This window comes from Pteropus medius, unplaced genomic scaffold, assembly GCF_902729225.1.
Source record: "Pteropus medius unplaced genomic scaffold, Ma_sr-lr_union100, whole genome shotgun sequence".
NCBI lineage: Eukaryota > Metazoa > Chordata > Mammalia > Chiroptera > Pteropodidae > Pteropus > Pteropus medius.
Window position 1 is genome coordinate 231,009 of NW_024342470.1, and position 72,089 is coordinate 303,097.

Sequence of the window (72,089 nt, forward strand, 5' to 3'; positions counted from 1 at the left end):
GTGTTGACGTAAACTCCACTAGGATTATTGCTAGAGCCTCCCAGCCTTCATTCATACTGTAGATTTTCATATGCACCTTTTTTCAATACAGTCTCCATAGCCTCCAGAGTTATTTCTAAATATGTATCAGATAATCTGTCATTATCATGTTTAAAAACCTTAAAATTCACTCTCATCTTCAGAATGAAACTGTTCTTAGCATGTCATGCAAGCCCCCTTATAGTTAAGCTCTACTTCCCTTTCCAATTTCAGTTATTACCATATCTCAACCATATATGAATATTCGACTCTTATCATAAGGTACTATTTTCTTACCTCTATGAATTTCTAGTTTCTTTAATTATAGTCTTTTTTTATTACCCTCAACACTTTGGAGTCTGAAAAACCTGGGTTCAGATCCTTTGTCTGTGGTTTACCAGCTATGCAAGTTCATGCAAATTACTCTAAATTTCTACCCCTCAGTTTCTCATCTGTGAATGAGGTGGTAATGTCTGCCTGTGGCTTGATGTAAAGATGAAAATGATAATAATGAGACTTACTGTGAAAGTGTTAAAGCTAGTTATTATGTGGCAACAGAGTCACCATGTAGACAACCACTTCCACTTGTAGACTTTATGATTCATTCTATTTTTTAGTATCCCTTCCAATTTAAAGTATGATAGTAGAGAGGGAAAGGGTGGAGGATGGGAGGTAGATAAGGGTAGTAATGGGGTCAATTATGTGGTGGTAGAAGGAGATTAGACTTTGGATGGTGAACACACAATGCAATATACAGATGATATATTTCTGAATTGTACACTCAAAACTCATATAATTTTATTAACTAGTGTTACCCTAATAAATTTAATAAAATTTTTCAAGAGCATAAAAATAAATCAATGTATCAGTTATGCAGAATTCTCTATTAGTTTGCTACTAATTATAACAGGTAAATTATTAGGTAATTTATAGGTAAATTATTAGGTCCCTTCTTTTCTGAAAGAGCAAGGTAAAAAAAAAAGAATTAACATATATTTACTATCAAGTATGAGTACCTATTTGTAGATTAAGTCATTTACTCATTACAGGTATTATCAAGATGTATAGAACAAGACAAAGGAACAACCAATAAGTATCAGAACTTACGTTTGAATCCAGGTCTATCGGACCCCATAATATGTTCTTTTCAATATAGCATATGCCTCTTCTAAAATATAAAGGCAGAAACTGTAAAGAAGTTAGGAGGAAAAGAATGATATGTAGCATGGAAGTCCAAGAGGCTTCGAGAGGATCACAGGAAGAAAAAGACTTTGAGGCCAATATAAATAAATAGAGGATATATAGTATACATGGTAAAGTATTTCTTCGGGATAGTTGAAAAGACTAACAAAGTTATTTTATTCTCTAAATAAAGCAACTTGGAACAGAATAAGTCTTCAACAAAAGGTAGACATTGTTGTTAAATATTTATATCTTTTCTCATTTCCTTTGTCTACAAATCTTGCCTTTCACCCCATACTTCCCATACCAAGTTCACTTCTACATAGTATTTAAGATTAAGCTCTAATGCTTTTCCTTCTATTAACCTCCCTGATTCCTCTAGGTAAATCCAAGTTCACTCTCCTTGTACACATATTGCATATGGCACTGTTAAACATTAAAGACATTATAATTTTTTTAATATGTGTGAAGCCCACAGTAGGGGAAGTTTATCATTCACATTTATATTTCTGAGGCCTAGTCCAGTGCCTGGTGTACAGTAAATACTCAATAATTTCCAACTTGTTTCCAACATGTTTCCCTAGCCCTGACCTCTCACTGAAATGTGAGTTCCATATTTCCAACTGTCACCAAGACATTTCTGCTTATGTGTCAAGACCTATGTCTGGCACCATGTTTCCAGACAATCTTATTCTCCAGATTTCCAAATCTTGAAAAAAATTTCTTGTTACTTATTCCTCTTTTTGACTGGCATTATTGACTTTTTTTTTTTTTCATTTAATTAGTGAATATTTACATACTGAATTCAACATATAACAATCAACAAGGTGCTGCTCAAAAGGAGTTCCTGGCTCTGTGAGACAGATAAGTATATAAACAGCTATAGAACAAAAAGACACTACCATGCAAAGTGTTATATTATGTTATTATTCTATAATTTGATAAATGCTATCATAGAATTGTTCAACTAGTCTCCTAAACCTATTCCTTCTTCCTTTGCAAAATTCCTCTTCCTCAGACCTTGGCTCAATTTCCGTTTTCATTGCCACTAGTATTACATGCCATTATATGACACTAGCCAGGCTTTTAGTTCTAAATTATTATTATAAGTGCCTCCTCACTATTCTCATTACTTCCATATCTACTTCCCAATCCTCCATTACACTCACAGCTAAGTGCTGGATTTATAGGAATGAGCAAAATAGAGTCCCTGTCTTCAGGGACATTACAGTCCAAAGGAGAACAGATATGTTAAACAAAGAACTGTGCAAATATATATGTACACAAATTTATATGATCACGATGAAGGAAAAGAACATAATGCTCTGAGAAAGAATAAAAGGAGGGAATCTTAATTTTCATTCAGATCAGAGAAGACCTCACTGAGGAAATGACATTTAAAGAGGTATCAGAAGAGTATATAAGAGTTAACTAGGTAAAAATAGAGAAGAATATACGAAGCAAAAAGATTAGTACATACAAAGATTCTAAGTCGGTTATTGCAGAAATGGTGTCGGTAGCAGAAATAGTAGTAATGTTGGACATCATATAGTCAACGGGAATGCCCCGACCCCTCCTTGATGGCAACCTTCAAGGCTCAGGTCAAATAGTATCTTGAGGGAGCTTCATCATATAAGACATTTGCCAAGGCTTGAAGTATTTTCTATACTTTATCTCATTTCCTTCTTACAACAGGTATTGGGCATTTTACACATGAGAAAATGAGACATAGAATCATTTTCTTCAGGTCATAAGGTTAGGAATCAGTGGAGGAAACAAGAACATTAGTTTTGTTTTGTCTCAATATCTCTTTTTTATTAAGAAGCCAGATACTTGCACATGATAAAAATTCAACCAAAGTCAAATCTCCTTCTGTCATCATATATTCGACCCACTTTACCCTGAGCTATCTCCCTCCCTCCCTCTCTATTTTTTGGGTGAACACACAACGCAGATACAGAGATGTAGTATTGAATTATACACTTGAAACCTATACAATTTTATTAACCAGTGTCACTCCAATAAATTTAATTTAAAAAAATTCAACCAGATTTCTTCTTCCTAGAGGTGGAGATAAATTCCCCTCCATTGCCTGTGATTTGGACCTTGTAACTTATTTCTAAGGACTAGAGCATATAAAGGGAATAGTAATGTCATATTAATATCATATACACAGTGATGTGGTGTGATGAGAAGGGCACTTCATCACTATGGTATTATTCCTCCATCTTAAAAAAAAAAGTCTAGTCATGAAACAAGAGACAGACAAACCCTAATTAATGGACATTCTACAAAATACCTGACGAGTTTACTCTTCAAAAGTGCCATGGTTGTTAAAAATAAGAGAACACTGAAAACACAAATTGGAGAAAAGAAGATATATAACGACTAAATACAATATGATATCCTGGGTTGAATCCCAGTACAGAAAACAGACATGTGGGGGAAACTGATCAAATTCAAATAAGGCCTGTAGATTAGTTAATAGTGTTGTACCAATGTTAATCTTTTAGTTTTGACAAATGAACCAAGTTTATGGAAGATGTTAAAATTAGGGAAGCCTGGATGGAATGTAAAAAGGAATTCTTACCATCTTTGTGACTTTTTTGTAAATCGAAAATAATTTCAAAATTAAAAATGTTCTAAGTCAAAACATTCAATCAGTATAAAATTATAAACAATGAAAAGTAGATTTCCTTCTCAATACTGACCTCCATTACCCATTTCCTTGATCAGAAGCTACTATTATTGATTTCTTATATATCCTTACAGAAACGTTCTAATAATAAATTTTATGTATATATTTGAAATTTTCTTTTTATAAAATAGATGCAGTTATGTTGTGTGATGTGAATGTAATGTTCTTCACTTTGATTTTTTAAATAAACTTTAAAATTGCTAAGCATCACAAGCCAGAGAGATCTAGTGCCAGGATTAAATTTACATGACTCTGACTTAAAACTTAATGCTTTATTCTACAGAGCCTTGAGTTTGATTCTCTTTTCTTGGACTTCATCTTGTTGGCATCTGAAATTCATTGTGGTCTCAAAGGACAATAGATTCAAGAGAGGTCAGGCCCCCATGGGAAAGGGAAGGAAAAGGAGCTAAGGTGAGCCCTTTAACTTGTCCCAGGACAAAAAAGGCACAGCTGGAAATAACTCTCCTAATCAGGACTGGGAGCATGGCCAACCCAAGTGGTATATTCACTCACACCTGAGAGAAGGCATCAGTGACCTGGTTTCAGGTCCAGCCATTAAAAATTCATCCAGAAAAGAGAATAAGACTTCCTTGGTTCCTCTTCTGGTTTTTCTGACAATAGAGATAGAGCTCTTCAAATACTCAAGGACATGCATGAAACATGGGTGTCAGGCAGAACTGAACAAAACAGATCTTCTGCTGGGTACAGGTAAGGCTCCTTACCAAGAGCCAGATCAGCCAAGGGTTCCTCTCCAGCTCCAGTTGCTCGACTCGATAAGGTTTGGCGAGGGTTTAGTGAGACACCTAATTCAATTCCTCTGTCCACACTGAAAGATCTCAACAGTTTCTCTCTTCCCTGGGCCTCAGTTTCCCTTTTCTATGTCATAAGATAAGTAAGATCTGAGATCACAAGAAGATTGAGATTACCAAGATTATTTTCCATTTCTGTTCTCTAAAGTTTTATGGATCAGGAATGTTCCAGGCCCTCCAGCCTCAACAGGATATATATTTCCTCTATCTTTTGACTTTCCTCTAATTAACTTAGGGAAGACTTGCCTCTGTGGAAGATTTATGAGGAAGAGCACATCAGAGTACACCGTTTCTTTAGGACAATTCTATGAAAGCAGAAGGCCTGGGAAAGTCAGTCAAATGATTGGCAAAGGGCTGTTCCTACAGAAGTTCTGGAGGAATTGGTAAGGAGCCTGTGAGCCAGCCTTGGGCCACAGGTTCTGTGATGTCTTTCACCCTCGAACCAGGGTGCCATCTCTTCTTCCCCAGTAGCTTCTAGAAGTTCTATGGGAAATCTCAACAGGCGCTTTCATTTCTCTTCCCTCTTCCTTCCTGATACTTCTCCACCAGCATCAAACACTACACTTTGTCCTGACACTGAGCTTGTAATGAAAGTAGAATTCCGACGGAAGGAAGAGCGGTCATTGAGGAAAGTAAGAACTCTAATGATGAATGGAAACTTTAGGAAGAATGAACTTTGTCAAATTCATGTGTTCATTCATCTAATCAGTCATCCCAAACACATATTTTTAGCTTATCTGGATGGACACTGGGTTTCCTTCTATAACGATAACTAAGGTAGTTCATACAGACTGAAATGTAAATAGGTAATTATATCAGATTAATTTAAATGTTTTTAAAGAATATAGGAAAATAGAGAAGATGATTGATCCTATCTGGAAGTATCACATGAGAGGCAGAGCTGAGTTTTGAGGATCAGAAGGAAGAAGGCAGCCAGGTGGAAGAGAGGGTGGATGTAGGCAGAGACATTATCACATACGAGGGCATAGAGACACAACAGGATTGAGTTGTTCAATAAATGGTAGAAGCTCAACACTGAGGCACAGGAGGGAGATATAGAGGGGGAAGACCAAAGATGACATTTAAGATATAGGTTATGTTCATTTTTTATGCCTTGTTAAAAACCTTAGTGTTGTTTTTATTCTTTCTGATTATGGTTTTACATGCAGGCTCTGGTGTTTACTCTTCATATAATTACAAAGTTTCTTAACTACCAAATTATCTGCCTTAAATTTCTGTTTATTCATCTCTAGTATGGGGACGATAGTGATGATATTTAAGTCAGAGTTGTGAAAAGAAAATGAGAATGAATGTAAAACACAATGCATAAATCTATTATATACTCAATAAATATTGCCGGCTTCATCATTATTATGATGATATTTTCACTTTTAATGTTTTTATTGCTATTATGTAACAAATGGAGCTCACCGTAGAAAATTTGGAAATCCGGGAAAATAAGAAAATAAATCGCCTCCTTTTCACGACCTGAAATAGATCCATTTTAAATTTTGCATTTACCCTTTCAGCCTTTTTATACAGGTATATATTTACAAAACTTGTAATTTATCATATATATGCAGTGTTGGGTTCTTATTTTTCATCTAATATTATATGGTGATTGTTAAACTACAGCATTAAATGTTCTTCAAAAATTATTTAAATGATTGCATGACATTTCCTTAAATGTATTCTTTATCATTGAATTATTCATTTATCTATTAATGATTGTTTTCAAGTTATCACTATAATCCTCAGCACTGAACAAAGTTACACATAAAATCATTGCTTCCATCTCTTTTACCAGAAGGAGTTCTTGTATCAAAATGTATGAACATTAAAAGACCCTCAGACAATTGTACCAAATTGATTTTCAGAGAAATTATATTAATTTACCAGCCTTAAATAAAGTAAGATATTGCTTAGTACACAGTCCCTTACTAGCACTGAATATTATTCAGTATTTCAAATTTGATGAAGAAATTAATTTCTATGTAGACAATTTTTTATTTTATGACTAGCAAAATAGAGTAATTTTCATATGCTTACTGACCATTGGCACCTTTTGGTAAAATAAGTCTTTGTGTATTCTATTTTTCTTTTGGGGAGATCATGTCTATAAAAGTTATTTTATATGGTTTATTCTATATCAGATAAATAAATACTTTTTATTATTTGTTGCCATTATCACAGATATCTTCCCTAGTCTGTCATTTGCCTTTTCCTTTTGTTTCTTGGTTATGTTTCTTGGATAATGTAGAAAATATAAACTGCAAAGGAGGAATTTAAAACACTTGGAATTGTACCACTAAGATATTAACAAAGGAATAGAGCTCACGACTTTCTATACATATAAATATAATACATATATAAATTTTCTTTTTAAAATAAATGTCTTATATTAAACATACTATTTTATAACCTACTTTATCAACATAGCAAAACTTTTTGAAAATTTTCTCATGCCATTTGATATTCTTATACTTCTAAATTACTTCATAGCATTTCATAGCATAGATATAACACAATTTATTTCACCAATCTGCTATTTTTATATACTTAGATTTTCCTTTATTTTTTGTTTTAATTACTTTGTTATAAAAAAAAAGTTGAGAGGAGCATTCTGATAAATAAAATCTGCACATAATCTAGAATTGAAGATATGGAATTGGTAGTTCAAAGAGTCTCTCTCTGATACATACTGTGAAATCTACTTATCATTTGGAACTACACTGTTTGAATGTTTATTTTCTTTCACTTTTACCCAAAATAAATATTATCATTTTTAAAGTTTTTAGAGAAAATTAATCTCCTTTTAAAAATTATATTTAATTACTGATGACTTTTAACTTTTTTCTCTTTTTTTCTGGCATTTGATTTATGATGCTGTAAATTAAATGGTTATAGATTTACCTAATTTTCTCTTGGGTAATCTATAACACTTTCTTGACATTTATCTTGTAAATATTATCTCCATTTGGAATGTGTCTTTTAATTTCTATGTCAGGCTTTTAATGTTCAAACTAATTGTTATGTGTTCAAATCATTGAATCTTTTCTGTTTTGGATTATGCTTTAGAATATATGCTAAGAAAAAACTTCAGAAAGCTAAAGTAAATATTAACCTATACTTTCTTCAAATTCAACTAGAGCTTTGTATTTACATTTAAATTGTTATCCAGATTGCATATATTAGGTCGTATTGTTTAAGGTGAAAATGTAACATTTATTTCCCCTCAAATTACCCCAGAGCTGTTTATTAAATTCCTCTTACGTATGCACTGCTCCTGAGATTCATTGTGTTTCAATTATTTGCCTAAAGCCCAATTCTTCCAAGCATGTACAAATAGACATAATAAAATGTTTTCATATTATGAGAGAATATAATAAAACATTATGAGATAAGATAAAATGTTTTAATATCTGATGGTATAAATACTTCTTGCTCCACTCTTCTTGTTTCTGAAGTTACATCAGATTTACTTATTGATTTGTTAGTAATTGATATCTTTATAATAATACCTTTATCTTTATAAAGATAATATGGCAGTCAATTTGTCAAAGACATTATATAACATTATATAAGTATTCTACAGTCCATAAGAATGTGTCTATTTTTAACATACTTATTCTAAAGTATGTTGTATTATTGATAAAGCAAAACTTTTTCCCTTACTAGCTTTTTTCCCATGAATATTGGAAAACTAGTTATTTGATATATCTATTCTATAACTGGCCAACTCATGAACTTTTTAGTATTAATAACTTTTCATCTACTTGAAATGATGTTATCTTTTTCTTACCAATGTTTATGCCTTATTTATTTTCCTAGTCTTATTGCAATGGTCAAAATCTCCAAAACTTATTGTGAAACTCAACCAGGAGTTTCTAGATGGGCTTCAGGAGATCCTAGAATTCTTCCAAATTACATGCAATATTATGGATATTTTTTGGAGATTCCATATTTTTGTGAGATTCTCAAAAGTTTGTATAACTCCCCAAATTTAATACCCCTGCTCTAATTTTTTACACATAGATATAGTATTGGCTATTATTTAACATACATATTCAGGTTGTATTGAGAAAGTAGTCTTCTATTTCTGATTGACTAAAACTTTGACATTTTTAAAAATCAGAAATAAATATTAAATTGCATAAAATATATTTTCAGGATCTACTGAGATTAACATTTTAAAAATTGAATTATTAGTAGAGTGTACCATATTAACTGTGTGCCATATCTGCATTGTTGAAATAAATTCTACTTTTGCATAATGCATTAATGAGATATGGTTTTGGATTTATTATACTAGAATTAAATTTTATTTTGGTCTACAGCCATGCTGCCCTAAACAAGCCCAATCCTGTCTGATCTCAGAAGCTAAGCAGGGTCAGGCCTGGTTAGTACTTGGATGGGAGATCACCTAGGAAGACCAGGTGCTATAGGCATAAAACATAAGGGATTGTAAGCTGACAAGGTCCTTGCAATCTGTGAGGTCAACCAAGGGTTGCCCCGCTTTAAAATAAATAAATAAATAAATAAATAAATTTTATTTAGACTTTTTGCATCTATACTCTCAAGTGAGGTTATTCCATTGAGATTTTTACATGTGCTACATTTTCAAATTCTGAAAAAACTATGTTATTGTCATAATTAAATATTATAAATAATTTCATTAACATTTTTTAAAATTAATATTTGCATGATGTATTTGTTCTAATTTTACTTTCAAACTACCTATGTAATTATGTTTGCTGTGAGTTTCTTATAAACAACATATAGTTGGGTCATATTTTTTAACCCATTTTGCCAATCTCTGTCCTTTAATTATGCATTTAGAACATTTGTATTTAATGTAATTATAGATATGTTAGAGTAGAGCTTAAGTGTCATTTTATTTTTTCTGTTTTCTCTTTCATTTCTCTGCTTTCTTTTTCTTTCTTTTCTTTAAGTTACTTGAACATTTTTATTATTCCATTTCGATTTATCTGTAGTGTTTTTGAATATATCTCTGTGTATAATTTTTTAGTGACTACTGTAGGTATTATTACATTATATATACATAACTTATCTCGGTCTACCAATGTGGTCATTTTACCAGTTTAAGTACATTATAGAAAACTTACCTTTATATTCCTTTGCCTCCCCTGTTTATAATTCTCTTGAATATTTCTTCTACATTCGTTTAGAACCATATTAGACAGTGTTATAAATTTGCTTCAATTACTAATCATAACTTAGAAAACTTAAAAGGGGAACAAAAGTCAATTTTTATCTGCTCATATTTTTGGTTACTATTTTACCAGGACATTTTGAGTACGAATTATTATGAGACTCTGAAGTTTCTTCAGGCCTTCTGTTTTAGCTGGCTTTCTTTAACATTGCCTGTGCACAGGAAGGAGATAGGAGCATCACCTCATTACTGCCAGGTGGTGGGCTTCATTATTACTTTGCAGGGAGGAAAGTCCTGGCTCCCTACTAGGTCTTCTCTAATACCACCCCAGCAGATGGGTTGGAGAACTTATTACAGTTGCTGATGGTAGAAGTCTAAGTTTCCCACTCAGACTTTGCTGCTGTGAGTTGGGGTCAGGCCACAGTTTTTTATTTAGTGTTTAGCTGGAGGTAGATGAGTTATTGTCTAGAAGTCTTTCAAGCCTGGCTCTTTCTGGGACCTTTGGCTGATGAGAGTAGGCTTTTTCTTCAAGATTTTTTTTTCTGTGCCTCTTGGCATTTGAATGTTGCTCGCATCTTTAGCTCCAAGTCTGGGATATATGAGGCAAAAAGAAAACCCAGCAAACTAATCACCACAATCTTGGATTCTAAGGTACCTAACTGGTCTACCTTCTCCCCTCCATCTTTCAGAATCTTACATTTTTTTCATATACAATGTCTAGAGTTTTTAGTTATACTTAGTGGGAAGAATAAGGAAAAATACATCTATTCCATCTTCCTAGAAACAGAAGTTCTCTGATTTAATTTTTCCTTTGTAGTTGGGCTAGAGTTTTTAAAATGTTTTGTTTTGCTTTCATTATTTTCTAGGCTGGTTACCAAATAGAATTCTTCTCTATCCTCAAAATGAAAAAAAAATCTTTCATTAATATAAAGAGAAATGTTTGTGTGAATTATTTTTAAAAATTTATTTTGTATTTAGAGATTCTTTCAATTCAAAAAGTCATGTCTTCCTTTAGCTCAGAGATGTTTATTCTTTCCTTGGTACTTCTTTAAATATTGTTTTTCTTCCCTCCCTTTTGTTATGTCATTCTGGAATTGCTATTTATTTTATTTTATTTCCTATATTTTACTTCACTTTCTCCTCGTTATTTTTATCTTTTCATAATTTTTCTCAGTAATTTGAGGATAATTTCTCAATTTGTATTCTAATCCACTAATTCAGTTTTCTTAAGTTGCTAGCAATGTGTTCCACAGCTTTTACTACAGTAATGATGACCCCCGCCACTACCTCAGGTGGCCTTTTCTGACCAAAGACTGTAATTTTCATGACTACTTATTTAGTATTCAATATCATATAGGGCTTTGCTGAGAGTTCATATTGAAAATAATTCATTGTCTTTTTAGTTTCTTCCAGCCTCTTTTTTTGAGAAGGGCAGTAACTGTTCCGATGTTCTTATATTCATCCCGTTAATCTAAACTATTGTATCTTTATATCTTCCAAGACTTTTTCTGTTTGCTTATTCTGAAAGACAAGTTTGGCTTGTCTTGTAATGATAGTGGAGACTTTCTAATTGAGAATCTCTGTTTGCTGCATCATTGATCCTTTTTTAAAAAATTTGTACTTGTTTTTGTTTTATGGAAGTTGGGCTCAAGATTGTAGGTATGGCTTTATTCAATTTTTTGTGCTTTAGAGAAAACTTAGATCAGTCTGATCACTATTGTTTGGTAAGAATGATTTTATTTTCCTGCATAGATTTTTTGGAGTTTTACATATAACCTTGAAATTCAAATCATTCATCATGAGCTGACTAATATTAGCCTTTCTACTGCTTGAAAATGGATCGTAAGTGAAAAAAATACCAAAGAGTAAGTATACCATCTGGTCTTCTTGATCCTAGGTATTCAGCTTTGATTCTTCCCTGTTCCCATCCTATTCCATCCATTCTCACAACAATGTCAGAGTGATCTTTCTATATGGCATATATGACAAGGTCACTCCCCGGCTTCAAATATTCAGGTGTCTCTCTTTATAGAATGAAGTTCAAATTCCTTCCCACAGAAGTCTTTTGTTATAACATACCCAAAACAATGACCATGTCCTTGTTTTTCTTTCACTTTGTGTCAATTCTGGTTTTTACTGCTCCTAATGTTTTTGTTTTTGTTTTTGTTTTTAAGTTAGTATTTTGTTTTTAAGTTAGTATTTTACTGCTCCTAATGTTTTTGTTTTTGTTTTTGTTTTTGTTTTTAAGTTAGTATTTTTCTTACAATAGTTCCCTAGCCATATCCAATTCTTTTATTTATTTATTCCAGCCTCTTGGCCATTTTCCAACTTCATCTCGTAATTTCTCCATTAGAATTTAATATTCTAGATTACCAAGATATCAAGAAAAGAAGAGCTTCTTGATTATCAGTTGCAAATTAGAAACAAATATCAGAAAATGGGGAACCAGTTGAGTCTTAAGAACTCCTGAATATTTTTTCCAGTTTTATTAAGATATAATTGACATATATCACTGTATAAGTTTAAGGTATACAGGATAGCGGTTTGACTTACATATATTGCAAAATGATTACCTCAATAAATTTAGTTAGCATTCATCATCTCGTACAGATACAACAGAAAGAAATATTAAAAAAATTGTTTGTCATGATAATTCTTAGGATTTATTCTTTATCTCCCAGTTATTTGAGCAATAATTGATGTACATCACTATAAATTTAAGGCATACAACATAATGGTTTGAGTTACATATATTGTGCAATGATTACCACAATATAGTTTGTTAACATCTATAATCTCATATCAATACAATAAAAAGAAAAAAATTTTTCTCTTTGTGATAAAAACTCTTAGGATCTACTCTTAACAACTTACCTGTATCTCACAGAGCATTATTAACTATAGTTACCATGTTCTACATTATATCTCTGGTACTTATTGGAAACTGGAAATTTATACTTTTGACCACTTTTCCCCTACCACCACCCTCCATCTCTGGTAACCACAAATCTAATCTCTTTTTCTATGAGTTTGCTTTGTTTTTTTTTTTGTTTTTTGTTTTTGTTTGTTTTTCTGTTTTGTTTGTTTGTTTGTTTTATAGATTATACAGTATTTCTCTTTTTCTGTCTGATTTATGTCACGTAGCATAATGCCCTCAAGGTCCATCCGTGTTGTTGCAAATGGAAGGATTTCTTTGTTTTCTGTGGCTGAATAATATTCCATTTGTACATGTATCACAACTTTTTTAGCTATTCATATGTCAGTGGACACTTAGGTTGTTTCTACCTCCTGGACAGGCTGATGTTAATAATGTTGATTCTCTCAGTTCTTCTTCCCTCTATCTTCATTGTGATTTTTCAGAAATTCCAATTCTAATTCTCTTAAGTATTAATTAGTTAGTCCTCAGGTCAAGGCAGACCAGTCTAATGAAGCACAGTTCAGTAGAACTCAGGGGATTTTGGAATCCAACAGATGTGGTTTGGATTCCAGATCTGCCACTTTAACTGCTGTTTCTTAACTTCTCTGGGTTCAGTTGCTTTACATATTAAATGTGCATGTAAGAGGACAAAATATGTGCATATGTGAACTATCCTTAATGCTAGCCCTGCCAGGCAAGAAAGATTTATGATTATAAATATATTTCTAAGGTTTGCTAAATTCACATGCATATGTGCTCTTTAATGAAATCATGAACACAAGGCTTGCTTTTCAAAAGTTTAGGTGTTTTCAGGAATATCACTGTCTCCCAATGTGGGTTCTTTGGTGATCCCTTCAGAGACACATGGTTCTGCATTGGCATGACCTTTCAGTATATGTTAATGTGCATATAGGGAAATATCATCTCCTCCAAAAACTCACCCAGGCCCATCTCAGAGCATAAGCCCTAGCCATACTTCTTTGTGTCTTTATTCTTAGACACCACAAGGCCCTTTCTCTTCCACCTGAGATCCTGACCCTGCCTCTTTCTCTGAGACTAAGAAGGAATCTGAATAACAAATCTAGAATCTGACTCTTCCAATCAAGACTTTCTCTCCATGACCACAGCTGGAGATTTATTCCTATATCTATGGCTGGAGGAAACTGGACAAGAGTAAGTGAGTTTATCCTTGTGAGCTTCTCTTCCCTACCTACTGAAATACAGTTGTTACTCTTCCTGATATTTCTAATCATCTACCTGGTCACCCTGATGGGGAACAGCCTCATCATTTTGGTTACCTTGGCTGACCCCATTCTGCACAGTCCCATGTACTTCTTCCTCAGGAACTTGTCTTTCTTGGAGATTGGCTTCAACCTAGTCATTGTGCCTAAAATGCTGGGGACCCTGCTTTCCCAGGACACAACCATCTCCTTCCCTGGCTGTGTCACACAGATGTATTTCTTATTCTTTTTTGGGGTTGCTGAATGCTTCCTCCTGGCCACCATGGCATACGACCGCTATGTAGCCATCTGCAGTCCCTTGCACTACCCTGTCATCATGAACCAAAGGACATGTGCCAAACTGGCTGTTGCCTCCTGGTTTCCAGGCTTTCCCGTAGCTACTGTGCAGACCACGTGGCTCTTCAGCTTTCCATTCTGTGACACCAACAAGGTGAACCATTTCTTCTGTGACAGCCCACCTGTGCTGAGGCTGGTCTGTGCAGACACAACACTGTTTGAGATCTATGCGATCATTGGGACCATTCTGGTCGTCATGATACCCTGCTTGCTGATCCTGTGTTCCTATTCTCACATTGCTGCTGCCATTCTTAGGATTCCATCAGCTAAAGGGAAGCAAAAAGCCTTCTCTACCTGCTCATCTCACCTCCTTGTTGTCTCCCTTTTCTATGTATCTTTAAGCCTCACCTACTTCCGGCCTAAGTCCAACTACTCTCCTGAGAACAAGAAGCTGCTATCATTGTCTTACACTGTTGTGACTCCCATGTTAAACCCCATCATCTACAGCCTGAGAAATATTGAGGTGAAGAATGCCCTCAGTCGGATTTTCTGCAAGACCATAGGCCTTAGAAACTGTATCCCATAGACATTAAGAGATAAGATTAAAGTTTATTGACTAGGGAACAATCTAATTTATATTTGGGATTCTTCTCTGCCTTGCTTCATATCTCCATTGGGATGAAACCCAACTGCTGAAATGACTACTGGAACTCAGTAGACAGAAAACAGTGTAGAGGTAGTTTAGACCTATCAAAGTAAGTCCAGATATTTACATTCCCGTGTCCACATTGTAATCAGTATGAAAAACCATTCAAAAATCCTCTTGTCACTTTCTCTGTCTTTGAGAAAATCTGTTAATCAGATAGAACCCTATGTTTCCTCCCAAAGCATAACTATCCTCCATTTCAGTTCTCCTGCCCTTTAGGTAGTGTTAGTTCTTTAAAGCTCACTGATATGTAGTATAGATATAGGAAAGTGGATCAATAAACCTCATACATATATCTTTATAAGCCCAATAATCATTTGCTTCGTCACTCTGTTTTTCACAAAATGAATGACTTTAGCTTCCATGAGATCTTTCTCTATGTCATATTTAATTTTTATGCTTGTTGAAGTGATATAATAAATTTCACTCATGATGCTACTTTCATCAAAGCTAATTCCAATATAACTATTCTTTAACCACAAAAAATATTCTCATTCTTTTTATAACTTCACAGTACTTTATTTTGTAGATTAATATAGTTTATTTGAATCTTTAATGATTACAAATCATACTAAAAGAATAGCTTTGTGAATATGCCTTTTTATATTTCAGCCAGTATATCTGACAGATGATGGAAATCTAGAAATTGGATTTCTTGGGAAAAAGGAAAACACACATTTAATGTTGATACATATTGTCATATTTCCCTCCATAGTGATTGTACCATTTTGCACTTGCACCAGCTTATTTCCCCATATCCCTGTCAATAACATTTGTCATCACACATTTGGAATTTTGCTTATATAATAGTTAAAAAAACTGAATTAAATTTTAATGGTAATGAAATAAATTTCAAAGAATATAGCAGAAATAGGTGAGTAAATCAGAGAAAAGGGATGCATTTCATTCAGACTTCTGAGTTCATAATTTAGATGATTAGTAGTTGGCGATGTCTTGGTATCCTATTTTCTCCAATTGAAAGGTTCGTTTTCCTTTATTTTAGCCAATTCCATCTCATCTTTCAAGGTCCCCCTGTGATCTCTCAAGCAGCATAAATTATTCTCTCCTATGTGCATCTATTCCAAGTTTATCAGTAGATAACTTAAAATGTGTACATACTATGCTTTATTTTTACATGTTTATCTTCCAAAGTATCTATAAAACTTTGAAAATGAGAGCTGCACAGTGTTTCTGTTTCAATATAACACAGGCATTCCTAAGAATCGTGTGTTATGCAAAACTCTGCACTAAAAATACTCAGGGGAAATAGGGTTAAGACAGACCACTCAAAATATACACAAATGTGAAGCCAGAGAGTTAGCAGAAACAATACTTGGTACCTGGAGAGACAACATAGACTGCCCAGGCATGTAGCTCAGTGAGGCTGGAGGTTGCCACAGTAGATGTTTAACATGCACAGAATGAAAGTGACAGTAATACTTTACTTGAAACAAGGGTATATGGTGCTGCGACAATGCAGATGGCTGTGATATTCTGAACCAGTGGCTCAGCCCCCTAGATGGTCATGGGAGTCACTGCCACTTTCCAGGAGCCAAAAACTGCACAAAGCAAGAGGTGCCTCTCTCTGGGATAGAGCCTCAGGTACAGACACAATTTCAACACTTTCTTAAAAACAGTTATGAAGGCTTCTGGCCAAGGCCTAAGGACATTTACTTCAGTGTTGTAGGTTATCACTTTAGTCTATCTAGTCTGGTTTGCTTTACCAAATAAAAACTTTCATATTACAAAAAAAAATCATTCTCCAGTTTCTCAGCAGTATATGAAAAATGAATAAATGTATAAGTAATCCCTGAGAAATGGTGACTTGAAGGAGAGTGGTATCAGTAGAAAGTGATTCTAAATAATTGGTGGAGCAAGAGTTGATATGACTTGATGATGGATTGCATGTGGGCAAAAACAATGATGAAGAAAGGTGGGTTGATTCTAGAACAAGACCAATTTCTGGTAGAGGATTAGTGTTCTGAAAGTCTGGAGGAGATCCATAAAAGAGATATGAAAGTGATAATATCCCAAAAAAGTAAAGCCGAAAGCTTTTTCCTTCATATCCTTGTTTTGAATCCCCTTTTACCTGTTAGGAACATCTACTCCAAATCTTCAATAACTGATCATGCCTTGGGACCAAAAACTTTTATTATAGGCCACATTCTCCCAGAATCAGATATGGAGCTCAGGATTCAAGTGCAAATGAGTTATTAGAAAGAAACCATTAAACGAGTGGGGAAAGTAGAGTAGGAATGAAGAAGAAACTAAGTAAAAAATGTAATTTCTGGGGAAATCCCAGATACCACCTGAGCCAGCAAGGAACTACAGAGCATAAACAAAGCCCAGAGTTTGTCCTGCTTCAGGTCATAGGAAATAGGTTTTTATACTCCGAAATCAGTCATCCATTAGCTATAGTGAACCATGGGGTAGGGAAGGGGGAGGTTTAATATTCCCAGGCACCTCTGTCTCTGGAAGGGTCTCTACTGCCCAGGAGCATTCTTCTGAAGGTCAGAACATTAAAAAATGACCATTAAAGATCACCAAAACCCTAAATCTAGAATTCAACTCAGCGTATGATGTTTTTTCCAAGTTCAACATCTACCAACAGTGTGAGTTGCTGTTACATCTACTTTTTTCCAGATGTGTACAGTAGTTCCCCCTAATCTTTGGTTTTGCTTTCCATGCTTTCACTTACCTGTTGTCCACTGCACTCAGAAAATATTAAATAGAAAATTCCAAATATCAATAATTCATAAGTTTTAATTGCACACCATTCTGAGTGATGTGGTAAAATCTTATGCCATTCCATCTGGGATGTGAATTATCTCTTCGTCCAGTGTATCTATGTTGTATGGGCTACACACCCATAGTTACTTAGTAGCCCTGTTGGTTATCAGGTTGACTGTTGTGGTATCACAGTGCTTGTGTTCAAGTAACCATTATTTTACTTAGTAATGGTTCCAAAGTGTAAGAATAGTGGTGCTGGAAATTCAAGTATGCCAAAGAAAAACCATAAACTGCATGTATGTATGTATGTATGTATAGGAAAAAACAATATATATAGTGTTTAGTACTATTGGAAATGTCAGGCATCCACTGGGAGTCTTGGAACATATCTCCCATGGATAAGAGGGGACTACTATAATTTAAACACACAAATATTCAAGTTTATATCCCAAGAATATGCATTAACTATCAGAAACTATATAGTCAAACACATAAGTATGAAATAAATATTACCTCATTTAAGTCTTCATTTTCAAGCTATCTTTTATTTTTCACAATAGATTCAGAACTGTCTATCATTATATAGAGCAGTGACAGTGTTTTTTTCTTCATCTCCCACTTTTCAGGGCATCCCTTTGGGATTACTGAGACTAAAAAAATAGCTCATAGTGATTGATTTACCTCTTAAAATCTTTTTGCTAAACAATCCAAAAACATGGCTAAAACTTTGGGGTTGCTATGCACAATTAATTCATTAAATTATTATTCAAGTCTCTCATACTCATAGTTATGTCCACGGAAATGGAAAATAGTGGTGCTGTTTCTGCAGCTACATCAATTCCTTCTAGTTACATATTATCACGGTTGCAATTTTACATTTTTATATGGTTCTTTGATGTTTGTCTTCCCCTTTATATTCTATGTTCCACAAGGCCAGGAATAATGTCTGTTAAATTTGCTACTGAAATCCCAGTGCCTGGTTTATGTTAGGCATTCACTAAATATTTGTTGAACGACTAAAGAAACATCCAAAGTGGATCTTATGTATTTGTTCATTGGCCAATTGTCCTCTTCCAAATGCTAGTAAGCAGGACTTGGAAAGAAGGAGAGAATAAGAGGAAGGACGGGAGAGAGAAGTCATGTAGATGTTTCTGCTCTTCCATTATCTTTGGCTGTAATCCCAAATACAGGTGGGTGCCAACAGGGATTTAGATTATGTACTAAACAAAGAAATGGGTTATCAAGGGGGACAATATATAGCTATTCTTTTTTTTATCCACTGAGTCACCTCCCTATTACCACTTTTGTTGTAAATGTGGAGGCCTTCCCTAGAGCAAAGTGCAAGACGAATATGCCATTTTAATCAATCAAAATGAAAAATCTCAAAATGGAAATCAAAATAGAAAGTTGTGTAGGTGGAAGATGTGCCAGGAGATCAGTATTTTAAATACATCTTGGCCAAAAATTCAAGCACATATGTGCAGGCACCATGCTAGATAAGAAGCAAACAATAATGAACAAGTTAGATACAGTGACCGCTTTCAGTTAGAAATATCCAATCAAATAACTGTTTTGCTAAAGATGGTCACACATATGGTGATGGACATAAATTTGACTTTGGATGGTGAACACACAAAGCAATATACGTATGATGTATTATTGAATCGTACACTTGAAACCTGTATAATTTTATGAACCATTGTCACCTCCAATAAATTTAATTTTAAAAATGGTTCTAAAATTCATAGACCTATTTTACAGAGCTTTAGGTAAGGAAAAAAATGGACAGAAAATATTAGCCATTTTTAAATTATTTAATAAAATAATAAAATTATTTTAATAAATCTATTTTGGAAGAACTGTAAGAAATGTTCAGCTATGCATTAGAGTCTTTGGATGAAGCCGTAATCAAATGAAGGACATTTTATCTCAAAGCATGGTCTTCATTTTACTCCTTCAGCTATAATTCCTATTCTATAAGAATTTGGATTTCGATACTGTTAGACTTCTCTGCCATTATCTTAACTAGGAATTAATGGCCTCCCAAACCAACTGCTTACAGTTTTTATTAATACTCTCCACATAGCTTAGATAATAAAAATGAGTTTTCTTCCCTATGCCTGAAAACTTCTTATGAGTCCAGGTCAGAAATATTCCTGAAAACCAGCTCAATGAGAATGAAACGTGAGGGGAGATGTAAAAGAATACTGACATAAAGGAAATGAAATCACTATCTCTAATAGATCTCTGCACTGCCATGTTCATTGAATCATTATTCACAATAGCCAAGACATGGAAACAACCTAAATGTCCATTGACAGATGACTGGAAAAAGAAACTGTGAGATACATGTAGAAGCGCACACGCCACATCACACACACACACACACACACACACACACACACACACAGGATTATTTGTTAGCCATTAAAAAAAAGGAAATCCTGCCATTTGCTACAACATGGATGGACCTTGAAGACATTTCGTTAAGTGAAATAAATCAAACAGAAAAAGACAAATACTGTATAATCTCATATGTGGAATTAAAGAAAACAAACAAGAAACAGAGAAGAATGATGGTTGCCAGTGGCTAGGTAGGATGGGGGAAATGGGGAAATGTTGGTCAAAGGATATAAACTCAATTATAGGATGAATAGGTTCTGGGGATCTAATGTATAGCATGGTGACTATAGTTAACAATATTGTATTATATACTTGAAAGATACTAAAAGAATATCTCTTAATTGTTTTTGCCACAAAAAAAGGTAATTATTTGAGGTGCTAGACATGTTAACTAACCCTATCGTGATAATCATTTTGCATATATGCATGTATCAAATCATCACTTTGTGTACCTTAAACTTAAACAATGTTGTATGTCAATTATATCTCAATGAAGCTGGGAAAAAATAAAAATTAAATTAAAATAAAAAGAATTCTGGCATACTCCTCTAACCTCTTTTAGATAGAAACCTTGGAAGACAGACTATTGAGTTTTTTCCCTTTGCTCTGTAGCCTCAGAAGTGCAGGAAAATTTGTAGCTGCAGTACAGGTCTTCCTCCAATTATGGGTTTGCAGAATCTTTATGAATTTTTGCACTCCTGAGAACTCCTCCAACTTACACCTGTCAGAAAGTGAACCTGTGACATCACCTGAGAAAGAAGCAACATTGGGGGAATCACTTCCCTACAGTAAACAGTAGGGACCTAAATAGTCCTGAGACCTAGCCTGGAATCCTCTAGAGTGATTGACACAAACCCAGCCCAGAGCTTCTCTGGTATGACTAATGCTGCACAGTTCAGAGCATCTTCACAAGGACTGACCCAGCAACAGCCTAGGATTTCTCTGGGATGTCTGACACAGCACTGAGACAAAGCTTCTTCGAGAATGTGACAAGGCACAACCCCAGGATTCACCACCAATGTAGACCAAGACTAGCACAACCCAGAGTATCTATGGAATGACTGACACAGACATAGTCCAGGGCTTTTCTGACATGACTTGCACAGACACAGCCATAATTTAAGGATTCCCCTGGAGCCACTCATTCAGACATAGTCTTAGGCTGTTCTAAAGTGACTGTTGCAAACCAGGGCTTCTCTGAAATGTGAAACAGACAAGTCTCACTGACAGGAGGTAAGTAAAGGGTGAGAAGATAGGGCACAGGCTTAAATCTTTTGTAAGGGGGATACTGCCACACCACCAAATAAGTGTCTTCTTTGACACATTTTTGAGAGACAAGAAAGGAGATCAGAGGTGTCCAGTAAAAAACATGGAATTTTATAAGACTTGACAAATTATGGAACATGGGAAAGGGTAGAAAACAATGATAAAAATGTATTGTGCTTTAGAATGTTGGAAGTTTTTGCACAAATGTTATCTTATTTCACACCCACAACCACCCTGTCAGATGGGTAGGGCATTTATAATAAGCATCATTTTATAGTTGAGAAACCCATAACTCAGAAAACGTTATGTCAATAGCTCTATGTCTCACAGCTAAGAAACAAACAAACAAACAAACAAACAAAAAATTAATAACCCAAATTGTAACTCTCTGAATTTGTGACTCCAAAATTCTTGCCATTAAAACTATATGATCTCAAACTATCATATATGTGGTAGTTTCACAGAATTCTCTGAAGTATGTTATCCAATTCTTCCTTGTTGAAACAAAACATAGAATCTCCATAGTGTTATCCCTGAAAGGAGACACTGTGGATAGAGCTGTAGCTGGGCAGGCAACCTCAACTAAGTGTCTCCATAACTTCCCCTCCCCTCTAAGGGTTCTCTCTTCCCATGTCTGATGGCTGCAACCACAACCACACTTATCCAAGACTCTGTGCTTGCAAAACCAGCAGTAAAACAGCACCTGAATTACACTGCATCGATAACATCCTTACAACCATAACTGCACTCATACGATTACAGGAAGTCAGTTCTTCGAAGTCTTCCCAGCAACTTCCCCTCTACCATCCCCCACTTAGTAGGGGAAAGCAGATAGAAAAATAAAAACGGAAGAGAAAAGTGAAACATATGAAAGAGAAAGAGAAGGAAGTCTAGATCAAAAGAAGGAAAAGTGAAGGGTTAGAGAAGGATCAAGGTAAATGAAGAAAAATATGGAATTACAACTATGGAATGGAGGCAGATGTAAAGTCATGAATCATGCTTTCATATTGTGTTTTGTGCAGCCCTAGGTCCTAAGAAGATTCATAAAGGAACTATTATAGGAGAAAAAGGAAAGCCAAACAAGTGGGGCTCTGAGCGCCCACCCCTGCCCCTGTTCATCCTCACTGGGTTTAAGTATTGAGATTCCTTATCAGATTCGGTTTAGAAAAAAAAAAAAAGGAGAGAGCACCTCTGCTTTAAAAGTCAAAAACCTACTGGTAAGCATATGTAATTTTCTTCAGCTTCATTTATTGGACATTCAGAGATTCTCTTTGATAACTTTTGAATTTTCGGCCCGAGAACCTTTTTTACTCCAGCCTTTTGTCACATGTTGTCCGGTGTCTAAGTGGTGTCATCTGGTAGTGCGTCATTAGGAAATTCTCAAATTGTGCTGTGCTGTAGTTTTCCTTTGGTTTCAATGGTTATGGGTCTCAGCTACACTTCATTAGATTTTTTTCTATCTATCCTACACTGCTTTGCTAAATGATTTGGAGTCTTTTTTAAACTATAGAAATTACAGTAATATCAAAATAATAATGATAATGATTTAAATTTGTGTAGTGTTTTATAATTCTACATTTATTTCCATATGATAATTTAAAGTACTGTTAAAAGGATTTTTTTACAAACACTTAGAAAAAAGAGTAGTGATTAATCCATCGTGGACTCATGACAAAGAACTTCATTAACATTTTAAGATATTAGTATGTTAAACCAATTAACTAATGTCGTTAATATAAAAGTTAATTAGTAAGTCAATGAACATTTATTGGTACTATGTAGGTATCAGGCAATGTTATGTAGATACAATGATGGATATCATTTGGTTTGTGTCTTCAGGGAGTGCACAGTTTGCAGGAGAGGACACATATAAAAATAATCATGATAGAAAACCACTGTTATAATTCAGGTATTTAAAAATGCTATGAGGAACACAAAGGAGAGAGTAATTAATTATATTTAGTTGGAGGATGGTGGTGGTCAGAAGAGATTTTGCAAAAAAGTTGACATTAAATCTTGGCTTGAACGGTGAGTAGTGATATGGTTTACTTGCATTTCACTAAGGCATTTGATGAACCCTTTCATGAGATCTTCGTTACTACATTAAAGAGATATGTTCCCAATAATAGCATATAACTATGTTTATTTATACCCAACCCATGTCTGAAGTGATTTATAGTCACTGATAGAAAAAATAATAATAAATAGCTTTGCTGTTTGCCCCAAAATTAGAGATTAAAAAAATTAGTGTCAATCCATTTTGGGATATGGCTTAAGTGATGTGCCCCAGAGTCTTGTCTCTGTTCTAGGATATATTTGGATTACGTATTTGAGGGGAGTGGACATCCCTGGCATACTGAGTGCTGCACAGCTCTTGTAATAGAGCAAAGTTTTAAAAATATCTTCTCAGAACATAGCAAAAAATTTAAACAAAATAAATATTCCTTGGAAGATGAAACCTAATGTATCATCTATAACACATACACACACACACTCAAACCTATAGTCTTACTTGACTATAGGTTTAACTAAAGATCCTGTCATCAAACTGCTATAAAAATAGGCTACACTAATTACTAAGCACTAGGAGTCAAGCTCCACTAAGTGCTGATGGTGCTATGATGAAGGAATAGATTTGTACTCGTAGTGTTAACAATTAGATAACATAAATAGATGCACACATATACAATTATAAAGCTGTTCTAATAGAGATTGACACAGTGTTACAAGAGAGTAAAAGAATAATCCCTTGATTAGGCCAAGGGAAGACAGGAAAACCTATCAAAGAAAATGATATTTCAGTTGAGACTTGCAAGATGAGTAGAAAGTTATACATAATCACAGGAAGAGGTTTCTAAGAGTGGAGAGCCACATGCACGAATGCAAGGAGGAGTGAGAGAATATAATGTGTGCACAGAACAGAAATATTTTCATGTGACCAGTGCATCAGCAGTCTAGGCTATTTGAAACTGGAAAAATAAGCAGATATCAGAGAAAAAGACCTTGTTAAAGGGTTTATACTTATTCCAGGGACAGTAAGGAGTGATTGAAAAATGTTAAGCAGGTAACTTAATCAGTTGCTGTCAGACCACACACAAGAAGTCAAGGATGGTTTGAAGAGAATGAACTGGAATTAGATTCCTACAGTATTCCAGGCTGGAGAAAATAAGAGCCAGAATCTAAAGGCTGTGTGGTAGGAATGAAGAATCAGTGTTTAGGAGGAAAAATAACAAGTTTGGGATGAAATGATTGTTATCCCAGTTCTTGGGTTATACAGTGGGCATTGTCATTTTCTAAAATGGAGTAGATAAAAGGAGAAGGTTTGGAACAGAGGAATATTAATGAGTATAATTTAGAATTCATCACTATTTAAATCTGTGTGTCTTGTATGAAGCTATAATGTTGATGTATGTAGTCTTCTGTGTCTACATTCCTTATGTGTGAAGCTCATTGTGTCCACATTCTGTCTGTGCAGATATTTCCCTGATTATTTTCCACATTTTCTTCATTGTTCATTCATTCATTCAAAAACAATTTACTGGGCGTCTACCTTGTTAGGAATTGGGATAAAAAGTTAAATAACATAATTTCTCCTTTCAAGGAGTATACTGTCTAGAATATAAGATAGAGACATAAATAATTGGTTATTCAAAGATAAAGACTATGCTAGTGGCTTTCTGAAAGGTCTCGTGTTGCTATTATCTCAAAACTTCCTGCCCCTCTCTAGAAATTGTCTTTCTCTTTGCTCTCCAACTGCCGCCAGTGCCAAACACTCCGCTTGACCTCACCTGTGAGGTCAGACTCATTTTTATTTTCAGAGAGTGGGTGAAAGTGTTGCTTGATGGTTAGATCCATGATTTGGAGTCAGACTGCTCAGGATGCATGTCCTAATGCCAATATTTACTGGCTGCCTAACCTTAGAAAATTACACAACTTCTCTATGCCTCGGGTTCCTTGGCTGTAAAATAATAGTCTACCTTCAGGTTGTTCTGAGACGAAAAACGTGACACATGCTAAACGCTTAGATTAGTGTCCAGCATTTATTTTGTGTTCCATAAATGTTCATTTTCACTATTAAAATAGAGATAAGGTATCGAAAAAAGCTTTCATACAAGTGATGCCCAGATTGAAGTTTTTAAAATGAATAGAATTCAGCAAAAAAAAATTTTTATTAAATGTATTGGGATGACACTGATTAATAAAATTATGTAGGTTTCAAGTGTACTATTCAATAATACGTCATATGTATGTTGACTGTGTGTTCACCGCCCAAAGTTAAATCTCCTTCCTTCACCATAAATTTGACCCCCTTTACCCTTATCTACCTTTCCCCTCCCTCCTTTCCCTCTGGTGATGACTAAATTGTTGTCTGTGTCTATGAGTTTTTGTTTGTCTTGTTCCTTTGTTGCTTTCAGTTTTATATCCCACATATGAGTAAAATCATATGGTTCTCAGCTTTTTCTGTCTGATTTATTTCACTTAGCATGATTATCTTGAGGTCCATCCATGTTGTGGCAGATGGCAGTATTTCATCTTTTCTTATGGCTGAGTAATATTCCATTGTATCTATGTACCACAGCTTCTTTATCCAATCAAAAATTTTAACACTTTCTCAGTATGTTTGCTCTTTACCTTCCTCCTTCCTTTACCACACTGACTTCACCTCTTGCACTTGCTCAGGACTTTACTCAAATATAATCTTTTCAGTGAAGCCTTCTGTGACACTCCCCCACACACCCCAAGTGCCTATCTCCTTCTCCACTGCTTTATTCTTCTCCATTATTCTTATTAATATCTAATATGCTATATATTTTATTTATATAATTTGTTTATAATCTGTCTTCCCTACTAGAAGGTGATTTCTATTAGGGAAGAGATTTTTGTTTGTTTGACTTACTGATATAGCTAGCCTCTTTAGTATCTAGAACAGTGTCTGGCACACAGGAAACAATATTTATTAAATAAAGTATTCTTTTCTCTTAAATATGGGAAAGTAAGGGCTACAGTGAGTTTGGGCAGTGAGTTAGATGAGAAGTGGATTTTGGAAGGTAGCTCTAACATTATAGCATAATAATTATAATGGTTAGCATTTATTGCCTATGTCTTATATACCAGTTACCGTGCTAAGTGCTTTAGATTTATTCCTTTATTTAAGTGTATTAAGTAATATGTATTTCTCAGAAAGAATTTTAGAGTCCCACTTTTGAAACTTAGTTATTAATACAATGATGAAATCTTCTGTTTCTTTTTCACAAGATTTAACATTATTATACCTGCATACTTAAGTTGATGTTTATTAACATGTAGCACTTCATAATTCTTGACAGTGAAGACACAAGTCAACAAATAGAAACTGATGAAAGGGTTTATACATAACATATCTAGATTTTCTCTGTGGTCTGATTCTATCCTGAGTCTGTCTTCCCTTTGTCTGATCACATATATTCACATAGAGAATATTTAGCCCAGGAATCAAACCAGTTTTTATATTGTGTGTCTTCTTGCTTTAACTGTGATTGTCTGAATATAGAAATGATGATTCCTCTAATATTCTGAAATCTTCTCAGGTGTGAACTGCTGGAGACTGGGACACATTAAGGTCTCTGCCTCAGGGATCATTGGTAACTGCTGGCTCACTTCCATTGCTTTTTCTCCTTCTCACCCTTTTATTTTGCAGAAAACATATCCTGACTCACTTCACCATCTTTCACTATGTCTCAAGAACCCTCTCTTCAGAAACTCTTGGCTTAGCTTTTTTTTAGCACCACGATTAGCGCTAAAGAAAATAGAAAAGCAGAGAAAATCAGGAGATGTATAGATATATACAGTATGCCTCTGTTCAGTCTGAAAAAAAGGATAATATTCTTCCAAAAAATTGTGAATCCCATAGTCAGACTTGTTTTTTACATTTTTGAAAGTACAGCTGTTTCTTCTTCAAAAACTATAACAGGAAATGTGGAAAAAGAAGCCATAGGAAGTTAATTTTCTAAGAGTATAATAGAGATCTAAATAAAATATAACTGAGGTCTAAATAACATATGGAGACTTCTCCTTCCTGGTGTGCAAATGCCCAGTGAAGTCCTGGGCAGAAGCATGATGTGGGGAAACTGGACAATTGTCAACAAATTTGTTCTTGTGGGCTTCTCGGCCTTGTCCTCTGAGCTACAAGCTCTACTGTTTCTCCTCTTTTTGACCATTTACCTGATTACTCTGATGGGCAATGTCCTCATCATCCTGGTCACTACAGCTGACTCTGCCCTACAAAGTCCTATGTACTTCTTCCTCAGGAACTTGTCTTTCCTGGAGATAGGGTTCAACTTGGTCATTGTGCCCAAAATGCTGGGGACCCTGATCATCCAAAATACAACCATCTCCTTCTTTGGCTGTGCCACTCAGATGTATTTCTTCTTTTTCTTTGGGGCTGCTGAGTGCTGCCTCCTGGCCACAATGGCATATGACCGCTATGTGGCTATCTGTGACCCTTTGCGATACCCAGTCATCATGGGCCATAAGGCCTGTGCCCAGCTGGCTGCTGCTTCTTGGTTTGCAGGGTTTCCAGTGGCCACTGTGCAAACTTCATGGATTTTCAGCTTCCCTTTTTGTGGCCCCAACAGGGTGAACCACTTCTTCTGTGACAGCCCCCCCGTCATTGCACTGGTCTGTGCTGATACCTCTCTGTTCGAACTGGAGGCTCTGACAGCCACTGTCCTATTCATCCTCTTCCCTTTCTTGTTGATCCTGGGGTCCTATGTCCGTATCCTCTCCACAATCTTCAGGATGCCCTCGGCTGAGGGGAAACGCAAGGCCTTCTCTACCTGTTCCTCCCACCTCCTGGTTGTCTCCCTCTTCTACAGCACTGCCATCCTCACTTACTTCCGACCCCGGTCCAGCACTTCTCCTGAGAGCAAGAAGCTGCTGTCACTCTCCTACACAGTGGTGACTCCCATGTTGAACCCCATCATCTACAGCTTAAGGAATAATGAAGTGAAGGCTGCACTGAGGCGGGTCATCCACAGAACCCTGGGCCCACAGAAACTATGACTGACTTAGATAGAAACTGAAAAGCTAGAATGCAAGGACAAAGGAAAGAAAAACAAATTTTTCACATGGGTTTTTGGTCTCTACTCTTTCTGGGAGCCACAGCATACCCACTGGGATTTTGGACTTTCCACTGAGATCCATTTCTGAATAAAAGAACATAGTGGTGACAAAAAAGACGGCAGTAGGTGCAGTGTTCTGTGGGACTGTGGTACCAGTGTTCCTGAGGATGCTGGTTGTTTGCACAGGTTAGGAGCCTATCTGAGCCTATTACAATTTGCCATTTTTTATTTGTTTTAGTTTTCCTTGATTTTCTTCACCCATGTCATTTTTATGATCTTCTTCTTTACTTTCTTCTGTTTGTCCAAAAATTCTATCTGAAACTTTTAAGGATCCTTTTGTTTACAAGATAAAATAATGACAATAAATAGTAGAGTTTGATTTCATTCTTTCATTCTTTTATTTGAACTAGACATTTCAACAAATTTTTATGCAGTAATCAGCCTATGTTAGACCTTGTTTAGGCCTCGAAGACACATTGGTGAACAAAACAAAACTCTTACCTCATGGAAATTATATTCTAGTGAGAAATAGAGGTAACAAAAAGATATTTAAAATCTCCACTCACTTATAAAGTACACATACTTAAATGCTAGCAAATGAGGAATTCTTCCTCTGCTACTATAACTGGCCTATGCCTCATCTGGAGAAAGACAATTCCATATTACCGACAACTGCCTCAATCTCAAATTATTCACCTTGGATATGAGATTTGTTTGACAGAAAGAAATCTCCAGTCAAGTATAAGTGGACAAATTATAGGAAACTGCTATGAATAACCCAAAGTTTCTTTGTTTACTAAATTATTTTTGGAATCTCATTGTTATTAGATGAAATCAACTGTCTCTTTTAAGCTTGCTTATCACTCAACCAATATACCAGCCCCTCTTTATGATTTTGTCCAGCAAACATTGTCCAACTCTGGACTCTTGGAACATGGGCACCATAGCTTTGTGTAAACTATTCAGAAGAATGTATTGATAACAACATAAAATAGCATTACTGCATAGGCACATCCTGTCCATAGACTCTATGTGCTATGTTGGTACCGGGACCAGTTCAATCTCCCACACAAGGTGTCCTTCAGCTCTCATGTAGCAAGGCTCCTGGGGAGGAATACATTCTGAAATTCCATAAGAATTTGCAAAAGGAAAGACAGATCACAGGGTTCTACTTGCATGGTGGCAATCACACAACTGAGCAAATTGGCACCATAATAAATTTATCATTTCCAATTTTAGCCAAGCTTTAATCACTCCCTCACATTCATTTTACTTGATCTTGGTATGGTCGGTAGAATAATGGGCCCACAAAGATGTCCACATTCTAGACCCAGAACCTGTACATATGGTACCTTACATTTAAAAGGACTTTGAGGATGTGATTAAATTAAGAATCATCATATGGGGAGGTCATCCTGGATTTTTTTTTTTATTTTGGAATACAATAACAAGAAATCAGAAGATAGGAAGAGAATGAGCTTAAATATTCATTCACATAGCTTCTTCGCCTCCATATACCTAAGTTCACAATTCTTCCCTGGTGGCCTTCTACATACAGCTACCCTCTCCAAGTTCTAGTTGACTGCTCTTGATCCATCAGGCCCAGGTTTGGTAACAGCTTCTCACTCTTGTTACCCTGAGATGTCAGAATTTATTGGTTTCTAAAACCCCGTCTTTACCTTTATAAAGTTGTGTCCTGATAGGTGCAATATTCATGTCTCTAATAAGAATGTGAGAAGTACAGCAGAGCTCATTAATTCTGCTTCATCATACCCACCTCAAAGACACATGTAGATACATGTACATGCACACATATATATAGCATCTAGCTCATAGTAAGTGATTAAGTAGTGTTTGCTAATTTATTGATTATTTGGTGATGCAAAGTGATTCAGAAATACCAAAAGATAAAGGAGTTGAAGTAGCATCTGGGATAGATAGATAATAGTATGTAGCATGATAAAAATATATATATTTTATAGGTTCCAGGGTCTATAAAATGTGAATATTTCTCAAAGAATTTCCTAACACATAGGTGCTAAAAGACCAAGCAGAAGGAAGCAGACCCTCCTTCCTATTGCTCCATGAATTCTTCTTCTTCTTCTTCAACAAAGGAAGTACTAGGTGAAGGATGGAGGATGGACCCATGGATAACGCCAAAGGATAAGAATTGTACCACATTCCAGGCTTGCTTAGGGAACTACTCAGTAAGTCTTACAAGTAGAGAGTCAGGAGGCTCTCACTGTCAGTGGAAAATCCCGAGCCTGCATGGAAAATTTCTTGTGGCTACATTCCTCAGAGCTCTCTTCACATCCTTGTTCCTCAGGCTGTAGATGAGGGGATTAAGCATGGGGGTCACCACTGTGTAGAATACAGACACCAGTTTTTCCTGTTCTTTGGAAGACTTTGGTGTCATGTAGGTGACAACTGCTGACCCATAAAAAAGGATGACCACCATAATGTGGGAGCCACAGGTAGAGAATGCCTTGAGTCTCCCCACAGCTGACTTCATCCTGACCACAGTCACTATGATGCGGCAATAGGATAGCAGAATAAAGGAAACAGGTATGAGGAGAATCATAACTCCCATGAGGAAAATGGCCATCTCTGAAGTCCAAGTGTCTGTAGATGCCAAGGTCAACAGTGCAGGGGCCTCACAAAAGAAATGAGCAATACTGTTGCTGCCTCGGTAGGGTAGCCGTAGTGTGAAGGTGGTGTCCACAACAGACACCAGAATGCCACTGGTCCATGATCCTGCAGCCAGCCGAGCACACACCCTCCAAGTCATGATGCTGGGGTAATGCAAAGGATTGCAGATGGCCACATACCGATCATAGGACATCACTGCCAGAAGGACACACTGTGTACCCCCAAAAATGAGGAAGAGTAGGAGCTGAGCTGTACAACGTGTAAGTGGAATGACCTTCTTCCTTGAGAGAAGATGGGCTAGGGCCTGAGGAATGATGTTGGTAGAGAAACAGAGGTCAGCCAGAGATAAATTCCAGAGAAAAAAATACATGGGTGTGTGAAGAAGGGAGTCAACCTGAACAAGGGATATGAGAAGCAGATTCCCAAGTACAGTGACCAAATAGATACCCAGGAATAAGATAAATAGCAGCTGCTGGGTGTGTGGATCATCAGAAAGTCCCAGGAGGAGGAATTCTGTCACCTGTGTCTGATTTGTCTGTTTCATAGTTTGTTTGTTTGTTTGGTACGAAGTCACGCATAAATATGTATAACCTATAAAACAATATAATTAAGTTGAAGGGCTTAGAAATTGCCCTCAATCACTACAAACCATTTCTAGAATCCCCTTTGAAGGTTTTTAGAAGATGATCGTGCCACCTTAGTTGAAACATTTTCAATGTTGCAAAACTTAATACTTTATAAGATGGTGCATTCACTTTTAGTGCCATCTGGCAAGTGTAGAGTAGATCAAAAAATCATCTTCTTTATTCTGAATATCATCTTCTTTATTCTAATAACAAAACAATAGGTTGAATTCATCTATAAATCATGCCATTTGATTTCACCTTTTATCTACTAAAACCTTTAGCTTTATGCTGCTCTTGCCACACCATCTCATCTCATGATGATGTAAATATATTTATTTCTTTAGACAAAAAGCTGTACCTATTGTTGCCACCCTGAAAAGATAATCTCTGGGGTATAAGAATTCAAAAAGAGCCCAAGTACCCCGCAAAACTGACTTTTTCTTAGAGAAAACCTGTTTTGAAGGAGCTGGGAAACCAAGGGGCAACTCTGGATAGTGCCATAATCTCTTTGGAAATCCTATCCCCAGCTTCAGCTGCAGTTCCCAGAGATCATTCTTAACCATCGGTAAACTTCCAAAGTAGCAGACACATCCTCACAACAGAATTTCCATTGTAAGCCACCAACTTCACTCGTTTTCTATGTTCAGACTAAACAGCACTAATCTGCTACTTCCAGCTCATCATCTCTCCCTGCCTGGCATTATCTGTCTACTCTTCCCAGATTTCACAAACTCCTTTGAAAACCGTGTCTATGTATTTTTCACTTTTATGTACTTTATTAGACACAGCATAGAACTTTGTTCAATAAATTATAATTAATTAAATTAAATTAAAACAATTTGGTCACATAATTTAGTAGAGTTGTTTTAAAAGCCTGCCAATATCCCTAGAGAGATTTGCAGGAATTTGGGAGCAATACTAAAATATCATGGAGCTGTTCCAAAAAGAGAGAAAATAAATTTAAAGTCTAAAGTTTAAGGCCCTGTGCAAGGCTTAGGCTTTCGACTCTTTATCTGTCTGGTAAAGGTGCTTTAAAATAATGTTTTAAATATTTCAAATGCATACATACACATATACATACATACACATGGGCGTACATACAAACATCAAATAGAATGTATGGGATTTCCGAGGAAATCAATTATATCAAAATACAGTTATTGAAATGATTTTAGAAAACAAATATGTGATATAATAATAATACATGTGCTCCTTCAACACATTAAATTTTAAAATATTGTTGAAAGTCTAAGAACCACTTTAATTTCAAAATGATGAGCTTATATTATATTTTGAGATATCTTAAACAATTGCAATATGGTATAAAAATACCTCCGATTTTATTGGTGATAAAGTCATGGATACTGATAATGTTGGTTTGGGTTTGTTATCTACTTCAAACAAGAAGGAAATTTTAAATTTCAGTTAGAGTAAAGGAAAAATTAAAGAGTAACATTTACATCGAAATTGAAGAAAGCCCTTAATTCTAAGAACTCCTGGGCTAAAGGAATTCCCAGTTTTCTCAAAAAGACACAATTATACTCTATGTAATCTGATAACAGAGTCTTAGGCATTTGGATTAGTCCATGAGTCAAAATGATGAAAGATTTCAATTCATCATTGAAATAATAAATGAATAAATGAAACATTAATATGAACAATCACATCTCTGCTTGATGATCATTTATGGCTCCCTTTCCAGTTACTTTCCTTGCCACAGAACTAGGACACACTGGTTTTTATGTTCCACTGGTTTTTGCTCAGCATAGTCCCTCTATTCAGAGATATGCCCACTACATGGAGTTAGCATCATTTTCATTGAACATTCATCACACTTTGAATATTCGATAACTTTATTTGTTGATCAAATGTTATTGACCAAGCACTTCCTTGGTAATGGAGACACAGAGGGAATACCCAGCTCTTGAGGCCAAAGACTCTCAGATAGGAGAGACCAAACTATAGTCATGTTTTATCCCCAGTGTCAGTGTGTGCCCTAGAACACCATAGAACCATAGCAAATGTTGGTTTAATGAATAAATGTACTGGACCAAGTGAGTCTGTTTGATCTAACAATTAAGCCAAACTGATATAGAATTACTTCTAATGGTAAATATAGTCTATTGTTAAATAACTGACATAAAAATAAAATTTGAGAACTCAAGCTATTTTAAGATAGGTACTTTTGGAATTACCATCCATCTAGTAGAAGGCCCTACCTGGTTGGTTCTTAGAGTCTCCACTTATGGTTTGGCTCGGGTCATTTGGATTTACTTCTGCCTCAGTTCATACCCTTCCCAGAGTAGAAATTAGTGCAACAGTATCAATCAGATATCTAGATCTCAGGGAAAATTAAATGGTAAGCAAACAATGTTTCTCAGTTTTACTGAAAAGAGATATAGAGGATAAAACTAAACACTGTCACAAAGTTCTAAGTGATGCCTACAATCTGTAGTTAACTTAATGAAGAGCAGCTAGAGGATATTGCTGATTTCTATGCCTTCTTACACATTCTGCACTCCCACCTATTTCCAACATACATAGACATAGACACACAGAAGTATACACATTCACAAACATCTCGTATACCCTAGATACATAAGTGTACTTACAGCATGATGTACTTACCTCCATCATAGCTCTTAACAAACTATATTGAAATTATTTTCTTTCTCTGTGACTGTAAGATATTTCAAGAGCAGTAACCACATCTGATTCATCTTTATTCACAGCAAATAAGATAAATCCTGGCACAGAATAAGTGTCCTACAGGTGTTTTTTGAGCTGATTTGACCTTAACCAAAATATCAGGAGACAGAGAAGCGAATAAAAGAGATGAGTGTGACATGTGTCCTGTCAGATGGCAAGAGCTCCCACTGACCCTAAGAGTACAACATTAGAAAGTTATACCCCTGACCTCTTCCAATTTGTTTTTCAAAGCATGTTATTCTCCCAAGCAAATGTGGAAGAGAAAATGCTTCCCCAGGTGATCTGTTCTTCAGGGTCAGGAAGCTTCTGTAAAAAAAAAATCATGCCTCTGTCAATCTTTTTCTCATGTTATTCTGCCTTTTCTCCAGTTGTAAGTTCACTTCTCCAAAAATGACATATATTACTGGATGTGGAATAGACTAATAGGGTCATAGAGCCATGCGTTGTCTAAGCTGATATTTCTTTTAGGAAGATGATATTGAGGAAATCTATAGGAACCAAGAGAAAATACTAAATTTATCTTCTGATTCCAAGGTCTTTTTTCCTCCAAATCATGTATTCCTTACCCTCCATACCCATTATTCTCTTTCAAGCCCAGTTCACAGAAGCATAAGAATCTCCAGCCAAAGGGTCCATACTGACTCTGTGGAAGCCATGTTTACATCTCCATCACGTAAGGACCATGATTCTTCCTCACAGGGAATTCAGCATTGTAATTGTGGTTTGCTAAGGTAGATACATTGTGGAAAAAAACCTTGGCTAGATCTATTACAAGATTTAACTCTAAGAATCAGATCGTTTGGACAAAATTAGTTGAATTTAAAAAACCAAATTTATAAAGGGGTTGAAACCAATTTCACTACCAATATATGCCAGGTTATCTCCTTAGTTCAAATCCTGTCTTCTCTTTTCCTCCTTCTAATAATTTTACCAACATTTTCTCATCTGGTAGAGAAAAAAGATCATATTAGCGTGTCAGAATCAGTAAAAATATCCCGCCATTGAGAGAGAAACTGCTGCAGGTATATTGGCTGCAGAATGGGCAGAGTGGAGACTAGAAGCATCTTGTCATGAAGTCAAAGAGCTCAGTAACATCAAGGACAAGGCAGGAAGGGGAATCACCACATCTCTAATGTCTTCCCACTCTATCAAGAGATCTTATCATTGAGTTCAGTGCATAATGTGCAACAATAGTTCCATTTAAATGAGGTAAGCAGAGGGACACATAAGCAGTCTCTGGAGTGGCTAAAGTGCTCAGGAGAATTCTGAATCATTAACGTGGATCCTGAACTGCCGTTCCTCTCAGAAGCTTTCCAAATGGTTATAAGGAGGACAGAAAATTACATGTAGTTAGCACTCCCATCTCTGTTTATGAGACAATGTAGATGCAAAAATCCACCAAAAATTAGAGCTAATTGAATGCAAAGGTGAACTTAAAAATAACACAACATGATCAAATATGGTTTATTTCTAGGATGCAAATACATTTCAATATCAGAAACCCTAAAAAGAAATTTCCAAATTATTACACTGATGGGTAAAATCAGATAATAATCTCAGCGATGTAGAGAAAAAAAAATGTGTTAGAGAAAAACATAGAGTGATGTCAGAAACATGGCGGAGTGAGAGATGTCCCCATATCTAAATATCTGAATATCTAAAACTCAACAAAAAACACCCAAACTGCACACCAGCATGTCTGAGCATGGGACCTGCACATAAGAGCTACCACAGGTCAGAACCCCCTGTGTTGGGTGGTGGACTGGAAAAAACAAAGAAGCTGCCTCTTGTAGCCGCTGGAGCTCCCTGCAGGAGGATGGGGAGGGGATGAGGTACAGTGAGTTCCCTGAATAGCCCTGCCTGGGAAAGCTGGGAGCTCCACATGGCCAGAGGCAGGGCCCAGTCATCAAGGCAGAAAGCAGACAAGTGAGGATGGCAGAGAAGCGGGGAAGACAGAGAAACAACAGTTGATTTTTACCAGCCGCAGTTGCAAAAATTAGGCTGAGCCACATCTGTTACCTCCTAACCCCAAGAGCGCCTCCCCTCATATCCTCTGAGATTAAACACCATGGAGCCCCAGGGGATCTGAGCAAATGCTACCGATACTGTTGCTAACACTGATGGGGACTGAGACTGAGGGTAGCGAGCGTGATTAAACATCTATTAGGAAATAAAAGGCATTATTAAGGCTGTCTATAAAGCAGGAACCAAAGGGGCTTAGATACCACCTACTGGAAACCAAAAGAAAAGTACTTTCTTTGCAACAGGCTAGAGAGACCTTGATAAAATAAATCTTTCTGGCAAGAAAAAGCAGAATACATTTCCATTAATGCCCAGGAGGAGAAATAGTCCATTAAACACCATAAACAACCAAGGTGACAAAGAAGCTCAGAAAGAAAGAGAAAAATGTCCAGAAAATGTTTAGCGATATAGAAATATGTGACTTAAATGACAGAGAATTCGGGATGGTACTTCTGAAAAAACTCAATGAGATCCAAAACAATTCATATCAACAACTTCAGGAATTGAAAAAAACAACTAAATGAGCAGAATGAGTTCTTTATCAAGGAGACTGAAACTCTCAAAAAAAAAAAAAAGCATTAGAACTTCTGGAGATGAAAAACACACTGAAAGAGATGAAAAATGAAATTGCAAGCTTGGGAAATAGAGGCGACCAAATGGAGAAAAGGATCAGTGATAGCGAAGACTGAAATCTAGAAATAAATCAGAAGGAAGAAGAGAGAAACTGAAGAATGAAAAGTAATGAAAGAGAAATTCAAGAACTAGCTGTTACCATCAGGAGAGGAAACATAAGAATAATGGGCATTACCAAAAGAGAGGAAAGGAGCAGGGACTAGAAAGCATTTTCAGACAAATAGTTGATGAGAATTTCCCAAATCTGAGGAATGAGCTTGAGCTTGGAATTCAAGAAATCAACAGAACACCCAATTATCTCAGCCCAAAAAGGCCTTCACCAAGACACATTGTATTAAAGTTATCAAAAATCAACGACAAAGAATTCTCAGGGCAACCAGGGAGAAGAAAATGGTAACTTATAAAGGAAAACCCATTAGATTATTGTAGGACTTCTCAGAAAGGAATGGAATCAAATATTTAAACTATTAAGTGAAAGGCACTACCAGTCTAGAATAATGTATCCAGCTAAGCTCTCCTTTAGATATGAAGGAGAAATTAAGACCTTTGCAGATGTACAAAAATTGAGGGAATTCTCCACTATGAGGCCTGTATACAGGAAATATTGAAAGGTCTCAGCTCACCTAAAACAAAATGACAAAAAAATATATATATAATTAGGAGTAAGGACACTAGCCGGCTGATAGAAGCAAAGGAGTGCAACCCTTATTAAGAACAGGACATTATAAGCTTAAACAATAAGAAGAGAATTGCTATAGCAAGATGGTAATGAATGTTCAGCATATACAGGGACAAACTGAGACAACCATATCAGAAAAGTGGAGGATTCAAAGATCCAAATTCGCAAAAGGATATGGAGATAAGTCACGCTCAGAAGAAAATGGATGACTGTATAAATATATAACTCTTTTTCGTTTTTGTAATGGTAACCACATGCCAAAGATTTAGAACTGAAGTATATAAATTAAAACAAGAAGGACCAGAGGGAAAACCCACAAAAGCCAACCAAAATAAAAACAGAAACACAAGGACAAGGAAGCAATGGAAACACCGAGCTACCAGAAAGCAGAAGATAAAATGGCTATAAGAAGACCTCATATTTCAATAATCACCCTAAATGTAAATGGACTAAACTCACCAATAAAAAGGCACAGAGTTGCAGATTGGATCAAAAAACAAAACCCAACCGTATGCTGCCTCCAGGAGACACATTTTAGCTCCAAAGGCAAATATAGAATCAAAGTAAAAAGGTGGAAAATGTTATTTCAAACAAATGGCATTCAGAGAAAATGGGAGTAGTAGTTTTAATATTGGACGAAATAGACTTCAAAATAAAAAAAGTATAGTAAGATATTTCATAATGATAAAGGGAACCATGCACCAAGAAGATATAACACTTATTAATATCTATGCTCCCAGTCAGGGAGGCCCGAAATATGTAAAGTGATTACTAACAGAACCAAAGGGAGAAACCGACCAAAACACTATCATAGTAGAGGAATTAAATACCCCACTGTCAGATATGGACAGATCATCCAAACAGAAAATCGATAAGGAAATAACATCCTTAAATGACACATTAGACCAACTGGACATAATTGACATTTACAGAGCCTTCTATTCCAAAAGCAGATGATTATACATTCTTCTCTAGTGCACATGGAACATTCTCAAGGATTGACCACATACTGAAACACAGAGAGAGCCTCAACAAATATGAGAGGGTTGAAATAATACCAACCACATTCTCTGATCATAATGCTTTGAAACTAGAGATCAACTGCAAAAGGAAATCAAGAAGAACCACAAATACTTGGAGATTAAACAACATGCTACTGAAGAATAACTGGGTCAAAGAAGAAATTTAAAAAAGAGAGATCAAGAGATACATAGAAATGAATGATAATGATAGTACAACATATCAAAACTTTTGGAACTTGGCAAAAGTGGTCATAAGAAGAAAGTTCGTATTACAGGCCTATCTCTAAAAACAAGAAGAAGCCCAAATAAACAACTTAACACGTCATATTATAAAACTAGAAAAGGAAGAACAATTGAAGCCTAAAGTCAGCAGAAGGAAGGAAATAATCAAAATCAGAACAAAAAATAATGAAATTGAAAACAAACAAAAAAATCAAAAAAATAAATGCAACAAAGAGCTGGTTCTTTGAGAAGGTTAATATTGACAAACCCCTGGTTAGAATCACTAAAGAAAAAAGAGAAAGAACATAAATAAACAAAATCAGGGATGAAAGAGGGGAAATTATGACAGATACCGCAGAAATACAAAGGATCATGCAAGAATACTATGAAAAAGTATATAACACCAAATTTAATAACCTAGAAAAAGTGGACCAGTACTTAGAAAAACAAAACCTTCCTAGACTGAATCAAGAACTGGAAAATCTAAATAGACCAATCAGCAGTATGGTAATTGAAACAATTATCAAAAACCTACCAAAAAGTAAAAGTCCAGGACCAGTTGGCTTCACCAGTTAATTCTACCGAACATTCAAAGAAGATTTAATACCAAACTCCTCAAACCCTTCCAAAAAATCAGAGAGGAGGCAATACTCTCAACTCATTTTATGAGGCCAATATTACCCTGATACCAAAACCTGGTAAAGATAACACACAGAAAGGAAAACTACAGACCAATATTTCTCATGAACACAGATGCAAAAATCTTAAATAAGATACTAGCGAACCGAGTACTGCAACATATTAAAAGGATTATATGCCACAATCAAGTGGGCTTCATCCCAGAGGCTCAGGGATGGTTCAACATATGCAAATCGATTAATGTGATACACCACATAAACAAATTAAAAAATAAGAATCATATGATCATATCAATAGCTGCAGAAAAAGCCTTCAACAAGATACAGCACCCATTTATGATCAAAACACTTAACAAAATCAGTATAGAAGGAAAGTACCTTAACATAAAAAAGACCATCTATGACAAACCCTCAGCCAACATTATACTTAATGGTGAAAATCTAAAAACCTTTCCTCTAAAATCAGGAACAAGGCAAGGCAGTCCACTATTGCCACTGTTAATCGATATAACATTGGAGGTCCTAGAAAGTGCAATCAGGCAAGAGAAAGATATAAAAGGCATCCACATAGGAAACAAAGAAGTCAAACTGTCACTATTTGTGGATGACATGATTCTCTACATAGAAAACCCTAAAGACTCCACAAGAACACCACTAAAAACAATAAGCAAATACAGTAAAGTCTTTGGGTACAAAATCAACGTTCAAAAATTCATAGTGTTCTTATACTTTAATAATGAAATGTCAGAAAAAGAAGTGGAAAAAATAATTCCTTTTGCAATTGCACCAAAAAGAAATACCTAGGAATAAATTTAACAAAAATTTAACAGAACCTGTGAAGGACCTATATAATAAAAACAACAAGGCCCTATTAAAAGAAATTGAAGAAGATACAAAGAAATGGAAAGATATTCTTTGTTCTTGGACTGGAAAAATCAACAGTTAAAATGACCTTATTACCTAGAGAATTATACAGATTTAATTCAACTCCCATCAAAAATTTAAAGAAATAGAACAAAAAATCATCACATTTGTATTGAAGCACAAAAGACCCTGAATTGCCAAAGCCATCCTGAGAAAAAAGAACGAGGTTGGAGGCATCACTCTGCCTGACTTCAAATTCTACCACAAAGCGACAATAATCAAAACAGCATGGTATTGGCAGCAAAACGGACACATGGACCAATGGAACAGAATCGAGAATCCAGAAGTAAACCCATATTTATATGGGCAAATAATTTTCAACAAAAAAGCCAAAAATATACTGTGGAGAAAGAAAAGCCTCTTCAGTAAATGGTGGTGGGAAAACCAGAAAGCCACCTGCAAAAGAATGAAACTAGACTGTTGTCTATCACCACACAGAAAAATTATCTCAAAATGGATTAAGGACCTGAATATAAGACCTGAAACAATAAAGAAAGAAGACATAAGAACTAAAGAAAGAAAATATAAGAACTAAAAGAAAATATAGAACTAAAGAAAACATAAGAACTAAACTCATGAACCTTGGACTTAAAGAGGATTTAATGAATTTGACCTCAAAGGCAAAGGAAGTAAATAAATGAATGGGACTACATCAAATTAAAAAACTTCTGCACAAAAAAAGAAATCGTCAGCAAGGTAAAGAGAGAACCATCCGAATGGGAAAATGTATTTACAAGCAACACCTCCGATAAAGGCCTAATATCCAAAATATACAAAGAACTCATGCAACTCAATAATAACAACATCGACAACAAAAGATCCAATCAAAAAATGGGCAGAAGACTTGAATAGACACTTCTCCCTAGAGGACATACAAATGGCCAACAAACATATGAAATGATGGTTATCATCGCTAGCTATTAGGGGAATGCAAAACAAAAGCACAATGAGATAGCACCTCACATCTGTTAGAATAGCTGTAATCAACAGGACAAGTAATAACAAATGTTGGAGAGGATGCGGAGATAAAGGAACCCTCCTACACTGTTGGTGGGTCTGCAAATTGGTACAGACACTTTGGAAAACAATATGGAGGTTCCTCAAAAAACTAAGAATTGATCTACCATATGATCCAACAATCCCTCTACTGGGTGTTTACCACAAAGACTTGAAAACTCATATCTGAAAAGATATTTGCAGACCAATGTTCATAGCAGCATTGTTCACAGTGGCCAGGGCATGGAAGCAACCAAAGTGTTCTACGATAAATGATTGGCTAAAGAAACTGTGGTACATATATACAATGGAATATTACTCAGCAATAAGGAGAGATGAAATACTGACATTTGCGACAATGTGGATGGACCTCAAGACAATCATGCTAAGCGAAATGAGCCAGACAGAAAAGGATGAAAAGCACATGATATCACTTATTTGTGGGATATAAACATAAAAGCAACAAGTGAACAGGACAAACAAACAGAGACTTATGGACATGGACAATAGACTAGTAGTTACCAAAGGGTACGGGGGAGGAGGGAGGTAGACAGGGTAAAGGGGATAAAATATGTTGTGATAGAAAGAAATCTAACTATATATGAGAGGTGAACACACAGTGTAAATATATATATGTCTTACTTAAAAAAAAGAAAAAGTAAAACACCTATTTATTATTATTTTTTATCTTTGTAAACCAGGAATAAGATAAATGTTCTTTTACATGCACTAAAACCCAATAACACATCTTGTATTTGATAGAAAAATTTTAGGTGCAATCTCTAAGATCAGGAACAAGACAAGAATGCTTCTACCACCATTACTGTTTAGCATAGTACTGCAAGTCATTAAAAATACCATGAAGAAAGAAAAAGATATAAGATATAATAATTGAAAGAGAAGAAACAAAAACTCTACTATTTGCTGAATGTATGACTATCCACCTAAAAAAAAATATTCATTGAACTGTTAGAAATAATAAAGAAATATTTGCCAGTTTCCTGTATCAGAGCTCAACCTAAAAAAAATTCTCTACCTCTCTAACAGCAATAACCAACTGGAAAATATAATTTTTAAAATAGAATACAATTTCACAATAGCAGCAAAAATTATCAAGTATGTAGAAACAAGTCAAGAATACAAGCAGTCTCCATGGGAGGAGAGGGGGAATCAGTTATAGTGAAGTAGAAGATGCTTTGAATAAATAGAGAGATATTTCATCTCTTGGATCAGATGACTTTAATAGTATAAAGATATCATTTCTCCCCAAATTGATCTATAAATTTAGGATGATACCAATAACAATTCCAGTTGGACTTTTTGAGTAACTCAAGAGATTTATTCTTAAATTTATGTGGAGAAATAAGAATCCACAATTGAAATATTGAAAGGAGTGATGTAGAGATACCCTACAAGATATTAAGACAAATTGCCAAGCTACAGAAATAAAAGCTAAGTGGTACTGTTGGGAAAACAAACAAACAAACAAACAAACAAATGGGACAGAATTGAGAGCTCGCAGATAGACCCACGTGGAAATTTAATGTACAACAAAATTAATTCCAAAAATCATTAGGGAGAAGACAAATAGTTTAGTAAATTGTGTTGGTAAAATTAGCTTACTACAATTAGAAAAATAAAACAGGATTCCTACCTAATATAACCTAATATAACATAAGATGGTAGTCTCTAAATGGATTAAAACCTAAAAGTTAAAATAGAACACCGGCATTATAGAAGAAAACATAGTATATCTTTTTTACTTAGAGTAAGAAAATTCCAAAGCACAATCCAAATTGAAAAATTTGATGAATTTTATTTCATCAAAATCTAGGACTTATCTTTAATAAAGAACATTAAAAACAAAGTTAAAATATAGATGAGAAAATGAATGAGGTATTTGCACAATGATATATAAAATCAATAATAAATAAGAACTTACTATCAGGAATTTATAATAAATTCTAAAAATCAATAAGAAAAGAAAGAACATAAGATGTACGTATATATAATGGCATATTACTCAGCCATAAGAAAAAATGATATACTGCTATTTGTGACAAATGGGTGGATCTTGAGATTATCATGCTAAGCAAAATAAGTCAGATAGAAAAAGTTGAGAACCATTTGATTTCATTTACATGTAGGATGTAAAACCAAAAGCAGCAAAGGAACAAGACAAACAAATCTCATAGATACAGACAACAGTTTAATAGTTACAAGAAGGAAAGGGGTGAGAGGGGGAGGTGGATAAAGGTACAAGGGGGTCAAATAGATAGTGATGAAAGGAAATTTGACTTTGGGTGGTGAACATACAGTGCAATGTACAGATGATGTATTATTGAATTGTATACTTGAAACCTATATAATTTTATTAACAATGTCACCACAATAAATTTAATTTAAAATGGCTTTAAAAAACAATCTTAATACTTCATTTAATACTTCAAGAAATGAATTGTTTAAGAAACAGTTGTGTACAAAACTGTCCTTTGAATTATCCCCACAAAATAATAACTTTGACTATGTTCAGTAAAAGTATACAACTTTAATAAAACAGCACACTCAAAACTCCTATTGTCATGTTGATATTAGGACAGTACTAACAAACTCCACCACTTAAGGTGATCACATTGCACCAAAACAACCAAAAACCAAAATACAAGTTGCATTCCTAAATTAGACCATTGGCGTCCAAATAACCCAACATCCGCTGATTGTCACTTCTATTTAATCTCCATGTAAACAAAAACACGAGTTTGGTAAATTGTGACTCTCTGAGAATATATCTGCTGATTCCATTTAAATGAAATTCATGTAAGGTTTGAAAGAGGGGTGAATATGATTTGGAGGCTTTAGTCTTTAATTTCAAATATAAGACTAAGTGCCCTAGGGTGTCTCAGAGGATGGAAAGATAATAAAGTTGAGGTCTCTTAAAGCTCCAGGGAGTGCCCTGTTTACATCACCTCAAGACCTCACCTTTAAATGTTTTCGTGAAAAAAAATCCTCTGTTCAGACTTGGGACCTGGGAGAAATGGCATTTGTCCCTTGAATCAAATAAGGCAGAGAGGCTTGGGATGAAGTCAAACTCATAGGAAGACTCTAGATAGTTCTTCTGGGGGGCATCGATCAAGAGGCAACCCACAACTGGTACTGTCCTCCAAGAGTGAGCCTGCAAGCTACAGAAATTACTCCTTCCCACGTTTGATATTGATTTCTGAACCAATGAATCCTCAGCCTTGTTTCTGCCTGGTGTCTGTCCTCAGGTGGGAAAGCTGGGAAAGAGAGCAGGAAAGCTGCTTCTGAGCCTCAGTCTGCAGGATTCTGCAATACTGGTTGTGGGGCTAAGGGGTGGGCATGGTGTTGGGAAAAGCTGAACTTTGTCATTTACTCTCCTATACCTTAATTTTTTTTTTTTTTTATTGCTAGACTTTCAGAGACAACAATTCTGTTCCCACTCTTCTCCTTTAGAATTCCAGCTCCAAAATCCTTGTTTAGACTTTCTTCTTCAGGGATGAACTCGTTTTCAGAGAAATCACAGAGACAGTCCTCTCACATCACTTTCCTCTTGCTGTTGAAAAGCCACTCAGCCTGACTCCCCGGCCCACTGCTGTCAGCCCTTGTTTTCACCGTTTCCCTCAGCTTCCCTCTGTTCCACCATCTCCCATTTAACAAGCAGGAAACTGAAAGGAAACAAGGAATTTCGCTTTGAGGAACCCCATCAAGACCCTCTTGATTTTAAGCATACTCTCCGTCTAGGAGATGTGAAGGAACCAGGACTGTATGGTCCCCTAGGAATGCTGGCACAGCCACCTCCAGTCCCCTTGGTGAATAAGAGCAGATGGAGGGGAGTGGGTCCAGTTACAATCAGTGCTGTCCTTCTAGTCCAGAGGAGGATACTAACTCCCACTCCTGTGCCATCATAGCTACACCCCATATCCCAATGTCCTTCCCATACAAGACAGGCGTGGTGGTTTCCCACATGACTCAGCCTTGGTCAGTATCCAACTGGCTCAGTACCTACTCTGTAACACCTTTTGTTATGGTGAAAGATTTGGTGGCCATGAGGGTTCATATATAAGAATATGAAATACTTATGTGAACATATCTGTGATGTGTGGATGTCTATGTGTTTGTGTAAGCTATTGTTTATGAAGTAGTATATGTATGTATATGTAGCATGTGTTGTGTGTGTGTATAATAATTCTCATGTTTGCAGTTGTGTGCATCCGAGTCATTATGAGGAAATATCTGGAAAGGCCATATTAGTTACCCCTCAGAGGGATAAAAGATTCATTGCCCATCCTTTCGGTGTGCGGAAACAGCCATACTTACAGATCTCTTCCTGTTTCCTGCCTTCTTTCTGCTTTTTCTCCACGTTTCTGGATTCCTGTCCTCTATGTTCAGCTCTCTCTCTCAGTTTTTTTCTAACTTCTATTCTCTTTATTCTGTTTTTACCACTCATTTTTTTCTTCCATATTAAAGAGACATCATTGTTGACTTAATTGGTAAAGTTGAGAGTTATATTAAATTTTTATCCCTGGCTTTTCTTGGTATATTTATCATACCACATTTCATCTTATTTACCTCCTTTTCACTCATTTATTACTCTCCTTTCCTTTTTGGAAATTAAACCATATTCTTCCCCAATCCATATATACACACATGTGTACATAAGTGTACAAATCCTGCCTTTGACAGGTAGATAATTCTTCTTTATATATACCATACAATTCTACTTAGATTCTAAGTTTTGTTGTGTGTTAAGAGTTTATCAGTGTGGTAAGGGTATTATTTAATGGAATTATTGAAAAACAGACAGAGAAAGGTACACACACACACACACACACACATGCCCATTTATATAAATCATACCCATACATATTATTTTGCAACCAATTTTTGTAACTCAACAGTGTGTCACACATGTTTCTATGGAAAATACAGATCTACTTACCTTTTAGTGGTTTAAGGTTGTATTGTCATTATCATCAGCTTTATCATCATCATCATCGTCATCATCATCATAACAGCCATTTTTTAATGTAGTTGCCAGATGTGCAAAATATTTTTCATTAGGTTCGTAATTTAATTTTTATAACTGTCTTATAAAGTTGCAATGTTATATTCATTTTACATTAGGAAACTGAGGCATAAAAGAGATAAATATATTGTCTAGGGTCACAGAGCCAAGCAATGGGGGAACAAGAATTCAACTCTTGTCTCTGTGAATGAGACATCTTCACTCTTACTCATTTCTCTATATGTTATAGATTATATTATATAGGAAAATTATAATTTATTTCACATATCACCTACTATTAACTTCAAGTTGCTTTTTTCTGTAAATAATTCTATGTGTGAATATCCTTTGAAACAAAGCTTTCTACATACCTATAATGATTTACAAAATATAAAGTCCTAAAAATAGCAATGTTCAGAAAAAAAATTAGTTCAATTTGTAATTTTAAAATATTTTCCTATTACCTTCCACAGATATTTTAAAAATGTACATGCTTACATTTTTCATCTGTTTGCTCTACTCTCAAAAATACAGTGAGTGATTTCAATCTATTTTACTTTTGCTAATCTAATGTGAGAAAAAAAATCATAACTATTATTTTGTTTTACTTTCCTCTGATTCCAAGTAAGGATGAACATTGTTTACATTATTTACATCATTAGGCATTTGTACTTCTTTTGTAAATTGCCTGTTTAACAGCCTGTCTCTTCTTGAATTGCCATTTTAAGGTCCGGTTTCCATCATTTCCATTGGAATTCTCTTTATTCTTGATTTTTAAAAAGCTCTTTGACATGGTAAATCATTTTCTTATTGTTGATTATATTTTAAATGCAAATTTTCTTTCTTTAACCATTCATTTAAAAAATTTTAATAATAAAATATACCAAACTTAAGTAAATGGTTATGGTTTTCATGGTATACTTAGAAGGTCCTTTCCCATGCAAAGATTACGGAACATATTCGCCTACATTTTCTCCCAGTAATATTGTGGTGTCTTTTCATTTTGTTTTGTTTTACATTCAGATATTTAATCTATCTGGGTTTTGAGGAAGAATAAGAATTGATGTGAGAGTGCTTTGTTTCCTAAAAGGCAGCCAAATACTCTAATCCCATTTTTAAATAATACACTTTTTTCCTATTGAATTAGGTGACATCTTTATCATTAATTCCCTTATATACTTGAGCTTGATTCTAAATTCTCTGTTTTATTACATTGAGTTGTTGATTTCTGCATTGGTTATAGTCCAGTGTCTGAAAATGATTGTTCCACATTTTGTTTTATATTTGTTTCTAACAAGAGGGCTACTCCTATACCAGTTACTTTATCAAAGCTGAAAGTAGAAGCAATAAAGTGATTTTTGTTTAGAGCATCCTCAATTAAGTACTATTGAGATTTTCTTATTTTTATATTTTTTTCTGTATTAGCAATATTTGGCCTTTTAAAAAACTGTAAGGCACCAAAACATTAGAAAAGAAGAAAAACAACTCATCCATAATTTCAGTACCCAAAGTCAACTACTCTCAACATTTTGGAAATATTTTTATTTTGGTCTTTTCTGTGCATTTTGAAACTATATATTAGCATTGGTACCTAAGGCATTAGCTAAACCACTTTGGGTAAGTACCAATAAAAGATTATTTTTATTGTTATCATTAATGATATTAATAATTATTTGCAGGGTGCAGAGGAAACAGTAATGCTCAGATAATGCCTAGACAAGAGACAGGGAAAAAGAAAATGACAGACATTGCTTTGGGGCTGACACTTCTGAGAACAGGTAAATTATTCCCTGTGGGACTTCATAAATAATTGTGGGAGAAGATGTGGTTCTTTGAATAACTATAGGAACTTTGCTGTACAATACTTTGCTAGGACTTATTCATCTTGTGTAACTGACACTTGTATAACCTTTGACTAACATCTCCACATTTCTTTCTCCCCTCAGCTCCTGGAAATCACCATATCAATCTCTGCCTCTATGAGTGTGACTATTTTACATTCCTCATATAAGTGATATTGTGTAGTCCTATATTTGGCTTATTTCACTTAACATAATGTCCTCTGGGATCATACACTTTGTCACAAATGGCAGGATTTCCTTCTTTTTACAAGCTAAATAATATTCTTTTGTTTGTATATTCAATATTTTCTTTATTCATCAAAAGTTTTGGCTATTATGAATAATACTTCAACAAACATAGTAGCACAGATATCTCAAGATTTTGATTTCAGTTCCTTTAGATATATACTCAGAAATGAGAATGTTGGATTGTATGTTAGTTCTATTTTTTTTTTTTTTTTTTTTTTTTTTAGGCAAGGCAAGCCTTGGTTGACCTCACAGATTGCAAGGAACTTGTCAGTTTACAATCTCTTATTTTTTATTTTTTTATTTTTATTTTTTATGCCTACAGCACCTGGTCTTCCTAGGTGGTCTCCCATCCAAGTACTAACCAAGCCCAACCCTGCTTAGCTTCCGAGATCAGACAGAATCGGGCTTGTTCAGGGTAGCATGGCCATAGACTAGGTAGTTCTATTTTTAATTTTTTGAGAAAGCTCTATACTGTTTTCCATGATGGTTGCACCAATTTATATTCCCACCAACAGGGTACAAGTGTTCCTTTTTTCCCACATCCTTGTGAACACTTGTTATCTTCTGGGGTGTTTGTTTGTTAATAATAGCTATCTTAACAGGGATGAGGTGATATCTTGTTGTGGTTTTGATTTGCATTTCCATGATGATTAGTGATGTTGAGCACCTTTCCATGTACCTGTTGGCCATTTGTATGTCTTCTCTGGAGAAATGTCTATCCAGTTCCTTTGTCCATTTTTAAATTGGATTATGTGCCATTGAGTTGTATGAGTTCCTTATATATTTCAGTTATTAACTCTTTATTAGATATATGGTTTGCAAATATTTTTCCTGTTCCATTGGATGCCTTTTCATTTTTTTTTTTATTGTTTTCTTTGCTCTGCAGAAGCTCTTTAGTTTGATGTAGTCTCATTATCAACTTTTGCTTTTCTTACTTGTGCTTTTGGTGTTATATCCAAGAAATCATGGCCAAGACTAATGTCCAGAAGCATTGTCCCTATGTTTTCTTTTAGGAGTTTTATGGTTTCAGGTCTTATATTTAAGTCTTTGATCCATTTGGAGTTGATTTTTGTGTAAAGTATGAACTAAGAGTCCAATTTCATTTTTTTGCATGTGGATATGCAGTTTTTCCAACACCATTTAATGAAGACTATTCTTTCCCCATTGTGTATTCTTGGAACCTTGTCAAAGATCAATTGACCAATTGGCTCATTTCTGAGCTCTCTATTATATTATATTTGTCTATATGTCTGTTTAAAACCATTATTTTATTATATGATGTGATGAATATATTTTCTTGGGAATATTTTCTGCAACTCATGGTATTAATTTAGAATGAACTCCTAGAATTGGATTTAAAAATTGGGATAACATTGGGGGTTATTAGATGATATTAGGCCTAGGAGACTCAGGAACTCCTAATGCTACTCTAGTCCTGGTCATTTCTCCCCTTAGGGTCTACAAAAAAGAAAAAATGTAAAAGAAGTCACCACTTTATATTAATTGAACTAATCTTGAATGTTACTCAAGTTCACAGCTCTGATAAACTTGAGTTGGGGTACTTGATCTAGTCTAAAGTCCTTTAAAGACCTCAACTCTCCTTACAGCTTAAATCCATATTGTATCATTATATTACCTCTGGCTGACAGCATTGATATAAAAGAACAAAGAGATGATGAGTACCCCTGGGAGCCAATCAAAAACAAATTAAGAAAACAAGTAAAGTTCTTAAGGGAAAACTTGTTCAACGTATCAGTTTAGTCCCAGGAAGAAGAGAGGAGATGGAAATGGGCATAACCTTTTAAAGAACAGTAACCCTACCCAGTAATAAACATGAGCCAACCAATATCCTAGAATGCTACATATCGGATTTTTACTTCACGTGGGGGAAGCAAGGCCTAGTAAAAGGTTATTTTCCCCTTCCCATACTATTGGGAACTGAGTCAAAACATGTAAATATTTAAGTTTTTAAATATATTTGTCCAAATTATCATCCAGAAAGTTGGTACTAATTTTTTACCCACTTGCATTGTACAAAAAATGTCATTTCTTCTGCACCTGCATTATATAGCTAGTGAATTCTGCCACTTATTAATTGTGTGATGTTGGGGAAATAATCTCTCTATGCCTCAGTTTCTTATCTGCAAAATAAGATAATAGTGTCTACTTCATAATGTTATTGGGACAATGTAATCATATTGACCATATTGCCAGCCAGAAGATAATATGATGATACAATAAGGATTTAAGCTGTGAGAAAAGTTTAAGTCTTTTATTTTTCACTTTTTAAAGTTAAATTTATTGGGGTGGCATTAATATGTAAAATTATATAGGTTTCAAGTGTACAGTTCTATAATACATCATTTGTATATTGCATTGCATGTTTACCACTCAAAGTCAAATCTCCTGCCATCACCATATATTAGATTCCCTTTATCCTTTTATACCCCCCACTTATTTCCTCTGGTAACCACTATACTGTTGTCTGTATCTATGAGTTTTTGTTGTTTGTCTTGTTCATTTGTTGCTTTCAGTTTTATATCACACATATGAGTGAAACCAAATGGTTCTCAACCTTTTCTGTCTGACTTATTTCGCTTAGTGTGATATTCTCAAGATCTTGAATTGAGGTCCTTAAAGTAATACCTGTAATGGGTTAAATGCTCAATAAAATACTAGTTATTATTTTTTGTTGTGGTCATTGCTGTTAAAATTTTAGCAAATTTCCCAAGTAAAAAATGTATCTCTCATTATTATTATTGTATTATTGAGTTATAATTATATTGAATATTTTTCTTAGATTGAGTAGATATTGCATTTCTTCTTTTTAAATAAGTCTGTTCATGTCCTTGGACTCAACAGTTTTCATATTGTTTTACATGGAATCTTAACATACTAAAGTATTTTAACTTTTGTCTGGCATCTCCCTTGAATAATTCCCTCAGCTTGCAATTTTGTTTGTGATATTATCTTTTAATTTTGTTTATGATATTATGTCATTGAAGTCTTTCAATTTATATTGTAAACTGTACATGTTTTCCTTCATGGTTTCTTAGGAGCTTTTTGTGTTTTTCAATCTCCTCTTACCTAGATATCACAACAATTTTAACTTATTTTTTCTTTTTTTACTATTTTAGTTTTAATATTTTACTTTTTAATCCAAATAGAATGGTCCTTAGTGTATGATATGTTGGGGCTTTATTTTTAAATCCAAGTTAAGTTTGTTGATTTTTAAAGGTCAAGTTAAATTTGATGCCTGAAAGCTATTTCACATTTTCAAGGATATGTTATAATTAAATATGCAGTATTTTTGAACAGATAGTATGTAGTTTTATGCATGATGATAGTCCTAATTGTATACAGTCATTTCCTAACAGTACGTGTATGGCCATTTAGTAAAGTCCACATGAACTCTAATATACTCACATCAGAACTAGTGAAGAAGGCTTTCACAATGTCACACTCTATCTATTAAAAAAAAAAAAACTAGCACTGGGGGAAAGGGTTTTGGGAAAAATAAGTAGATTAAAATTACAACCAATAAAAATAAAAATATTTTATTTAGTATCAATTGAAACAAGTTGGATAGCAAAAAGCTAAAAATATCAAACTAGTCCTCTTCTACAGGACTTGATATTATAAACCTAAAGTTTTTCTTTTTGCTTGTGCCAAACAGGTAAACAGGCATAAATCTCAATGGGAGAAGAAAACCAAACTTTCGTGGCTGAGTTTATCTTCCTCGGTCTTTCACGGGACTTACAGACCCAGATCCTTTTATTTATCCTTTTTCTCATCATTTATCTATTGACTGTGCTTGGAAACCTGCTTATTATCATTCTCATCTTCGTAGATTCTCGACTTCACACACCCATGTACTTTTTTCTTAGAAATCTTTCTTTCACAGATCTCTGTTTCTCTACTAGCATTGTCCCTCAAGTGTTGATCCACTTCCTGGTAAATAGGAAAACAATTTCTTTTTTTGGATGTATGACACAAATAATTGTCTTCCTTCTGGTTGGCTGTACAGAGTGTGCACTGCTAGCAGTGATGTCCTATGACCGCTATGTGGCTGTCTGCAAGCCCCTGCACTACTCTACCATCATGACCGAACAGGTTTGCCTCCAGTTGGCCATAGCATCTTGGGCCAGTGGGGCACTTGTGTCTCTGGTGGATACCTCCTTTACTTTCCAACTTCCTTATCGAGGACAGAATATTATCAATCACTACTTTTGTGAACCTCCTGCACTCCTGAAGCTGGCTTCAGCAGATACCTACAGCACAGAAATGGCTATCTTTGCAATGGGCGTGGTCATCCTCTTAGCTCCTATCTCCCTAATCCTTGTCTCCTACTGGAATATTATCTCCACTGTGATCCAGATGCAGTCTGGGGAAGGGAGGCTCAAGGCTTTCTCTACCTGTGGCTCCCATCTCATTGTTGTTGTCCTCTTTTATGGATCAGCAATATTCACCTACATGCGGCCAAACTCCAAGACCACAACAGAGCGGGATAAGATGATATCTGTGTTCTATGCAGTGATAACACCAATGTTGAATCCCATTATTTATAGCCTGAGAAACAAGGATGTCAAAGGGGCTCTAAGGAAACTAACTGTAAGAAAGTCTTTTTCTCAGAGACAGTGACCTCTGGGTGTGACTTTTAGAGCTATGGTAACATCCTTAAAAAAGGAGCTGGATTTCAGGGAGAAGCATGAAAGGGGAAACCATATTCTAGAAACTGAATACTCTACGTGAAGCTAGAACATAGGGAAGAAATAAAAAGATGAAAAGTTAGGTTATATCTTGAATATGAAAAGAATTAAGTTCTATTTTGAAGGAGTTTGTGGTTAATTCAGCTAACATAGACATGTTTTAAGTATGATCACAATTAAATCTAGGAGTTTTAAAGTGGATTATCCTGAAATAATGTCTAATGTGAGTTATATGCATGATTCTAACATCAAAAATATTTTAAATTTGAACATCCCAGTCGTACAAAGCTAGAAATAGGCTCTGATTGAAACAATCAAAATATCAGGAAGAGCCTTTCATACTGCGATCATTCATGGCCCAGAAGGTTTCAGCTTGTAAAAAGGTGCCAGAGGCAATATTGCTTCCTAGTTCATGTTGTTCTTTCCTGAAAGCTCTTCAAAAAGTTTTTTTTTTTTTGTATCATCATTCCAAATTTTATATGAGCATAGAGCATTGGGATAAAAAATGAATTCAACAGTCATCTAATCCAACCATTTGTGTGAGGGCTTAAACCACCCCATGCTATTTTTATTGAATGATTGTCTAGTATTTTCTTAAATATGAATCATATAGACCCTTACTCTCTTGGATTGTTCTCTTTCATATATAGATAGTTTTACTATTGAAAAGATATTCCTCATGGTAGATCAAAACCAATTTCCCTGTATCTTCAATTCACTTTCCCTAGTTTTACTCCTGGGACAATTTTCATTATCCTTCTGTACCACAACTCACTGAAGTCAATTTATTTGTCTAAATTCAGTTCTCACAGCCGACCACCTACTTGTTCCTTTAAAATTCCTTTCTCTACCATAGTTGCCATCCCCACTGTCCAAATTCTAAACCCAAAGAATCCTGAGCAAAATAAAATTGTTGCTCTTTTAAGGCACTACGTTTTGAGGTGTTTTGTTATGCATCAATGGGTAACTAAAATGCTAAGAGAATCATGCTTCTATTAATTCCATCAAAGTAGATGCCAGTGAGGCTTTTTTACACTACCAATGAAAAGCTACCTGCTTGAAACTACTACCTCTCATGCTATATGGGGTGTGGGGATAGGGATAAAGGGCCAGAAAGTTTCTAAAGAAAAAATATGTAGTACACACACTCCCAAAACATAATAAATATGATGTATCAATCAGTGTTCTTATTTGCAAGTAACAGAAACTGAGTATGCGTGATTAAAGCTAAAAGGACAAATATTGAAATAATGATGATTCTGTTCCTGTAGTCACAACCACAGACCAAAATCAGCACTAGTTGGCGCAATTTGCACTGCTAACATCGCCAGCGGGAGCCCTGCCGCTGGAGCTGCTTATTTGCTGAGCCTGGAAACTGGGATGTTGCTGCTTCCTCTGCCACTGACAGAAAAAGAAAAAAAAAATCGTCTAATGACAAACACTACCTCAGTCAGATGATCAAGGTTAACATCAAAAGTGATAGTATGTATTCTTGAGATGATGCGATGGAAATAGCACTTTTTCTCTGTGAACTGCCTTCCCCAAACCCATAATCTCAATCTAATCATGTGAAAAACATCGGGCAAATTCTAATAAATGGACTTCCTATAAAATATATGACTAGTACTCCTCAAAATTGTAAAAGTCATCAAAAACAAGTTAAGAAATTGTCACGGCCAAGGGAAGCCTAAGGAAACGTGACAACTAAATGTAACATGGTATCCTGGGTGAGATCCTGGCTCAGAAAAAGGATCAGTAAATAAATAAAATAAAATAAATAAATAAATGAATAAATAAATAAATAAATAAATAAATACAGAATACAAAAGAAAACCCTAAAGAAATACAAATAAAGTATGGACAGTCAGCTAATAATGAGGTTTCAATGTTATTTTTTATATTGTAACAAATGTAATAATAATGTAAGATCTTAATAATAGGGAAAGAATGGTAGGTATTGTGGGGGGGTGGGGTGTATATGAAAACTCCCTGTACTATACCTTCTCAATTTTTCTATAAATCTAAAATAGCTCTAAAAACAAAATCTATTTTATAAAGAGAAAAACAAGAAACATTTTTTTGTCCTTGCATGTCACTAGCTCTTAATTCAAGTATAAGCTAGGTATATCTAAATTGATTGAGTCCAAATTACATGCTCTGCTCTAGCTGCAGTAGAGACAAAGAAAGTGAATTTCAGCTATATTCCACTTCTATAAAGGGATACAGGCTCTAACTTCTCCCCAAAACTCACAGAAAACTATAAAAATAGATAAGGTACTCAGTGATCAGAGGCCCCAAAATGACAAGTGTCCATTACACATAGCCTATAAAACCAAATCACCCTGCTAATGACTACCTAAAATTTCTGAACTGACCAGTGCAACTCACAATCTACACAGCACAATATTCTTAGATGTGTGGAACACAGAGTGTTAAGTGAAGAAATACAATAGTTTAATGTAAGGAATGCTTCCATTAGGCATTAAAACAGTCCTCATCAAATCGTGTTTACTAATACAGTCCCAATTGCTAGTAAAGTATTTTCCACATATTAGATTCTCAATATAAATATGCTGAATATATAAGTGGCCTAGGAAAAGTGTTGACTTAAGTCAGGTCAAGTTTTCTCTGTGTTATTTAAAAAATAAATACAGACAGGTTAGTTAATAAGCGAGTCAATAAATTAGAAGAGCTGGATTTCATGGTGATAGAAAGGAATGGAGTTTGTAGCAAACAATTCTATGCATCTTAAGGATCTAATCTCAAATGGCTTCAGAGTCCTTTACCTTTACAATAAAAGTCATGTAGTAAGAGAAATCTTATAAAAATTATGCCATGAAAATAGCTGGACCTTCAGTGAGGTGATTGCAACCTGAAAATAACCCTTCTTCAATTAAAGAGCAGTGCCTGAGCTTCAGTGGACTTTTGAAGACACATAGTCAGAAACCTCATATCTACCACAGATATGAAAGGAAGGCTGGTAATTGTCCCTCCTACTTTGTGCATTTTCTATTTATCTGCACTCTTAATTGGCTGAAGACCATGCTGAGCCTGTTTACTGGCAATATTTCCAAGTTAAAATTTTTATTTTGCCTAGCTAGTTAAATATGACTTTTATAAAGGTCAACCTCATCACAATTCATGGCACAAACCATACCCCCAATCTTGGTAAATGTCATTCCACAATTCTGTCATATCTTACCAATGGTCCTCTAACTCCTGAAGCACTGAGTAACAGTGGGACATGTATGAAGTGATCTGAACTTGAAGCTTAGCTGTGCCATCTTTTAGTTTCAATAAATTGGGGGATGATAATCTCTACCTAATAGTATTGTGGTGATGATTAAAATTTTTAATTTATTTATAATTTTAAGTTATTTATATTTATAATTATGATAGTAATGGATATAGAAGAGGTTACCAAAAAAAGTCATAGTTTCCATCTTGTTTTACCTTTGTCAACTCATGGCCTAGGTTTATTTATTTTTTAATTGTTTATTATTATTTATACCTACAGCACCTGGTCTTCCTAGGTGGTCTCCCATCCAAGTACTAACCAGGCCCAACCCTGCTTAGTTTCAGAGATCAGACATGGCCTAGGTTTAAAGCTCTCTCTCTGGGAGGATTTTCCTGACTTACTAGAGTTCTTCTGGGGCTCAATCCTAGACCTCCTCCATTCATTGTTTTCTCTATTTCTGCCTCTCTGTCTATCTGTCTGCTTGCCTGCCTCTATCTCTCTGCAACATCATCCCCATTCCTAACACCAGTCACTATCTACTCTGTAATTGACACAAATTTTACATGTCTAGCTCCCAACACATCTAAGATCCAGATGCCTTTATCTAATTGCCTATTTGAGAATGCTTCTTGGATCTCACAACATATCTCACGCTCAGTAAGCCAAACCAGAACTCATGATCTTCTATAAGAACTTTTACCCTGATGAAAAACTGAATTGAATCAGTGAATCAATAAATCAGTGAAAACTATGTTTGTCTATGACCATGCCACCCTGCACAAGCCCCATCCCTTCTGATCTTGGAAGCTAAGCAGGGTCAGGCCTGGTTAGTACTTGGATGGGAGATCACCTAGGAAGATCTAGTGCTGTTGGTGTAAAAAATGAAAAATAAGGGATTATAAACTGACAAGGTCCTTGCAATCTGTGAGGTCAACCAAGGGTTGCCTCGCCTAAAAAAAATAATAAAGAAAGAAAACTATGTTAAATCACGTTATATGCAAGAGAGTATTTTCTTGAAATCATGTAATTTATTTGGTTCCAAGCAAATTGGGGTGGGGAGTGGGGGTGGGAGGGAGAAAGGAGGAAAGATTTTGGCCAATTTGCCTGGATAGGATTGGGGGGTGGGCACAGAAAATTTTACACGCCCTTCTCCAGGCGGGACCTGGGGAAAGGGGCGTGGCTGAGAAAAGCGCCCTCTACAGACCACCACCCCCCCCAGCCGCGCGGGCTTCTGGGGGCTCCTTCCATGGCTGGTGCGCTTGCGCAGGAGTGCCCCCAGGCGCGCCTTGTCATTTGTAAGACAGTGCGCCTGCAGCGGCGTTTGGGAGGAACCAGGTGTAGTCAGGGCTTCCTGGTTTGGGCGTCATTGCCAAAGCCAGCTCCCTTCGCCAGCCAGGACGACAACTTTGGCGGCTCCTTTAGGAACTGGAGCCTGGCGTGACTCAACAGCCCTGGCTGGGAGTCTCGCTCTCAGGTTTCACCCGATTCAGCAGGCGGTGAGGACGCGGGTGCATGGAATTGGGAGTCCCGCTTCAGGGCGTCCACGCGGAACGCGCACTTCTCGTCTTGTTCTCAGTCACCGGGACTGCGCTCAGTAGTCTCTGCATGAGAGAACAGAGATAAGGGGGTTACTGGTGGGAAACGGGACGGCTAGATTGCAGCAATTTCACTTTGCGTGCTGTTCCTTCTGAATCTCCAGGCGCTTAACCGGGGAAAGGTATCTCGATCGGCTGGTTTGAAATGACCGGTATTGATTCCTCATGATTCCTCATGGAAATACCAAGTGTGACTTGATCCATCAACTGGACAAAAAAAAAAAAAAAAAAAAATGGAGAGAGGTTCATTCCAACTTGCCTTGCTTTCCCAATCATTCCTGGCCACTCCCCCAAAATATTAAACGTCCAGGCATCATTCTTAATTTCAAACACTGGTTTGCAAACTATTTTCTGCTCTTAACTTTAGCTGAGCTAATCTCGAAAGCCTCTCCTTTCGAGATTAGCTACTGTTCTACCTATGACCTCTTCTGTTAAAAACCACCCTCTTCACAGACAGATAACTACTTCTCCATGATTAGCACCTTTCCAGGTTCTTTGAAGCTGTAAAATTCTTTGAATTTGTGTCACCTGGTTATTTAATCGACTCTCCAGATTCTTCTCACCTGAAACTTACCGAGCCCTCCTCTTCGCAATGGCACTGGGTCATCATCTTAACTCTTCATGTCTCACCATCATCCTCAAAGGCGTCTATTCAGTACGTTAGAGTTTAAACTTTCACACTTCTTGTCTTTGTTTATCCCAGCGTTCATCACTTACAGATTACTTAAGGCGTTCGCTGTCAGGGCCATGCTTTGGCCCTTTCACCCGAACTGTTCTGAAATCCTAAATGCAAGCGTATCATCCTGAACATCTCTACCTGTCCCAGCTCTATAATTATTCACGTTGAGTAATGTATTAACCTATATTTTTAACTTATGGATCCCTAGTATATTTTGTTGCTTTTTTTCACTTTGAGTTAAATGTTTTAAACGTCTCATGTTTAATTATATATGTGAGGCTTTCCATTGCCTAATAGTGGAGTTTGAGCTGTGCTCTATAGATTATGATGTGAAATGTTTTTATTTGAACTGTTTTTTAGAAGCAATATATAAATTTCAAAGTAGTTGAGAGTGTTTTTTATGTTTGGATTAAATTCTGGTTTTCATTCTCGTAATAAATAGGGTTTGTACCACTCTATATTTTTTATTTATTGAGGAGTTTTTTGGTAGCCTAATAAATGCTTTTGGAAACATTCTCATAGGCGCTTGAGTAGAAACTACATTCTGTTTGGTGTATATATCAGACTAAGCATATTATATCCCCCATATTACTTAATTTTAGTTTTGTTGTTAAGGACTGAGAAAGTTGCCTTAGTCTCCCATTTCTATTGTGTCGTTGATTTCATCTCATTTTTTTTGAGGATTTTGATTTAAATAGATTTCAGTTATGTTATTTGGTACACTTAAAAGCAGCCATATTTCATTATGAGTTGTACCTTCAATCATTTAAAGTTTCCTCTCTATTTTAATGCATTTGTGCTTTTAATTCAACATGTATTTTAATTCAGTATATCCTTGCATGTTTTATTGTTTACATTTGCTTGTTATATTTTTATTTTTATTTCTTTTATTTATCCCTTAATTTTCACCTTGGGAGTTATTTTGTTTTGGATGTCTCGTGAGTGTTTATCTACTTGAGTTTAAACTCTTACCCAATATATTTATTGTTACAATGAATAGCCTTGTTATTGTTTCTAATTTTAATTTTTTACTTTTTGTGCTTCCTTATTGTTTTGTTTCATTCTATTTTTAACATATGGCCTGTGAGTCCCCTGCCCCCTTTCTTCCTTTGTATTAGTTTTTAAAGTTTATCTGGGCCTGTAGTTCATTTTTTTGCTGGGACTCAGTTATACCTCTTTGGCACTTTCAAACATTTTTTTTTTAATGAACCTTGACTTTCCTTAAGCTTTGAAGAAAGTTTGTGTTGGAGCTCAGGAGTCAGGAAATACTTTTGTGCACAAAGTTTTCACTAATCTGTAAGATCTACTAACAAGCAGACATACAAATGTATATATGATAATCTACTGAGTGCTTATTTTTTTAATGGACATTACATGGTTTCAACAAGACACAATGGAAAGTATTGAGAAGTGATATTCTGCCCATTTGCTTTCTAGGTCCTTTTTTTGTTTGTTTAAACCTTTTGACTCTCTTCACTCATTTCTCTCATTCTCCCACCTATTTCTTTTGGCAACCACCAATCTGTTTTCTGAATCTATGAGCCTGGGTTTTGTTGTTGTTGTTTTGTTTTTAGGTACTGCATATAAGAGAGCTCATATGGTATTTGTCTTTGTCTGACTTATTTCACTTAGCATAATGCCCTTGAAGTCCATCCATGTTGTCGCAATTGGCAAGATTTCATTCCTTTTCATGGCTGAATAATATTCCATTTTGTATATATACCACAATTTCTTTGTTTCATTCATTTACCAGTGGACCCTTAGGTTGTTTCCATATCTTGGCTCTTATAAACAGTACTGCAGTGAACATATGGGTGCATATGTCTTTTGGAGTTAGTGTTTTTGTTTTCTTCAGATATATTCTCAGAAGTGGAATTGCTGAATCATATGGTAGTTCTGGTTTTAATTTTTTTAAGGAAACTCCATACTGTTTTCCACAGTGGCTGCACCAATTTCCATTCCCACCAACAGTGCACAAGGGTTCTTTCTTCTTTACATTCTCATCAACAGTTGTTATCTCTTGTCTTTTTAGCTATTATAATAGGTGGTATTTCATTGTGGTTTAGATTTGCATTTCCCTGATGATTAGTAATGCTGAGCATCTTTTCACGTACCTGGTGGCCATCTGTATGTCTTCTTTGGAAATATATCTATTCATATCTTCTGCCAATTTTTTTTTTAAATTGGATTGTTTGTTTTTGCTATTGAGTTGTATGAGTTCTTTATATATTTTGGATATTAACCCCTTATCAGATATATGATTTGCAGATATATCCACAAGTCAGTCAGTGTAAGACACTGCATTAACAAAATGAAGGATAAAAATCATATGGTCATCTCAATAGAAAAAGCCTTTGACAAAATTCAATATCCACTTACATTAAAAACTTCCAACAAAGTATGTATTAAGTTCTTACTGCCTGTCAAGAAGTGAGATGAGTGTTCTTTTAATCTCTTTAATTCACTCAGATAGATATTCTTATAGTCATGGTACAGATGAGAAAACTCAAGCTTTTGTTAAATAATTTGTTCAATTTTATATATATAGTAACTTTAACTGAGATTTAAGCTCTTGTCAGGTATGACTTTCAAGTATGTACTCTTAGTCAGTATGTATTGCCTATAACAGTTTCTTAATCTCGGAATTATTGATATTTTAGGCTGGACAGTTCTTTGTTATAGAGGGCTGTCTTCTGCACTGTAGGATGTTTAGCAGCATCCCTGGCCTCCTCCCAGTAATAACCCCCAGTTCTGACAACCAAAACTGTCTCGAGACATTGCCTTATTTCCCCTAGTGGCAAAATCACCCCTGAAAACCACTGACCTAGAGGCATACAGTCAGAATGACCCTTGAATAGTAAATTGCATCTGAACTGGGAGAATTGTAAATAGTATAACTGTATCTGAATTTACCTGAACATAAGAGTGTTATAGTTGGGCAAGCTCTTTGGGGAACCCTCAGTGCTCACAGAGTTGTTAGAAAAGATATTGGCTCCTGTGGGAAAGCTTTTCAGTCAAGATGCTTTCTATGTAACCTATTTAGGTCTCCTTATTTGAGCTATACTCTATGAAAACTCCCACTGAAGAAAAATGCCAGTTACTCTGCTAGCAAGCTATGTTTTCTGTCCAATAGCCTTCTGAATAAACTGGTGCCAAATTTGACCCATGGTAGTCTTGCGAGTCTAAATGTTTGGTTGAGACTAAGACCTCCCTGGTGGATATTGCACACTGGCCTATAGTGAGTCCTAACAAATGAAAATTATTGTCTATGAAGGCACTTTTTTATTTATCCCTAACAATGAAATGGCTCGTGGATATTTATTCTTATATTTTTAAAATAATAGTTTCTCGCCTTAATTTCTAGTGCTATTGCCAGTTTTACTCATTTTATATAACTTTATTGGTATTTTAATGAGAATTTAAGAGGAGGTTTTTAGGCATCTCTAGAATGAAACCTTAATAACCTGAATATCTTGACTGAAGATTTGTTTTGCTTAGTTGTAAAGCAAAAATGAGTTGTTACCTGGTATGGGAAAAATTTAACTGCAATTAAATTATGAAGTTTGTTTTCAAAGGACTATTTCATTTATCAGTTTTTTTTATGTGATGTCTATCAATATGTGTTTCTCTGTCTTTGGCAGGTGGTTGGGAGAAGGGACAGCATATTTTCTCGTTCTAAAGAAAGAAACAAGAATGAAAGAATTCATAATATTTACTTTCTTAGATAATTTTATTAATTTTACTTTTTTTTTTTATCTTTTAGCACTATTCTAGTACATGTACATTATCTATTGGTCATATTTGTATCTTTTTTCAGTCTCTCAGGTACCTGAATGTTGACTTTGTATCCGAAGATCCTGGAACTTTTCTCTTGAACTAAACTTGGTTCAAATCCTACCACATATATATAGTACACAAGTGCTTAAGAATTTCTGGAATCCTCTGATAAGACAAATCCAAGTAACAGAAGGAGTTCTATGCAGGAAGATGCAGCCCCTGAACAACTTGATGGCTATCTCAAAACCTGAAAACCCGGCTCTATGTGAACAAAGTGATGTCCTGAGAGCAAACTTGTCTTGGCAGCAGGAAACCATCCCAGTCATGGAGACCTATAACTCTGAGGCCTCTCGTCGAAAGTTCAGACATTTTCAGTACTTAGAAGTGTCTGGTCCTCAAGAAGCCCTGAGCCAACTCTGGGAGCTGTGTCTTCAGTGGCTGAGACCAGAGATTCATACAAAGAAGCAGATCCTAGAGCTGTTGGTGCTGGAGCAATTCCTGACAATTCTCCCTGAAGAGGTCAGGACTTGGGTAAATTTACAACATCCAAAGAGCAGCAAAGAAGTGGTGACCCTCATAGAGGATGTGATTGAAATGCTTAAAGACAAAGGTGAGAATATAGAAAACTGGCAGTAGAATAGTTGACCCTTATGTGAAATCTAAAAACAAAAACAAAAATACTGAGCTCATAGATTCGGAGACCAGATCGGTGTTTGCCAAAAGCATTGGGTAACAGGTGGGTGAAATGGGTGAGAGGGTCAAAGGTACAAACTTTCAGTTATGAAATAAATAAGTCATGGGGTGTAATGTACTGCATGATGACTGTAGTCAATAATACTGTATTATTATACATTATTATTTGAAAGTTGCTAAGAAAGTAGATCTTAAAAGTTATAAGAAAAAAATTGTAATTATATACAGTGACAGATGTTAACTTATTGTGGTGATCATTTCACAATATTTACAAATATTGAATCATTATGTTGTACTCTTGAAACTCATATAATATGCCAGATGTGCCTCAATTAAAAAGAAAGAAAAATGTTAAAAAAAACGTCGACCCTTCCCATTTGAAGAGAAATATCTTTTTTTGAGGCTACAGGGCGCCAAGGGACAGATCATGAAGGACTTTACTATATCAGGAAACGTGAATTTTATTTGTAGCAACAGAAAGAGAATGAGTTCTCACAGATTGGGTAGGGGAGTAAAACAATTTGATTTGCATTTTAAAAATATCATGTTAGAGCAGGGGTTGGCAAACTATGAACCACAGGCAAACTATTTTTGGAAATGAAGTTTTATTGGAAGATAGCCACATCCATTCACTTACATTTTGTCTACAGTTGCTTTCATGCTCTGGCCAGATCTGATTAGTTATAGCAGAAACTGTATTGCTTGCAAAGCCTAAAATATTTACTATCTGGATCTTTATAGAAAAAGTTTATCAACTTCTCATGTAATGGATAGACCTGAGGGCTCTGAAAATAGGAAAACTAGTTAGGAGACTGTTGTAATAGATCAGGTGTTACAGAATGAAGAGAACATTGGAAAAACAGAAGAATTTGAACCTAAAGGATTTATCAACTACCTAATAAACAAATTTAACAAAGTTTCAAGATAGAAGACCGCTATAAAAAAATCAATTGTATTTTTATACACTGGCAATGATCAGTCCTAAAATGAAACTGAGACAATTTTATTTACAATAGCATCAAAAAGAATAAAATATTTAACTATAAATTTAAGGAGGTGTAAGACTTGTCCACTGAAAATTACAAAACATTGTCGAAAGAAATTAAAGAAGACCTAAATAAGTGGAAATATATCCCGTGTTTATGGATTGGAACACCTAGTGTTGTTAAAATGATAATACTCCCCAAAACAATCTACAAATTCAAATGCAATTTATATCAAAATCCCAGATACCTTTTTTTTTTTTGCAGAAATGGACAAGCTGATCCTATGGAATTACAAGAGACCCCAAATAGCCAAAACCGCCTTGATAAAGAAGAACAATGTTTGAGGATGCACACTTCCCTAATTTCAAAACTAACTACAAAGCTAAAATAATGTGGTACCAGAATAAGACATATAGATCAATGTAATCAAATTGAGAGCTCAGAAATGAACTCATACTTCCGTGGTCCATTGATTTTCAACAAGAGATTCTAAGACCATTAAACGTGAAGAATGTTTAACAAATGGTACTGGAACAACTTGATATCCACAGGCAAAAGATTGAAGTAGGACTTCATACTATATGTAAAAAAATCTATCAAAATGGATCAACAAACCTAAATATAAGAGCTAAAACTATAAAATTCTTAGAAGAAAAAAATAAGAGTAACTTTATCACTTTGACTTTAGTAGTTGTTACTTAGACATGGCACCAAAAATACAAGCCACAAGAGAAAAATTAGGCTTCATCAAAACTAAACACTTTTGTTCATCAGAGGATACTATCAAGAAAGTAAAAAGGAAACCTACAGAATGAGAGTAAATATTTGAAAATCATATCTGATAAAAGCCAAGTTGGGAAAATGTTGTGAAACCAACTCTTACAACTCTACACAAAAAGACAAGCAACACAATTTTTTAAATGGGCAAAGGACTTGAATAAATGTTTCTCCAAAGAAGATATACTAATAGCCAAAAAGCATAGGAATAATTGTTCAGCATCATTAGTCATTAGGTAATTGAATATCAAACCTACAATGAAATGCCACATGACATCCACTAGGACAGCTATACTAATAAAAAATAAGTGTTGGCAAGGATATGAAGAAATCTGAACTCTCGTACATTGCTTTTGGGAATGTAAAATGGTACAGCCATGGTGGAAAACAGTTTGGTAGATCCTTAAACAGAATTACCACATATTCAACAGAATTGAAGACATGTTTACACAAAAATTTGTGCATGAATGTTCATAGCAGTATTGTTCAAAATAGCCAAAAAATGGACCAATCTAAATGTTTATCAGCTGATTAATGGATAAAGAAATTATAGTATATCCATACAATGTAATAATATTCAGCCATTAAAAGGAATGAAGTACTGATACATGGTACAATGTGGATGGACCTCCACAACATTATATTAATTTAAAGAAATCTGACACAGAAGGTCATATACCATATGATTGAATTTATATAAAATGCCCAGAATAGGTAACTCCATAGGACAGTATGGGAGGGAGGTAGAATGGGAGTGACTCATTTGGGGGAAATTAAAATGTTCTGGAATTAGATAGTGGTGGTGGTTTTACAACATTGTGAATATACTCAAAACCATCGAATTGTATACTTTAAAATGCTTAATATGTGAATTTTATGTTACATGAATTTTACCTCAGTTTTTAAAAAGAGTAGATAAGAGCTTATTGGATTAACTAAGGTGGGTGTTAGATATAAAGGACAAGTGTGTAAGGAATTTGAAGACTGAAAACAGTGCTGAAAGTGATTTACCATGAAATTAAGCTGTATAGAGAAAGCTGCAAAGGGACTTCACAAGAGGTGATAGACTGGGAGAAAATTGAGGAATCAATGTCCTATGATGGGACTTGGATAAAAGTTGGAGAATATGCTACGAGCAAGAAAGTGAAAATTGAAAGAACAGGAAAACGTAGTTAGAGATTGACATATTCAAGTTTGTTCTCATAGTAGAGCAATTCTAGGTAATAAGGACCCAAGTGTGAAAAAGGAAGTAGCTTGATTATTGATGGTTTTTAGAAATAAGGATATCCGGGGTCGTCAGGCTTGGTTGTCTGTGCCAGTGTTGAAGTAACCTGTCATAATACTGGTGGGATTCAGGGTAGAAAGCAATAATGTAAGTTAAATAACCAGTTTTTATTGTCCTAGTACAATTATTTAATGTGTCACTTACAGTAGACTACAGGATCTCTGAGGGCAGGTATTGTGTACCTCACACATAAGAGATGCTCAGTAAATATATTTTGAATAAATGAGCAATTGCTTAGTCTATTACGACATCAAGAAGGCCATAGGTAAGTGGCGTGAACTTCTAAGAAAAATTTTTCTACAAAAGTAGAAAAATCTTTATGAGGATGTGAGAATAGAGAAGTACGAGTATGTGAAAACAACTTTACAAACCATAGTACGAAGGGGTGGCTTTGATGAAAGCCAAGATCTGTTTTAGATTAGAAGAAGTAATATTCTACAAAGAGCTTAAGAATGCATATGAATTTTTCTCTGAATGGAATGGGGGTTTCTTAGAACACACTTGTAAAGGTTTAAGAAGGAGGTCAACAGGGAAGAAGAATTAAGAGAAGGAAACAGTATTCAGTGAGGGCCATTAATAAGGGAGTAGCTGATTGGAGCCTCTTGGAGATATCTCACATCTTTCCAAGAGTGACAAGAATAAGAAACAGTGTTGTATTGACTGTCCTAGGGATTATGGGACTGAGCTGACTGAGGTTTCACAAAGTGTTATATACCCGAATAATGTTAATAGACTATAATCTTTTGTCAGCATTCAAATAGTATGTTGCTGAGAAATTTGGATTTTTTCTTCAAATTCTGCCTTTATTTACAAAATGGTCTCAAAAAGTATTTCCTACATTGTTTCTATTTTTTCTTATTTCATCCTGAGTCAATGAAAACTTCCCCACAGACTAGTATTGGTTTACAGTCTGGCATTTAAGGATTATTGATGTAACTAATGAATCTTGGAGAAAATTTAGGACAGTAGTCCTTGGGTATGCTTCTCACCAAAGGACTGGAGAAGAGAGGTGGTTGCTGCTCAGATTTTTACGTTTCTCGAAAGAGTAGTTCAAAGTGACCAGACTACTTAAGTCTGTGTGTAGCATATTGGAATTTAGAGGAAAGGAACCGTTGAGTAGAATTTTCCCCAAAGTGTTTGAGGAGGGATTGATTGGATAAAATATTCTTAGCTCCTAGTAGAATTACAGCCTGTGGTGACTAAGCCTTAGGCTTTAGTTTTAACAGGATTAAAGTTATTTTTTGGAATCTGCTATAACCACAGATGAGGCCTCAAAATGTTATTTTGGCCCTCTTCCCTCTGATCCAGTTCTCAATCCCTGGTAGAGTATCAGAATCACTTTTAGAACTTTTTAAAAATACAAGATCTGGGCCCCACCATTGGAGATTCTGGTCACTGGTAGAGCCTGACGTCATTATTTTTTCAAAGTTTTTAAAGATGATTCCTGTAAATAGCATGTTAAAATTACTGCTGTAATCATGAAAAGTTTTGCCAAGACAAAGCTTTCTCCCTGATGTTTTCTTTTATCTTTCTCAGATATACCCTGCAAGGATTCTGTCCTACTCCAGAAGGGGAGCATCAAGGAGAAAAAGGAAGCTGACTCACTAACGGGCAAATTTCAGGTGAATTAGGATTCCACTCTACTGAAATGACCTGGTTCTTTTTCTTTCTTTCTTTCTTTTTTTTTGGTTTGGCCTTTGAACTTTTGCCAAACAAAGCTCCATGTAAGGACATGAGATTTGTTTTCCCACAGGATATTGGACCTAATTTAGTTGGTGATAGACTCTTTGGAAAATATAATTTTGGCATATTTTCTGTGCATCTATTCCTTCAAGATTATAGTTGATAATTGAAGGTATAGAAATAGAGCCTACCCGAAGAGTATTTAGAAGTGAAGGGAGCTAAGGGCAGAATCCTGACCAATGTCATTTAATCTGCAGGAGCAGAAGAAACCTCAAAGGATACTGAAATGAAAGGACCAAAATGGTAGAGGAAAACCAGGAAAATATGATGTCACTGAAAGCAAAGGATGAGAATATTTCAAGGAGAAATCCTTTAAAGTTCAAGGGAATTCAGCCTGAGTAGTGTCTTTTCACTCACCATCATGGAGATACTAACATGCATGGAGTAGAAGCCAGGTTGCAGAGGGTTGAGGAAAGAGGAGGAGAGACCATAGATAAAAATGATTGTAGACAACTTATTTACACAGATGGGCTCTGAAATAAAGGAAGGGAAGGAATTTGTATATTTCAGTGTTATTGAAAGTGCCAATAATTACAAGGTTGGGAATTCTGGAGAGAGAAGTGCAACAGCTGATGGTATGAGGGCCCTTATGACAATTATTTATGCAGTGCCTAATATGCCAAACACTTTTCTAAGGGCTGGCAATATGATGGTAAATGAATCAAAACTTTTGCCTTTGTGGACATTACATTTTAGTAGAAGTAGGCAACCATGAGCAAATAAAATATTGCAGATAGTAATAATTATTACAAAGAAAAGAAACATAATGCAATAGAAACTGATGAAGAGGATGGCTGCTTTGAGTAATGAGAAGGGCCTGTCTGACAAGGTGACATTGGGATGCAAGACCTGAAGGTTAGCAGGCTGCATTTCTCAATTAGAGAAAATGCACTGTGTCTTCTGCTAGCGGAGCCTACATCTTCATTACATATTTCCCTCAAATCGCTCTTAAATTCTTCATGTTCTTTTTTATGTAAATTATTTGTACTCTATAATAATTTTTTTCCATAACTATTCTGCCTTTTTCTCCTTAACCAAAATGTGAGATAACCTAGAGTTAGGATTATGCTTCATTTTGCTTTCGTAGCCCTCACTGAGCACCAAGTCGATAGGCTCCTAATGTAACTTGATTTTTTATTATTTAGAACCCCAAACATTGTCCTATCAGTTTTTCACATATTCCGGCTACCTACCCTTTTCTTTCCACGTTCATTTCCTCTTTAGTAATATTTTTGGGAGTGACTTTTGATTAAAAAGGAACTTAATATTTTAGGAACCAGTGACATTCAAAGATGTGGTTGTGGAATTCAGCGAGGAAGAGTGGGGGCACCTGGACCCTGCTGTAAAGAGCCTGTACAGGGATGTGATGCTGGAGAACTACAGGAACCTGAATTCATTACGTAAAGGTGGCTTCTATGTATTTACCTAATCTGCCCATTAGTAGTCTCTTCATCTACTGTTAAAAACTATAGGACTGCTGAAGCGGTTAAGGGCATTTGGGTTTGGGTTCAGATTTCCTAATGTCCTTTGGGCACAATGGAAGATTTTCCTGCTGTATCTGGTTGAAAGCCCTTTCTGATGTAGAGTTAGAAATGCACAGATCTGTGGTGATCTCTGGCCTTATCTTTCAGAAACTCTTAATCTACTATACATAGGGATGGAATTGTCTTCCCTACAAAAATGCCAGAAGTTTCATATATGTTTGTTTTTGTTTTCATTTTCCCTATGAATAGAGCACCTATTTTCCAAACCAGATGAGGTCCCCAAGTTGGAGTGTAAGAAAAAAAGATGGATAACGGAGCAAGAAATCCCAAGAACAATCGTTTTTGGTAAGAATCAGGCAGATATGAAGCATTTGTAAAAAGCTTCTGTTTGTTAAATATGTAATGTACAACTCAGCTTTTGAGGTGACAACAAAACTACCTAAAAAAGTCATCATTGCTTTTCATTCACAGATTCTTTTTCTTGTGTGGACAAACAAAATAGTGTTAGAAACAGACATTTAAAGCTGCGTGGCCTATCTGCCAGTTTTCTGATCCGTAACAGAGTTTGTAACAGTATCTACCTCAGTGTTACTTTGAGGATTAAATGAACTGATATGTGTAACATACTTAGAATAGTGCCTGGCACATGGCAAGTGCTATATAAATGAATATCAGCCAACATAACATTAAATGATATTCTTTCTTTTAAAGAAAACACTGCTTTATCCTAGAGTGGCTTCAGTAATCTTCCATTTTTCCATCTTTTACTACAGAGCTCCTTAACTTGTGCCTTAACTCCCTACTCTCATCATAATCTCTTTATTCTTATTAACATTTAGTTTGTGAGAGATTATAAATTATTGTGGGTGGGCTTAATGTAAATTTTAATAGGTATGGAAAAGTACGAAGAGGAATATCACTCACCCCATTACCTCACTATCCAGAGCTATGTAATATTAACACTTGCTTAGTTTTATTTTTTTAATTAATTAATTTGTTTATTTTACTAAAAATTATTGAGGTGACATTGATCAACAACATCCAATAAGTTTCAGGTGTACAATTCAACAGTAAGGCATATAAATATTGCATTATGTGTTCACCTCCCATAGTTAGATTTCTTTCTGTCACCACATATTTGACCCCTTTTACCTTATCTACCTCTCCCCTCTCCCTCTGGTAATCACTAATCCACTATCCATGAGTCTCTGTTTGTTTGTTGCTTTTAGATTCATATCTCACATATGAGTGATATTATGTGGTTTTCAACTTTTTCTATCTGACTTCGGTTAGCATGATTATCTCAAGATCCATCCATGTTGTCCCAAATGACAGTATTTCATCTTTTCTAATAGCTAATATTCCATTGTATATATGTACCACATCTTCTTTATCCAATCATCTATTGTAGGACACTGGTTGCTTTCCTGCCCTGGCCACTGTGAATAATGCTGCTATGAACATCAATGTGCATATATCTTTTTGGATAAACACTTTCAAGTTTTTTGGGTAAATACCTAGTAGAAGGATTGCTGGGTCATATGGTAGTTAAATTCTTAGTTTTTTGAGGAAACTCCATACTGTTTTTCATAGTGGTTATACCAATTTACAGTCCCACTTGCAGTGTACGAGGGTTCCTTTTTCTGTAAAACCTCTTCAACACTTGTTATTACTTGTCCTGTTGATGATTCTAACACGTAACACTTGCTTAATTTTCTCAAGTTATTTTTTTTTTTGTTTGTGATAATGTGTCTCTTTGGCTTATGAAGATTTCTCTTATTCCAGAAGGGTTCATCAGGAATATGTCATTATATGTTCTGCTTTTCTCATCTAATGTAATATCCTGAGCAATAGCCTGTTTCACTAAATAGTCTGTAAAATGTGGTTTCTAATTTACTTATAACATTTCATCACATACCTGTATCAATATATTTAACCATTCCTCCCTGCCACTCCCAACTATTAAGTATTTAGGTCGATGCCAATTTTTTAGGTATATCTGATGACTTCCATAGGATACTGTTTTAGAAGTGGAACTTCAGCATCAAGGGGTATAAATATATTTAACTGTCTTGTTACAGTGTGCCACATTGTCTACAGAAAGGTTATACCAATTCAGACTCTCACTAATAATAAGAGTATTATCTCTCTATTTCTTAAATATCTATTTATTGCTATCACTCTAGCAAACACCTGGGTATTGTTAATTAAAATCTGTATTAATTTGATAGGAAAATTACTTTATTTATTCCTTTCTAAGATAAATCTTCTCCCTCAGTTATCTTTTGGATCCTCTTTCAGTAAAATGATCTTTCTTCTGTTCTTTGCATTGTTGACTCCTGTTCTTCCTTTGGATCACAAAAGGGTCACA

At 35.4% G+C, this 72,089-nt stretch overlaps 5 protein-coding genes and 2 pseudogenes across 7 annotated transcripts in view; 5 read left to right on the forward strand and 2 right to left on the reverse strand.

Moving 5' to 3' along the window:
- The first annotated feature begins 9,036 nt into the window (after window positions 1-9,036).
- On the forward strand, window positions 9,037-9,155 carry LOC120603292 (uncharacterized; annotated as a pseudogene).
- Window positions 9,156-13,922: 4,767 nt separating this feature from the next.
- On the forward strand, window positions 13,923-14,966 carry OR10A5 (olfactory receptor family 10 subfamily A member 5). Its single transcript, XM_039863436.1, has one exon. The coding sequence runs from the start codon at window positions 13,947-13,949 to the stop codon at window positions 14,898-14,900; it is 954 nt and encodes a 317-aa protein (XP_039719370.1). The 5' UTR covers window positions 13,923-13,946; the 3' UTR covers window positions 14,901-14,966.
- Window positions 14,967-27,495: 12,529 nt separating this feature from the next.
- On the forward strand, window positions 27,496-28,475 carry OR10A4 (olfactory receptor family 10 subfamily A member 4). Its single transcript, XM_039863437.1, has one exon. The coding sequence runs from the start codon at window positions 27,513-27,515 to the stop codon at window positions 28,458-28,460; it is 948 nt and encodes a 315-aa protein (XP_039719371.1). The 5' UTR covers window positions 27,496-27,512; the 3' UTR covers window positions 28,461-28,475.
- Window positions 28,476-30,764: 2,289 nt separating this feature from the next.
- Window positions 30,765-31,712, reverse strand: OR2D2 (olfactory receptor family 2 subfamily D member 2). The gene has a single exon (XM_039863438.1). The coding sequence runs from the start codon at window positions 31,710-31,712 to the stop codon at window positions 30,765-30,767; it is 948 nt and encodes a 315-aa protein (XP_039719372.1).
- A 17,353-nt stretch (window positions 31,713-49,065) lies between these two features.
- Window positions 49,066-49,184, reverse strand: LOC120603245 (uncharacterized; annotated as a pseudogene).
- Window positions 49,185-52,412: 3,228 nt separating this feature from the next.
- On the forward strand, window positions 52,413-53,393 carry OR2D3 (olfactory receptor family 2 subfamily D member 3). The gene has a single exon (XM_039863439.1). It carries the CDS (start codon window positions 52,449-52,451, stop codon window positions 53,391-53,393), a length of 945 nt encoding a protein of 314 aa, XP_039719373.1. The 5' UTR covers window positions 52,413-52,448.
- A 4,590-nt stretch (window positions 53,394-57,983) lies between these two features.
- ZNF215 (zinc finger protein 215) overlaps window positions 57,984-72,089 on the forward strand; it is an 18,669-nt gene continuing 4,563 nt past the window's right edge. The window contains exons 1-5 of one of the 3 annotated variants that reach the window (XM_039863468.1): window positions 57,984-58,195; window positions 62,791-63,360; window positions 68,028-68,113; window positions 69,508-69,634; window positions 69,968-70,063. In XM_039863468.1, coding sequence (XP_039719402.1) covers window positions 62,961-63,360; window positions 68,028-68,113; window positions 69,508-69,634; window positions 69,968-70,063 — 709 coding nt within the window. In that variant the 5' untranslated portion in view covers window positions 57,984-58,195; window positions 62,791-62,960. Of the gene's footprint in view, window positions 58,196-62,790; window positions 63,361-68,027; window positions 68,114-69,507; window positions 69,641-69,967; window positions 70,064-72,089 lie in introns of all 3 variants that reach the window. The other 2 variants (XM_039863467.1, XM_039863469.1) reach the window with 2 other exon arrangements.

Coding starts and splice junctions, on each gene's coding strand:
- OR10A4 (XM_039863437.1), top strand. CDS start 27,513: ATGATGTGGGGAAACTGGACAATTGTCAACAAATTTGTTCTTGTGGGC.
- OR2D2 (XM_039863438.1), bottom strand. CDS start 31,712: ATGAAACAGACAAATCAGACACAGGTGACAGAATTCCTCCTCCTGGGA.
- OR10A5 (XM_039863436.1), top strand. CDS start 13,947: ATGGCTGGAGGAAACTGGACAAGAGTAAGTGAGTTTATCCTTGTGAGC.
- OR2D3 (XM_039863439.1), top strand. CDS start 52,449: ATGGGAGAAGAAAACCAAACTTTCGTGGCTGAGTTTATCTTCCTCGGT.